The following is a 70,910-nucleotide window of genomic DNA, read 5'->3' on the forward strand; positions in this document are numbered from 1 at the left end:
ACACTTATATACAAGTCTTTATATGAATTTATGCTTTCATTTCTCTTAGGCAAATACTTAATAGTGAAATGACTGGGTCACATAGTAGGTATTTATTTAACTTTGTAAGAAACTGCTAAACTGTCCCAAAGTGGGTGTACCATTTGACATTCCCATCAGCAGTGTCAAAGTTCCAGTTCCTCCACATCTTCTCTAACAGTTGGTGTGGTCTGTCTTTTTAAGCCGTTCCAATAGGTGTGTTGTATCTCACTGTGTTTTTTAACTTGTATTTTTCTAATGACTAAAGACATTGAGCATCTTTTCATGTGCTTATACACCATCTCTATATCTTCCTTGGTGAAGTATCATTCACTTCTTTTGCTCATTAAAAATTATTTTTAGATAATTGTAGATTCACGTGCAGTTGTAAAAAATAGTAGAGACCCCTTATATCCTTAACCCGGTTTCCCTAATGGTAGCATCATGTATAACTATGGTTCAGTATCACAACAAGATTTCACCTGATATCTGGTAAAATTCAGATTTCGCTGATTTACATGCACTCTGGTGTGTGTGTAGGTATTTAGTTCTACGCAGTTTAATCACACGTGTAGATTCATGTGATCACCGTCTTCACTCTTGAAGACACACAGCAATTCTATCACAAGGGTCCCGTGTGCCACCATTTAATCTTTTGTCTGCTTCTTTTAATTTGGTTGTTTGCTTTCTTATTTTTGAATTTTGAGAGTTCTTTATATATTTTAAACATACATCATTTATCAGATATGAGTTATGAATATTTTCTCCAGTGTCTGTCTAGTCTTTTTATCCTCTCGAGTGCTTTTTGAAGAGCAGAAGCTTTAAATTTGATGAAGTCCCATTTATCAATTTTTAATTTTATGAATCATGCTTTTCTTGTCATATCTAGGAAATCTTTGCCTAATCCAAGATCACAAAGCTTTTCTTTTACATTTTCCAGAAGTTTTATAGTTTTAGGTCTTTGATCCATTACACACAGGCATTTCCTTTTTAGGGGAGGTAATTAGGTTTATTTATTTATTTTTTAATGAAAGTACTGGGGATTGAACCTAGGACCCTGGGCTATTCCCTCCCCACCCCAGTATTTATTTTTATTTTTTTCTAGTATTTCTTGAAAAAAAAATACATATATGTATTTAATTGAAGTATAGTTGATTTATAGTGTTGTGTTAGTTGCAGTTGTACAGCAAAGTGATTCACAGCTATACATATATATATTCTTTTTCAGATTCGTTTCCATTATAGTTTATTATAAGATTTTTGAATCTAGATACCTGTGCTATACAGTAGGGCGTTATTGTTTATCTATTTTATATTTGAATATATTTTTAAACAGAAGTGTATTCATGTACTACTTTGTGTAATAAAAAGTCAGCTCCAATAAGGAGGGTATAGCTCATAGCTCGGTGTGTGCTTAGCATGCATGAGGTCCTGGGTTCAATCACCAGTACCTCCATTAAAATAAATAAATAAACCTAATTGCTCCCCCACACCAAAACCAACCAAATAATTGAATAAGCATTAAAAGAAAGTCAACTCCAAGTGTTTAGTATATCCTCCTCTGGCCTGATTGCTGATTAGGATGAAGTCAAAGATACTTTGCAGACAAATAGGAGAGAGAAGGAAAGTCAAGGGACAATTAGGACCCCCAATAGTTAAGTGCATGTAGCATTTATGAGTCACTGCCTCCAGCCAGGTCCTGGGCTAGCCACATCAAGACTGTATTATGAAAATTGCCTACTGGGTGCCTTAGCCACACAAAGAAAAGATGAATTCTACTTTGGAGGAAATCAGGGAGGCTTCCTGGAGGAGGTGACTTATCCTCTGAGCATTTTATGTGGGAAAAGCACAAGGAGAAAAGGCCTGGATGAAGACATATGAGGGGCACGTGTCTGGACAAACGTAAAGCTTTGAGAATTTGAGGAGAAACAGTTGGCTGTGCAATAGTTGAAAGGGCTGAGGCTGTTGAAGGGTCCAACAGCTCAGGATTTAAATGCTTGTGATGCGGTGTGACCTGGAGAAAGACCTTTCACCTCTCTGAGCCTCTGTTTCTTCATTAGCAAGATAATAGCAGTTCCAGCCTCCTTAGATTACTTGGAGGAGTCACTGAGATTAGGCTTGCAAAGCTCCTGCTGTGGTCTTGGCACATAGTAGGTGCTCGCTAAACAGTAGACAGTAACAGCATCTGTTCAGTTCCAGGCCAGTTCCCTGGGGGCCCATTTGGTTGCAGTTTTGCTTCTAGGGTTTTTTGTGATCCCTGTGAGGAGGGCTTCCAGATCCCTGAAATGTTTACTCCACTGGGCTCCCCTCAAACTTCCCAATTAAAATAATGACATCCCCAGAGGGGAGGGTATAGCTCAGCGGTACAGCCCGTGCTTAGCATCAGTACTTCCATTAAAATAAATAAGTAAATAAATAAACCTAATCACCCTCCCAAAGCAAAACAAAAAACAAACAGAAAATAATGACACCCCCTCATATGCACACCCATCCTAAGCCTGTGAGGAAAAGCTGGCTTCATTTCGCTCCAAACATTTTTCAGTACTCTAGATACTGGTTTCTTTATCTCTTGCATTTTTAAGGCCTGACAGGGAGTTTAAATAAAGATCGCCTGTTTATATTTTTGCCAAATGGGCATTTTTCTGGCCCTCTCCTTGGTAGTGTGAGTCGAGAGAGCATTTGCCTCTCAGCCCTACTTAACAGGTCAGCTCAGGAAAACAGATCCCTCTCTTGATGGCCAGGAAGTTCGGAGGACTCATTAAATGAACCCCCAGGGTCCCACTCCAGGGTTCGGGGTTCAGGTCTCTCAGGAAGCCCTTTACACACCTGGCACCATCCGAGTTTCACAGCTGGTCCCTGGGGCTGGCAGCAGCTGTGTGATTATAATGTACCATTTCACAGATGGGGCTACTGGGGCCAAGGGAAGGGAAGGGAAGGGAAGGGACCAGCCCTTTACACCTTCAGATCCTGGCTCTTCCATTGACAAGCTGAGCCTCAGTTTCCTAATCCTCATTCCTCTTCAGAGAGTAGCATGAGAACGAAATCAACTACACCAAGAGGTGGCCGCAGCCCCGGGCGAGTGACGTGTGCAAAGTCCTTTTCATTATGGGTTCTCTGTCACCACATCTCCCTTTCTGCCTTTACCATTTCTTCTCTGGCTTCCAGTACTCAAGACAAATGGCTCCCATTTTCTAAGTGCTCACTCTGGGTCAGGCATGGTTCCAAGCCTTAACCTGAGATGGTGAGCTCAGGAGGGCAGGGACCAGTGCTGTCCTCTTCACTGCTCTAACTCAGGGCCTAGTGCACACAGGAGGCACTCAAGGAATATTTGTTGATGAGAGAAAAATAACTCATGACTAGGTGCTAACATGGAGTCCTCTTTACAGCTGAGGTCACTGAGGCTCAGGGAAGTTGAATGACTTGCTTCAAATCACACAGCTGGGATGTGGCACTGAACCCAGGCAGGTTGGCTCCCACAGCCACGGCTGTGAGGGGCCCCCAAGGGGCTGGTGTGCGTGTGTGTATACATGCGGGTGCATCCTTGTGGACAGGCGTTCATGTCCGGCATGTTCCCCGCGGCCCCTCCCAGGAGTCTTGGCCTTCTGGGCTCCAGGTCGGTCCTGCCTGTGCCACGTGACCCTCTCTGGCCCTGGCCCGGCAGCTGTTCCCCAGATGTGCCCACAGCGCAGTCTTCCAGCCGCCAGGCCGGCGCCTCTGGGCTGGGACTGCTGGAGCTGCGGGGGAGAGACCTTTGGCTCTGGCTGTCCCCGCCTCCCTGTAACAGGAGACTCCAAGTGCCCCCTCCACACTCTACCCCCAGAACTGTGTGCTCAGCCAATGCTGCCTCTCCGTCCATCACGCTAAGAAAAAAATCCAAACTCCTCCCCAGCCCACAGCCCCTGCCGGCACCACCAACCACATCTCCTGCCCATCCCACCAGCCACATGGCCTGAACTAGTGTGGTCCTGCCTCAGGGCCTTTGCCCTTGCTGTTCCCTCTGCCTAGAACACTTGTCCAGATCTTTACAAGACTTACTCTTCAAGTCTCAGGTCAAAGGCCCCCTCCTCAGAGGCCTTCTTAGAACCTTTCTTGGCTATTCACTCTCCTTCACAGTCCCCTGGTCTTAATTATTCATAGAATTTATTACCATCTGAAATGATCTTTGTTTTCTTGGGTATTGTCCACCTCTCCAGCCTGCCAGACCTTCCCCAGGCTGTGAGCTCTGGAAGAGCAGGAACCCAGGCTCCTTTGGTCACTGCTGTGTCCCTAGAGCTGAGCACAGGGCCTGACCCAGAGAGGGTAAGTTACTTACTCAAGGTCACACAGCATAGTACTTAGAAGAGTATTTATATTTAGAGTAATAGCTGTTGAATGAATGAATCGTTACCTTATGATCTTCAGTTACTGTGTGTGCAAAGTGGGGACAAAATTTGAACTTAACCCACAGGCTTATGACACATCAGTACTCAGCACACCCTAAGCTCTCAGAAATGGAAACCAGAACACAGTTTTGTGCCCTTCCAGGGGTCTCAATTTTGCATCCTCCAAAACTACTAGGAGACTGTGGATGGCACATGAGGGTGTGGAGGCTTCAAACCGTCTGTCCTTAATGGGTGTTAAACCTCTGCCAAGTCCTTTTCTCATTCTGGACCTCAGTTTCCCCATCTGTAAAACAAGGACTATCGCTTGCCTTCCATCCTAGGGGTTCTGTGCCAGACTTCTGGGTCACTTCGGGGAGTACAGAGGTCCAGGTTTGGGTCCACTTCTGCCTCCCATCCTGTTTTCCAAAGAGGCCCCAGAACAATGAACAGGGAGGCTGGAGCCTGCCAGTCTGGGCCCCTCCCTGGGTCCCCTGCAGATGGAGGGGGTGGGGCCTTCCTGTGGCCTGACAAAGGGCCACCACTGCCCTGGGGTCTCAGGGGCCAAAGGGAAGGGCAGAGTCAGGGCCCAGAACCTCCCATCTTAGGTCACTCAGCACAGGCCAAACTTGCAGGGCTGTGCAAACACACTGCTACACACACCCACTGAGTGACACAAATGCACACACCTACACAACCAACACAGTACATATGTGCATCTGGACACAACTAACACATTGACTGTCAGCAACACCATAATACACACAAAACCAACAGAGCAGCCTGCCAGACTCACAACACAGCAGTGCACCATACAGACCATCAACACACCAGCCTCCGAGCACACAACCAATCCCCAAATCTGCACAACCAACACATCCACAAAAATACAGATGCCAAGGAGGCAACCCATCAAAATACCTGACTATCACACCTTAACAGAACCACACTAAAGCAACACACCACCACAACATCCTCAACAAATACAACCCACAGACATACATGCTACTCAGCAACACACATTCAGCAAACACAACAGACACTTACACCCCATCAGTATTGCTCACATCAAGATGCTGACACACAATGCCTGCATCCTTAGATGCAAATCAACAAGCCAGCTTGCCCTGTGCACCTGCTCCCCATAAGGCACTTACCCAGCCAACACCCTTTGCCAGTTCACAGACCCCTTACTGCCTCCCACCACTCTCAAAGTCTTTTTAGATGTAGACACTTCCCCCAACACACACACACAAATTCAGAATCCTACATAAGCCACAAGGAAATACAGCCACTTAACCACACCCACCCAGACCCCAGGAACTCATGCCCAGGAATGCCAGCCTAGGCCCTGCCCAGGGCAGAAGCGTGGGAGCTAGTCTGACCTTGGCAGCCACAGAAACTGATACCACCATCCAGGCACACTCCAAGCAGGGTGCCCTCTGCAGAGCCAGGCAGAGCCTAAGCTCCTGCTGCAAGGACCATGCAGGGCCGCAGAGGGAGACTGGGCAAAGAGGCCTTGGTTGGGGGCTTCGGTGAGTTCCCCATATGTCCACTGGGGAGGAATAGGAGGCCTCCGAGGGCCCTCTCCCATAAGCAGCAGTCCCCTCCCCTGCCTGGTGTGCAGCCTGGCCCTCCCCTGACTCACCTGCCTTCTGTACACCTGGCTCCCCCTGCCCTGGGGCCCGGAACCCAGAACCAGCTGAGGGTGTGTCTCTCAGGGCCTGCCCTGGTCCCTACCCAACCGAAGAGCCTGGAGCAGTCCCACCCGTTCTGCTCACCCCAACCCTAAGTACCCTGTCACCAGGGGTGGCACCTCCAGCTGCACCCTTGCCCTGGGTCATGGGTGGGGCTGTATGCCTCAAATAGTGTGACTCAAGACAACCTCTCAAGTCTCTTCAAAGGTCTTAGGATTTTTTTCTGCTGCAAAAGCAGGACTGTTCTGGTTAAAAGGAAGCTGACATCTCAGAAACACTTAAGGAAGAAAGGGCCCCTTTTCCTAGAAGACAGGAGAGTGAGGTCTCTCCAGAGAAGAGGCCTGGGTTCACACCCCAGTCCACTGCTTAGGAGCTGGGGGACTGTAAGTCACTTCATTTCCTCCTGTCTCAGTTCCCCCAACAGTATGAGTTCCCATCTCTATGAGGATTAAATGAATTAAGTTACCTAAAGAGCCGAGCACAGTGCCTAGCGAAGTCAGCATTCAGTAGATGCTTTTCATTATTATTACTGTGACTACTCTGCCTCTCCCAGAGGAAAACCCTGGCGTATAGGCTTCCCTACTGAACTACAGAACTTTAGAATCATCAAATGCCAACCATTCATTCTGTATTTTTATTTATTTGGGGGGGGTGGGGTGGGTAATTAGGTTTGTTTGTTTATTTGAATGGAGGTACTGGGGATTGAACCCAGGACTTCTTGGAGGCTAAGCACTCTACCACTGAGCTATACCTTCTCCTCCGCCCATTCATTCATTCTGTAAAGGACTAGCACACACTGACTTTGTGCTCAGTGCTGGCACGCAGTGAAAGAAACAATAAGGTGAGGTTGGTGCTTTCAGGGAGCCATGTTCACTGGCCAAGTGGTTGGTTCCTGGCTGCTGTGTCCACAGGCTGGGGAACCAGATGCTGCTGACTCGTGGGCTGCTGTCATCCCAGGAGGGCGCTGTGTAGGAACTAGAAGGAGGAGCCCCTTACTTTGAGGAGATGAAGCCTCCTGGGAGCATCTCTGCAGCACGTTCAGGCTCCCCGCAGCCTGCAAACATGGTCCCTGCATAAGAGCTCACACTCTAGTGAGCAGGCAGTCACCTCCCAAGCTCCCAGTGCTCTGATGGGGAAACACAAAGGATGGGAGGCATAGCCTGCAAGAGACCCCAGTCAGCTAAGGGAGATCAGGGAGGCCTTCTTGTACGAAGAGGCAGTATCCCAGCTGAGGTGAAAAAAAGTGAAGAAGGGCAAGGCAGATGCTTCTGAGCCTGAGAATTTGCACATCTCTGGGATATACACAGGAGACAACTGTCACGTCAAACTGCCAAAACTTCAAAGTCTGATTATGTAAATTGGCGAGGCCGTGGGAAAACAAAAACTCTCATTCACTGCTGGCTGGTGAGTATGTAAACTGGTATGATCACCTGAGAGCTCACTTGGGCAATATCGAGTAAAAGTGAACATCAGAACACCTTATGACCCAGCAGTTCACTCCCACGGACATATCCTGAAAGTCCTGCGCTCAAGATGCTAAAGACACGTCCCACAGGAGCACAGCAGCTGTGGTGGCAGCAGAACAGATTGAAATCTATCTACCCACCTGTCCAACAGCAGGAGAACAGGGGAATGAAATGACAGTGGACATGGTGACAGCGGTTAGCGGGGATGAACTAGACTTGTATGTATTCTGCTGGATACATGCAAAAAATGTGATGTTGCTTAGGGAAAAATGTAGAATGATTTTTTTAAAGTGTAAATTAAAAAAAAAACTCCACAAACAAATTTCTGTGTAGTAAAAGTATAAGAAAACATGGCCTGGAAGAAACATGCCAAAGTCGTCATGTTAATTAGGAGGTGGAGGGGGTGGCAAGCAGTCTGGGAGAAGCGGACAGGGGGCGTTGGTTACCAGAGGGCTAGTCTAGTACTAGGTTATTCTCTAAAGAAGATGGGAGGGGAGCGAACACAGCACACTGCCCAGTTGTTAGCTCTGGGGCTTGGGAATAGGTACTGGAAACACGACTCGCTATATTTCTCCGTCATTTTTAACATCTTGTGAAATGAAACGCTGGGCAAGCAAGGAGGGAAAGGGGTATTTCCAGGCAGAAGGGCCAGCGCAGTTAAAGGTTGGGGGCGAGAGGTGGTAGGAGGCGCAGGGGGACCCGAGTATCCGGGGCTAGCGGACAGGTTAGCAAGGGGGCCCTTGGCGAAGAGGAGGGAGCGCGGGCGCCCGGGTCGCAGCAGCCCCGGGCCGTGACCGTGGGCGGAGCCGGCGGGGAGCGCTCCGCACCCCGGTCTTTGTTCGGGGCGCGCACCCGCCTGAAAGGCGGTCCTGAGCGCGGTGTGGTGTTCCGCCCCCTGGGGCTGCCCGGCGGCCGGACCCGCCGCGCCCGGCAGATGGGCCGCCAGGCTTCCCGCGGTCGCCCCGTGGGAACCGAGCCGGGCGGGCGGGGGCGGGACGCCGGGAGCCGCCCCGGGGGAGCGGCGCACAGATGGGCGCGGGCCGCGGGCTGCGGCAGATGGGTGCAAGGCCGGCCTGGGGCCCGGCGACAAAGGCTCAGGGCAGATGTTCGCGGCCAGATGTTCGCGGGAGGGGGGAGCCTGGGAAAAACCAGCTCGCTTTCCTGCCGCCCTCCCCCCGCGGCTGCTACGGGAGGGCGGCGAGCGAGGGGCAGCTGGGGTGGCCACCGCCAGGGGCAACTGGGAAGTGGGGAGCCGAGGACTGGGTCTAAGGGTTTCTCTGGTGCAAGCTTTTTATCTCCAGCTGCCCCCACCCCAACCGTCCCACCCTCTTGCTATAAGTACCAAAGAGACATCTGAGGAATCTGGTCTGAATGCCCCGCCCCCGTGTGACCTCCTCACCCACGCCTCCCGTATTAGTGGGGCATCTGAGTGTGGAGGTGTCAGCGCACACCGGTGTCTGCATCACCACCACCACCATCATCATAGCAGCAGCAATGCTGGCTCACATTTATGAAGCTCCTTCAATCATTATCTCCTTTAATTCTCATAGCCACCCTGAGCAAAAGATGCTCTGTCCATCGCCTATTAAGGGATAATGTACTTGGAGGTCCCGAATGATAAGTGACATGGTGAAGGTCACAGCAAGGATTAGGCAGGACTAGGGTTGGAGTTAAGGATTCTGAAGGCCTGTAGGTTCCTGTATATCATGCCTCCTTTAGCTTCCTGTGTGCTAAGTGCTTTACAAACCTAATTTCTTCAATCAACAAATGCTAAGGTCTCCAAGTACATTGTTAACTGGGAAAAAAACCAAAACAAGTTGCAGGGTAGTAGGCATAGACTACTACCACTTGTGTTTAAAAAGAAGGAAAAAAATGTACATATATATTTGTTTGTGTCTTACTAGGAAACTGATTGCCGTGGCTGCCTCTGGGGGGAGGAAGGAGGGAGGTGTTTGTACTTTAAAAATTTTGTACCATGATTATGTATTACCTATTCAAAAATGAAATGAAATGAAATATAAAGTAAAGCGGTCTGGACCCAGAAAAGATTAAGAAAAGATTAAAAGTTCTCTGTTTCTGGGGTTTCCCCCACTCTGAGACTGTGTGGCTTGGAGACAGCTGTGAACCAGTCTGAGAAACTCACCTGGACTCGTGACTGGGCCTGAGACTCCCTCACAGCCATAGCCACCTGGAAGTGGGACCCGGGGGCTTGGAGGTAGTAAACACCTTGTCAGTGGGCTGAGGGCTCTGAGACGGGACCATTTCTAGAATCTACTTTTTTTTCTCTCTCTTTAACAGCTTTATTGAGAAAAAATTCACATATCATACAATTCTCTCATTTGAAGCATACAACTCAATGGTTTTTAGTATGTCATCCTTTTAAAGTGCAAGCATCACCACAAATAATTTTAGAACATTTTCATTGTCCCCAAAAGAAATCCCATATCTATTAGCAGTCATTTACCACTTCCCCCTACCTCTCAGCTCCTGGCAGCCACTCATCTACTTTTTGTCTCTATAGGTTTCCCTCTCCTGGTTGTTTCTTATAAGTGGAATCATATACTGTGTGGTCTTTTGTGACTGGTCTCTTTCACATCGCATAACGTTTTCAGGGTTTCTCTAGAATATACTTTTTAAATGCCCAGAGCCTCTAGCAGGCTGAGTAGGGGTTGTCTCTGGGGTTGGGATGTGGGATCAAGTCGGGGACTTGGATTGAAGGTGGACTTTCCATTTGCAAATATTAACTATTATATCTAAAATAGATAAAAAAACAAAGCTCTTCTGTATAGCACAGAGAACTATATTCAGTATCTTGTAATAACCTATAATGAAAAGGCATATGAAAATGAATATATGAATGTATATGTATGATTGAAACATGCTATACACCAGAAACTGACATTGTAACTGACTATATTCAATAAAAAAAAGAAGGCAGACCTTCCCCTTTCTGTGGCCTCTACTTCTGCCTAATCTGCTTTTTCATAATAACGTATTCTATGCATTAAAGCTGATTCAAATGATAACACGTATTCATTATAGATCAGCTCTAAACAAAATTAAAATAATCTTTAATCCTATCCTTAAACCCATAAATGCATAAAGAAAACCTCTGAATATTTAAGGGGAGGTTGAATTTGAGCAAGGTGCAAGAGAGGCTGTTTCTGCACTGGGGAGCAGCAGTGGTGGCTGCGGGGGGGGGGGGGGGGCGGGGCGGGCGGGTGGGAGGTTGTGGTCCAGGGATTTCCAAGATTCCACTTAGAGACAGTGATTTTGATTTTCTGTTACTTGCTGTAATTGGTGATATCCCTCCTCCCAGAGGCTTGCTGTGAATGCCCTCCTGCCCTCAGTCTCTGTTACTTACACAAGGTGGAATTATGTATTTATTTGGGGAATCATTTATTCATGAGCATTTTGCAATAGATGCTCAATAGACTGTAAAAGACAAAGAAACAGACTCCATGACCCAGAGAATAAAGATGCGAATTTTATTTCCCAGTTATCTCACTCAGGCCATCCCCAGTTATTAATCACCTACTGTGTGCCAGGCTCTTGCCAAGTCCTGGGGAGACAGAGATGAGTAACATTTAAGTTTCCTGCTCTTCCTGGCTTCCGGAGGAACTTTCATGTGGCCTTTTCTAGGATCATTATCTAATTCAATAATTGCGCTGATCATGATGATGGTAATGACCTAAAGTAGTAGTTAGGATTTCAGGCTCTGGGGTGAGGCAAACTGGATTCGTGGCTCTGTGGCTTTGGGAACTATGGTGCGCCAGACACAAAGCCCACCTTCCCTGGGTCTCAGTTCCTCTTCTACAAATGGATCCTAGGTGTGCCAGCAGTGGGTTGTGGTGGACATACACTGTGACGATGATACAATGTGCTCCCTCTGGCCTGGTCCAGCATAAAGTGGTGGTGATCACTAAGAGCTTATGGTTGGCCCCACTCCCCACTTGTCTGCAGTCCATTTAGCAGTACTGCCAACGGTATACTTCCAGCCACGCTGGAAAGTGGTACCACCACCTCCATTTTGCAGATGAGGAAACTGAGGGTGCAGGCGGCTGGGGAGGGACTGAGGCTCTCTCACTATCTGACTCCCAGGTCCAGGGGGCCAAAGGGCTGGGGCTGGGGCTGGGGGCTGGGAGGAAGGGGCTCTTCTCCTCCACCCTCTCCCTCCCTTCCCTGGGAAAATCCAACAGGTGGTGGGGCCTCAGCGCTGGGGGCCATTGTGTGGGGGTCCTGAGAGGGTCGGAGGGCCCAGTGTGTGTCTGGGAGAAGATGGATGCCTTCATTACCATGTGAATCCTGGGAAGCCGCCTCCCAGGCTGGGTGGTGGGTGGGCGTGGGCCGTGGGCGGGGGGCTGGGTGTTCTCAGGCCTGGACCACACAGCGGCTGGGAAGAGGGTCCACGTGGGAATCCTGAGGGACCCATTAGAAAAACAGATAATGGGATTTTCCCTCTTGTTTAATTTCTTATTTTAGGACATTTCCATCCTGTGGGGCTTAAAAGAGACACAGATTGAAAACAAAAAGTTTTTTTAAAGGCGGGAAGAATCTTTTTCTTCCCCCTCTCAGTTGCAACTTTCCCACTGATTGTGCTGCACTCTTGGACCTGAACAGTTGGAGACGAGCCTCTCACAGCCTGCGCACGAGTCAGCATCTCTGTGGGGTCATTTCCCAGCGCTGTTCCCTGGATGGCTTTCATTCATGTGAAGTACGTCCTAGGTAAATCTAGGTCGATTAGCAAAATGCTGAACAAATTGGGAGAAGCAGATTTGGGGCTTAAAAAACAAGGTGACTTCAGTTTGACTGGAGTGGAAAAGACGGGCCAGCTTGGACAGGAGGCAGGTAGTTGAGAGAGTCAGATAGTCAGAATCACAACAGCAACCAGTGACTGGGTGTCCCCATTTTACACATGAGAAAGCTGAGGCTTTGCAGTGACCCAGGCACAGGGGAGCAAAGACTGTAGCACAAGACCTGGAACACACACCCACTCACACACGTGGGCAGAAAGAAGGTGGAACAGCACATTCACCAGCGCATCCAAGCAGAGCCTTTCCAAGAACCCTTTCCCACGCACACGCACCCCCAGTCACACGTGATCCCCCTCTCTTGCATTCTTTCTCACACGCTCCCCAGCGCAGATGCTGCCTCATAAGTGTTCTCAAAAGCACACACTCTTAAACACACCAAGATAGATCCAGACGCGTAAGTACGAGTTCACAACCACCAGGTGGAAACACAGCTGCACAGTCCCAGCCATGGTTTCCACGCCCTCACTTACCCACGCCCTTGCACAAACCCCAGACTCACACAGCTTCTCACAAGAACACGCACACACATACAGTTGCACAGAGAACCTCTCAAGCAGAAAGGTGCCCCCTCCCCACAACTCCACACCTTGGCAGCTGGTTATCCAGCCTTGGCCCAGGGTGTCTCTGCTTCCCCCCACCATCTGTGACCTGAGTATCTCATGTGCCTTCACCTTTCCTCCCAACTCTGGGGCCCCATTTGGACCCTGGGGTAGCCTGAGAAGGGGGTGGGCACCCAGCTCTTGGCAGCAAGAGTAGGGGAGTGCCTGCCTGCAGGGGACAGGCACGTGGAGAGGCTCTGAATGCAGAGCCTTCTCTGGGTCCCCTCTGCACCCTGCCCCCTGGCTGGTCCCAGAAGGCCACTGGCTGGGCCCCTCCACCGCTTGGAGGAGGGCAGGGTGCAGAGGGGAGGAAGGGCCCATCACAGACCCCAGCAGGCCTCATCCGCCTTGCAGGGGTCTGCCTTCACATGCAGATGGCCTGTTTGTCTCACCTGGTCTGCTTTAAAATGACAAAGAGGTTGGATGCTGTCTGGGTATTAGATGAGAGGACACCTGACCCAGATGAGAAGGGGATAGATAGTTAACTGTGGAAACTACATATAGATGTCAAGAGTTTTCACCGTAGATGTGATTTGTGTTAAAAAAAAAAAAAGAAAGAAAGAAAGAAAAAAAATCTGAGCTCTATGTTAAGCTGTTAACAGCAGTAATCTCTGGGTGGCAGGAATATGTGGTTTTATGTTCCCATTTTTAAACACGTATTCTAATTTTCTACAAGGCATGGATGCAACTTCAGGATAATAAAAAGTTTTTATAAATGAATATTTAATAACATGAAAAAATGACAAGGGGGTGGTGGCCTCATGTGAGCTCAGGGGTGGGGAAGGCTGTTGATTGCCATGTGGGCTGGCCCCTTCTCTGAGCCTTCATTTCCTCATCTGTGTGATGGGGACTCACCACATGCAGAATGCAGGCACTTGGGATGGTGCCTGACACACACTAAATGCTCAGTAATGGTAGCTGCTGTTCCTCCGTGACGGTTTCTGTTCACATTGCCCAGGACATACTGGACACCTCCTGGTGCTGCAGGGATGGGGTGCACGAGTCCCCTGGGCTGGCGCACGTGCAGGTCACACGTGTCTGGGTCTGCCTGTGCACATACATGTGCCTTGAGCAAACATAAATTGTGTACATTGCACGAGGCGCACTGGGCTCCCATGGAGGCATCAGGCACACATACAACTGCCTGCAAACATGATCGCAGGCCCATCACTCAGAGAACACCACGCTGGGCTGGGGGAAGTGCTCTTTCAATCAGTGCTCTGCCCCACCAAGCTCCCCTGCTTCCCTTCAACTCAGAGCTGCTGGGAATTTAGGCTTTTTCCTAGCAATGTACTTGATACAGGGCGCCTTCAGGGATCTTAGGACATTCTTAAGGGTGGGGTTGAGTAACCTCTGAGGAAGAGGAAATTGGTAAATAGAGTTGGGACACCTGGGTTCATGGCCCTGCCAAGCTGCTGAGGGACATCTGGATGACCGTGACCGTGGGCCTCTTTGAGTTCTGTCTCTCTTGTTCATCCACCCCCATGGCCCTTGCTCTTTTATCTATCAGGACATTGCCATCTCTGGCCTAGAGCCCCATCCCTAGCTTCCTGGCCTTCCCTATTTCTAATGCTTAGAAAGGACTATGTCACCTCCTGCTCAGAATCCTTCCTTGGCTCCAGGATAAAACTAAGCTCCTTGTCCTGGCCTTGTGGGATCTGCTCACCTTTCCTTATTTCTCACTCTTTTTCACTCTGCTGACCTCTTCTCTCTATTCCGACTGGGATTCCCCTCCTGGAAATAGTATAGATGGCTAAATGAGTTTCCTTTCCTCATTCCTCTGTATTTAGTTTGGAGTCCAACAAATCTGTGTTCAAATCTCATCATTACCATTTCCTAGCTCTTTATGATCATGGGCACAGACTCTTTCTGAGTTTTAGATGTCTTCTTTGCCAGATGGAGATAGTAGTTAATGTTTCTTTCTGCTAGGGCTGGGTTTATTCTTATTTTCAATTATATATATATTTTTTAAAACTCAAAATTAAAAAAAATACAAAGTATACAAAAGATTACATGTACAGTAAAATTTTCCTAAGTCACCCAGGTCCTTTGTATCTTTCTTGCACTCAACTTTACCCAAATAGTATCTCTTTTTTACACATCTTGTAGACTCTTCCATAAATATCGTCTATTGAGGACCTGGTGTATGTGCTTTCTGTGAATTATTTCACTTAATCCTCAGGGACACCCATAAGATAGATGAGGAAACTGAGGCTCGAAGATGAGCAGCCGCTTGCCTGAAGCCACAAGGTTGGTAAGCAGTGGACCCAAGATAATGTGTGTCCATTTATGAAGTACTTACTGTGTGTTAGGTCCCTAGGATTGTCCCACACTTGGGACAGTCAACAGTCATTCACCAAATACGGAGTGTCACTCTTAGGTCCCTGGGCCAGGTGCTAGGTTTCAAAAGTGGGGAGGGAAACAAAAGCTCAGCTCTTCCTTCAGTTATATCTCAGTGGAGACGGCCCGTCCCTGTCGCCCAATTTTCCGGGTAAGAAAACCCAGGAACAGAAGGGAAAAAAACTGCCCCAAGGCCACACAGTGATAAGAGCTGGGATAAACAGCACCATTTCACTGGTGGGTAAACTGGGACACAGAGAAGGGAAGCGACATGCCCCAAAAAAAACCCCGCTAGTAGGTGGCAGAGCCCGGATTCCAAAGCTCTCACCATCTCGGCCTTCCCCGCGCCCGGCCCCTCCCCTAAGGGGGCGTGCCCATACAGCCCCGCCTTTCTGGCAGGCCCCGCGGCCGTTTCCTGCCTGCGTCGCTGGGCGGGCGGCCGGCCCATCTGGCGGCCCCCACGGGGCGGCGTGGGGAGGCGGCCCAGACTCGCTGGAGCCAGGCGCCGGCCCGGGCCCCCCTGCCCGCCTGGAGAGCCCAGGTGTGGCCACGGCGGGGGTGGGGGTGGTGCCTTCCTTCCCGCTCGGCCCTTCCTGACGCACCCGGGCAGGATGCTGCCTCCTCCCAGCCTCCGCCTCCCACTACCCGGCCTGGAACGTGGAGGGAGGGAATCCTAGCGGTGGGAGAGCTGGGTGAGCGGGGAGCAGCAGGCCCCGCCTCTGGTCTCCACACCTTGGGAGACCCCCTCCAAGTTTTGCCATTTTTTTGTCTGGGGGTTGGGGGGCTTGGTTTTCCCATTTGTGCAAGAACAGAACTCTGACCTGGATCTCACAGGCTCTGGCCTTGCCGCTCAGGGACCCCCCCAGACAAGATTGTGGGAGGCACCTCTCTTGCCTGAGAGCTTGACTTGGCATTATCCATTTATCATTCACTTGACATTATCCATTTATTTGGCGATTTCAAGTCTGTCTCCCTGATCACAATGTCAGCTGAGAACCAGCGGTTGACGTGTGTTCCCTGCTATGCCCCAGGGCTTGACTGGTCCCCAGCTCATACCTGGTGCTGGAGCCTCGAAAGGGCATCTCAAGGCTTTACTCTGCAAAGCTGGAGCCAGCTGGGGCGAGGGAAGGTCTTTCCCATTTCACAGCTAAGGAAGCAGGACAGAACGGGTAGGCCTGCCCCAGTCACCTTTTGGCAGCCAGCACTGCTGTCAGACGCCGACCCTCCTCTCTGACACTGCCCCAAGACAGGGACACGGAATCCAGTATCCTGATTCATGTCAAACAGCACCTGTGGTGAACTTCATGGTTCTTGGATGCCAGGCACCATGGGTTCAAATCTCCCCAGGGCACTGTCTGTCTGCTTCAATTTCCTTTATCTGTAAAAATGATGGTACCTACCTCACAGGGTTGTTATGATTACACAAGTATTTCTAAAATACATAGCATAATGCTAGGCACATGTCAAATACAAATGAAAGCGTGTACTGGAGCTCTCAGCAGGGCTGGCCTTCCTCTTCCCCCTACAGTGGCTCCCTCTCACCTACTATAGTCAAGGGAGACTGGGGCCACAGGGAGGGACACCTAACAAATCAGGGGCAGAACTTGGGGTTTTGGAGCAGTTTCCCAAGAATCCACTCCCACCCTGGGGTGAGGCTGGCAATAGGCCCACCCAAGGCCCTGCCCAGCCACCCACCCCTGCCTCTCCGGCGTGCAGGCCCAATCCGTGCCCGGCCTGGTGCCATTTTTCCATGGGACTCTGGCTGTGGCGGTTCACATCTGGAGTCTAGACTCGGAGGCTCTGCGGGCCGGGCCTACCGCCCGGGCTGGGCCACCGCTGCCCGCTGTTTGCTCAGCTGAAGCTGGTTAATTGGAATTAGAGTGGCCTCTGCGGTGCCGGCTGGTCGGGCGGGCCCTGGACGGCCGCTGCCGAGGTCTGTGGAACATCTGGCCGGGCCAGGACGGTCATTAGGTGGCAGGCGCCCGGCGCCACTGCCACCTCAGCCTCCGCCGGGGGCTGGCGGTGACTCAATGAGGCCTTTGTGGGCTCTGGGCCGCAGAACCAACCGCGCTGTGTGCCTGGGCTGCCTGCCCCATCTGCCGCCCTCAGAGAGGCCTTGTTCCAGGACCACACGGTCTCCCCTCTGGAGGTGGCTAGAGTCAGCAGAGATCTGAGAAGCCCCTGAAAGGGACCCCCTTGGCTAGGAGAAGCTTTTGAGATTTCCAACCCTTCCTTCCATTTCCCTGAAATCCAAGGCCCAGAGAAGCTGGATAACTCGCTCAAAGCTGGATAACTCGCTCAAGCATACCAGGCAGTGACTCAGACCCAGGGCTCTGCAGAGGAGTAGCTGAGTCCTTAGGAACTCCGGATTCAATTCAGATTGCTCAATGTCAAATCCATGTCTACGCGCAGGCTGCCTCAATTCTCTCATTTGCACAAGGGAGCTAATATGAGCACCCGCACAGCCCAACAGCATGAGAATTGAATGAAATCCCATATTGAAGTGCTTGATACCTAGTGAGACTCTTACAGTGATACTTCCCATTCTCTGCTCCTACTTGTCCTTTAGCTGCCTCCATACTGTCTGAAGGCCACTGTCATTTTCAGCCTTTAAACCTGGAGCTTGTACAAGGGAGAGCTCTGGGCTGGGTGTTGAAGGCCTGAAGTCTCAGGCCAGAGGCCACCCACTCCCACCTCAGTTTCTCCACCCAGTGACTCCACATCAGGTAGGCAGATGAGGGATGTGCCCACGCCTCACCTGGTCCACTGGGGGTTCTCCTGCAGGCTAGGGCTGCTGTATTCAGCAAATCTTTGGAGAAACCTGGAGCTGGATCTCCAGCTCTTGGGCCTGGATGGCCTCTCAGAAGCACTGGGCCCAATCCCCCCTACCCCAGCCTTTCCAGGGACCCTGGGAGTAGCTCCTAGAATCAGGATCTTTCTGGCTCTGTGGTAGTCATTTTGGAAAAAACCCTGAGAATGGGCAGAATGGGAACAGTGGGGCCTCCATCTCCAGTCCAAGGGGTCTCCAGCTGAAGCCATATGGACATCAGGACCAGGGAAACTGGCTCCTGCCAGCGGGGGAATAAAATCCAAACTTCCCTAGGGCCCATGAGGCCCTGCCCCTTGCCCTGGCTTTACAGATACTGGTCCCCTTGCTGAATTGAGTCAGTCTTTTGGTACCATGGCCGCCCCCTACTCCTGACCTTTCCCCTAGTAAGTGAGGCATCCAGCACCTGTCTAACACCCTCACTGCCCCCAAGTATTGGGGGGGGAACATGGTGAGGGAAATTGGATGGCTGGGGAGAGGGCCATGGGCCCCCTCTGCTGGCCAGAGGGCATCCTTGGGGTGCTGAGCTGGCATACTGGCAAGGGACCGGGTGGACATCCGGGACAGAGGGGCCCACAGGTCAGGGTCTCAACTCGGGCTGTGACAGTCCCCAGTTCCCAGGGAAGGGCTTACAGGAAAGCCTTTAGGTGGGAGGGTGACAGCTAGTAAACCTACTGCAAGATACTGGGTGAGAAACTTCCAGAAGTGCAGCAGCCTGCCCAGGCAATGGGATGAGTTTTTAATGTGAGGCAAAGTCAGTCCACAATACAAAAGTCTAAAAATCAGACCCACTTTTCCCACTGGCACCTGGGTGGGTGGGGACAATGGGGGGCTTCCTTTGCTAGAAGGGATGGGGAGGAGCAGAGAGGCCAGAGTAAGGGGAGAGGGAACCAGGCCCCAGAGGCCCCCGCTGGGGGGGACCCTGCTGCCCCTGCCCCTCTCCTGGAGCTGCCAGCCTCCGTGGCAGGACCCTCTGCCTGCGGCCTGTGCTGGGCGCCCCCATCCCCGCCTGCGCGGTCCACCCTGAGAGGGTCAGGCAGCAGCCGTGTCATTTCTCCTTCTTCTCCAGCCCCTTTGATGCTGAGGCCTCTGTTCCCTCTTTGGATTCTGTCACTGCTGCTGGATCCTTAGGGTTTGACTCCTCATAACTGATCAGAAAACAAAACAAAACAACACAACCACACTTAGAGGAAGGAAGAGCAGAATCTTTGTGTCCCCCTCCCCACCATCACAGGAAAACCTCTGCGCACACACATCCTCAACCCAGCGCCTTCCAGCACTTGGGCCGGCCCCGTTGTGCACCCTCCTCAGACAAGCTGCTCCCTCTGCCCTCTCAGTGCCTGGTAGTGCCAAGGGGTGGCAAGGACAGTGGCAAATGGAGGAGAGATTGGGTTTGGGCGGACCAACTTTAAGCTTCTGGAACCTTCCCCTGGAGAGTGGGGGAAAAAGAGGCAGCCGGATGAGGCTATGGGAGATGGGCTGCCACCCAGGGCACACGCCCTGGGGGGTGTTGCTCTAGTGGCAAGTGGCGAGGTGCCACTCTCAAAGGCAGACACTCTGACTTGGCTCTTACTATGGGCTTATTGAGCAAGTGAGTTCATGCTAAGGACAATACCCACATCTCCTCACCAGATCAACTCTGTGAGGCAGGTATGTGCCCACCTACAGATGAACAAAGAGAGGCTCCGAAAGACGACAGTGACTCGTCCAGGTGTACAGAGAGTGGGAACAGCACCTACCACCGCACGACCAGGGCTGCTGACGCCCACTCTCTCCTGTGAGCCCCTGAGGGCTGGTGAGGACACCGAGGTTCCGGAGCCCTGCGCCCCCACCCCACGGCTGGGGGCCTGCCTGGTGCTGGTGGAGGAGCGCCTCGTGCCGCCTGCCCCCGCAATGCTCCCTGCCCCGTACGCTGGAGCTGGGGTGTCTGCCCTACCTTGGGCCCCGGGGCAGTGGGGGAAGTGGGCAGGTGGGCACCCGCTGGGCATTACATGGCGCTGGGATTCTGCGGGCGCCGGCGGCGAGGGCCAGCTAGCTTCTGCTGCATGGAGTCCGCCAGGCTGGCTGGGGAGCCCGAGACTGTGGGGAAGTGGGTGAGCCTCGGGGTATGAGGCAGGATTTCCGCCGAGGACTCGTAGCTGTGTGAGAGACAGAGAGACAGAAAAGAGAGATGGAGAGGAAAAGACTAAGGGAGGACAGACTTGTCTTCCCAGGAGCAGGGAGCAGGACTGGGTCTTACTTTTATCTATTTCTGCACTTGCAAACTCTGTGGAAAGAAGTCAGTGTTACTTACAGAATAAAAAAGAAAAGATGCACCTAGCCTTGGGGGCGCTCTGCAGCTGCGCAGAGAAACAAGCCTACCCTTCGTGTGCACGTGCTGCTGTGGAGGCAGCTCTGAGATGCACCGTCATGTGAAAAATCAAGATGCAGAATGCTCCGAGAACGCCACCAACTGTGCAAGATGTGTGTACGCATGTGCTTTTAGGTGTAGAGATACCTCTTGAGTGTCGAGTGACAGAGACACTGTCCCTGGGTGGCTGGGGCATGAGGGGGTTGTCCCTGTGGAATTTTGAACCATGTGAATGTGTTACCTATTTTTAAAGAAGTAAATGATTAAAAAAAGGGGAGCGCCAATAAAGCCAAAAATAAAATCAAGAATAAGGTGGAGAATTAGGGAGAAAGAGGGACAGAAAGAGGTCAGAGCATTCACTTTTTTGCCTCAACCTAAGGACCTCCTGGTGGGTGGGGGGCAGAAAGGTGGGGCAGAGTGCCTGTGTGGGTGAACATTTAGAGAAACCAAGCACCAAACGGGTGAAGGAGGCACTCTTTGTCCTGGCTGGGGGCTGAGACTGGATGCGAGCAGAGGGGGAGGGTCGGTACTGAGCTCTGGGATCAGATTGGGTCCCACCCCTGCCCCCAAAGCTCTCCAAGATCTGCCCCCAAGTTCACCCCCAGCCTTGCCTCAGAGACCACAGGGCGCTGCCAGGCCAGGAGATATGGGCGGGCAAGCCGGGAGCCTGGGGCTTCTAGGCAGGGCAGGGAGGGCAGAGGCAGGTACGGGGGAGGGGTGAGTCACAGGTTCCCCTGAAGGCAGCCAGGTGCACAAAAGGCTCTGGCAGGAGCTCGAGGGACAACGTGGAGGCCAGGCAGGTGGAGCGGGCAGAAGGCCCCCAAGTGGGCAGCATCAGTTGCAGCTGGCAGCTATTTCTGGGTCCCTGGCAGGTGGGGCTGGTGCTGCCGGGGAGCAGACACCTGTCCGAATCATGCACGCCTTGGGGTCTGGGTGCGGCTGTGCACGGGTGTGGCAGGTGTGCACATGGCCATGGAGAAGGGTATGTGTGGGAATGACATGGAGAGAAACCAGCTTGCTGGGGGTTCCAGCCACAGAAGTGGTGGTACAGGGACTGACTCTTGACTTCTTATCTGGGGCATTTCCATCACACGAGGGTCCCCTCTATTACCCACGTGTGAACGCTGAGGCCAGGGGAGGGAAAGGACATGCCTGATATCCCATGGCAGCTGAGTCAGGATGGGAACCCAGGGCTCCTCACAGTGGGGCAGCTGAGGGGAGGGGGGATCTACACCAGCCAGTCCCGTCTCAAGACTCAGCTGGCATCTGGGTGTGACGGCTGCCTCAAGAGCCCCAAGGCCTTGTGCTGCCCTGGCTCCCAGCCCACAGAAAGGTTCTGCTGGTGCCGCAGGCCTGGCACCCACGTGCTGGTGGAAAGGGCGGGGGGCGGGGCTGGCGGTGGGAAGACATGTACAGGCAGCCCCGGCAGGCTCCACTCATTGTCGCAGGTGCACCTGTGCCGTGCAAAGGTCTGCCCCCGTCCCCTCTTACCTGAACATCTCCGTCACTTCTCCCTTGGCCAGTGCCACCAGGATAGGAAAGCCGATGCAGGCAGGAACCAAGTACAGGAGGGCAGGCTGTGAGAGGACAAGGCTGGTAAGGCAGTGCTGGGCAGGACACCCACTCAGGTCCCTGCCCACCACCCCACCCCGCTCCCAGGTGTGCCTGAGTTCAAGATGCAAGTCAGTGGCTGGGCCCAAACCCGGGGCTCCCGACTCCTAGACTAGGGCTGTTCCTCCCTGGGAGGGAATGCAAGAAACCCAAAGCGACTCAAGTGTGCAGGGCTTTAAGGGTGCTCCGGTGTCCGGCTGACAGCATCCTAATCGTCCCCAACATCAGATTTAAACATGCAGCCTCCTGGGTTGGTCCTATCCCCAGAGACCCTGCTCCCTAGGTCTGCGGCTGGAAGTTTGCATGTTTAACAAATGCTCCAGGAGACGCTGTTATAATGACGATGATTATGACAGCATAGCTTCTAGGTACAGGGCACTTGCTGTGGCCTGGACTGAGGTCACCCAGCTGGTCACTGGCTCCACCAGGATTCATGCCCAGCTGGTCTGGGCCCAGAGCCTATGAGGAGACTCCTGGTGAAGCTGGGTTTGGAGAACGGGACAACTACAGTAAGAGGCTCTGTTCATGTACTGTGTGCACTGAACTCAGGCCTCGGAGGCCTAGGTGGCAAACTGGGGACTGAACTTGGGCCTTCCAGACTCTACAGCCATCCTTTTTCTTGCAGCATCTGAAAGCTGGACGTCACTCTGCTGTTCAACCTTCTATGGCCCCCAATGCTCCTGGTATTGTGATCCCTGCTTCCTACGCCAACCTCACCTGCCCTGCCCTATTCTGGCCACACTGGTCCAATTTTGGTCTTGTCACCTCCAGCCACAGGACCTCTGCACATGCTGTTTTTGGGATGTTCCTCCTCCCTGTGCCTAGTTTCCTCCTCCTCCAGACCTCGGCTCTGCTGTTACTTCTGTGCGGACGCCTTCACTTGCATGGACCAGGCCCCCTGCTGCACGCTCTCGGGGCCCCCTGCAGTCCTTCCCAGCATTCTTCGGCAGTTTGGAAGGGAACATCTATGTGCCATTACAGCCTGGAGTTTCTCTTCTGCTAGGCTGTCAGCTCCGTGAGAGCAAGCTCCACAGCTGTCTGGTTCACTGCTGGATTCCCGGTGCTCAGAAGAGGGCCTGGTATTTACAGGCCTCCTCACAGGTGCTCACAAAATTAAGCCCTGTGCCAGAGAGGACTAGGGCGAGGGTGAGAGGCTCTCATTCCTAAGGCAAAGCCAGCACCTGGCTGAGAACAGGGCTCCCCAGTGCCCTGAGCCTGAGCCGAGCCATGGTGGGCTGTGAACCACACCACTTCATATATATTCTCCTTGTACCCAGTGACACGCTAAGCATTTGGATCTGAGTTTTACCAATGATGCTACTGAGACTCAGACAGGTGGAAATGACTTGCCTGAGGTCACACAGGGTGTGTAAGTGGCTGAGTTGGGTTTGAACCCGGGCAGCCAAGCTTCTCCTGCTGCATCAGTTCTTCACTATAAAATAGGCTTTGGGTCAAGAGCGACAGAAATCACAATGACAAAGGTCTATACAAGACTTGTGAGAGGCAGCCGAAGCAGCACTCAGAGGAAGATTTATAACTGAAGGTGCATTTATTAGAAAGACCTGAAACAAACAATATAAACTTTCAAATCAGGAAGCCAGAAAAAGAATAAACACCCCAAAAGTAGGTAAAAAAAACAATGCAGGCAAAAGCAAAAATTAATGAAGTAAAAATGAAGTAAACAAACTTATTAAAACTTCATTTCTGAAAAGTAGATCTCCTTATACCCATTTTTACAGAGGAAGAAACTGAGGATCAAAAAAGGAAAAAGGATCTGCCCTAAATCACACAGTGGGTCAGGATGTGGACCCAGGTTCCTCTGTCTCTAAGTCTAGTGTATTTTCTTCACCAAGACCAGACTGGCCAAAATAGAGGGCTTCCTGGGAGGAGGGTAGGCGGATGTTTGGCCCCACCAAGGGCTTAAATCCTCACTTAAGAGCTGGCACCAACTGAGGGGCTCCTCTGGGAAGTGAGTTTGCCAGTATCAGAGGGATACGAGCCTGTTCTCTGATTTCCTCTCAAGGCACCATGGATCTCTCCAAAGAAAGTGCTAAGGAGAGGCTGGGATGGACAGTTCGGGGCAGTGAGCTAGGGGTCAGGACTCCTGGCTCTCCATCCTGCCTTGGCTTTGCTGTGTGACCACAGATAAGCCACTTTCCTCTCTGGGCTTCCCACTCCTGCTGTACGATGAGGACACCTGATCACCATTAAGGGCCCTTCTAGGAGGCTGCTAGTTCCCTGGTTCGCAGTGGGTTTTTGATAGAGGCCAAATGGGTTGAAGACCACACAGGTAGACCTGACCCCTACCTAGGGAATTGCTGGTGCTGGAGCTGCCTATGTCTTGGAGAGGAAGAGCGACCTCAAAGAACAGGCTCCCCTGGTGTCCCAATTCCCTTCCCAAGAAAGATTTTCAGGGAGATGAGCATGTGGATGACTGGGGAGAACGGCTGGGCTGCTACTGGCGAGTAGCACAGGCCTGGGGCCGGAAGTCCAGGGCTCCAGCCAGGGCCCAACTTGACCTGCTGTGTAACCTGGGGAAGGCGCCTTTTCTCTCTGGGTTACAGCTTCCCCACAGAGAGGGCCACCTCTCCCACCTCTGCCCAGAGCCTGTGTGAAAGCTACCTTCTCTGAGTCTAGCTCAGGGAGAAGGCAAGCCTGCCACCTGGTGGCCACAAGGGGAACAGCTCTGGGCTTGGACCCGGATGGGGCTGACAGCTGGAGACCTCCAAGAGGCCCCCCAATCACTCTCTGTGCCCTCCTTGCCCAGTGCATGCCCCTCTCAGCTTGCACAGCTCCTGATGCCACTTAGAGCAGAGGTGAATGAGAGGTACTTCCCTACTGGTTCTTGGCTTCTCTAACTATGGGCCAGGGGACCCTGGACCTTCTATAAGATACTAGTATAAACTTCAAAGATACAGACTGTAGATGTGAAAATATCAAAGGACTAAATGTGTTAATGAGCAAAAGGGTTTAGCACAGTGTCTGGCACAGAGTAACTGGTCAACAGCTCTTATGATTAATTCAAAGGTGGCTCCTCTGTGGCCAGCGGTCTGGGGAGGGGGAAAGAGAAGGGGAGGAGGGGAGGGTGGAGAAGGATCAGCAGTGCTAACTGGGCCTGGCCTGGCTCAGAGCACTTTACTTGTATTAACTAATTTCATCCTCAGACAACTCCAGGGTGGCTACTATTATTTATGCTCATTCTCTGTTTTCAGGAATTGATAATGGAGTCTGGATTTACAGCAGGGCTCCCTGAGCCTCCACCCATACCGCCTTTTCGTGGCTGGGGGTTCAGAGCCTGGGCTTGGTCTCCACGTGGCACAGGCTTGAATCCTGGCTCCTCAGCATACTTGCCCTGTAGCCCCTGACCTCCAGCTCCCTCATCTGTTCACAGGACTCTCATGAAGTACCAAGCAGAGCCTGGCGCACGGGACATGCTCTTATTTCCAGCAGAGAGCAATCGTACCCACTCTCTCTCCCCTCCCTGGCTCACTCCGTGGCATCTCAGTTCCCATCTTGGCAGAAGGAGGCAGAGCCTGGCCCACCCAGGGAGGGAGTGAGGGGGTCCCCGACACCCCATCACTCATCTGGTGGCTGGACAACAGGCTGAGATATCCCCCACCCACCCCAATCCCGTTCTTCTGTCCACCCCCACCACCGAAGCGGAGAAGTCACAGACTCTTTCTAGCCACATCACAGCTGAGGCCACCCATGAGATGTGGGCAAGAATCTGCTGAGAGGATCCTGAGCAAGGGTCTGCCTTCCTGGTGAAGGCGGCAGGCATGGCTGGGATCCCTCTTCCTCCTTCTCGTCAGTAATGTGCACGTGCTGCCTGAGGCGGTGGCAGTCATCTCGCAACAACTGGGGGGAAAGGCCAAGAGCATCGCAGACCTGCCTGCTTTGCCACCACTCTATTGCTCATATGTGTGACAAGTCAGTCCCCGTCACCTGCAGTGCAAGCTTCCCGACATGCTGAGTACAGTCCTGCTCACCTGGGCGTGCTTGAAGATGTGCATGATAAAGATGGTCAGGCCCAGGCCGAAGATGTAGGCTGCAAAGCTGGTGTAGAAGTAGGTGTGGGTGTTCTTCTTCAAGCTTCAGGGACGGCGTTGGGGAGGAAGAGGAGGAGGGTTAGACAGAGGCACAGGTACGGCAAAATCCCTGCTGAGGAGAGGAGCCAGGGAAGCCCTGGGGGCTGTCCGGGGAGGCTGGGAGCTCTGGGCTGGAGGCTTGGAGGTGGGCGTGCACTCTGGTACTGCCCCAGCTAAGTGTGACTTGCCTTCTCCCAGCCTCTGTTTACTCAACTGCAAAATGGGAAAACCACGAGCCATCCCCCTGGTGGCTGAATATCAAATGCTATAACCTAGATCACTGGCTGTGAGGCTTAGGCCAGCATAAATATCACCTGGAAAGCATGCTAAAAAAAAATACAGAGTTCTAGGTCCAGTCCCCAGGGAGGCTGATGTAACAGGTCTGGGGATCTGCATTTTGAATCTGATATAGGTGGGTCATGCTTTGAGGATCACTGATATAGAAACTGTAAAGCTAAATTATTTCTTCTAAGTGCAGTAGATCTAAAAGTTCAGTAGCTCCCTGTAAATACTAAATGGATGCTGACCACGTGGATAAAATGCCAGTGGCTTTCTGGGCATGAAGATTCATCCAAGTTCAGCTTCAGAAGAGCTGACCCACAGGCAATCTGGCACTGCCATCACCTGACTTTGCTTTTCAACGCCAGCTCAGGACCTCTGCGTGTGCCCGCAACGTTTGTACTCCTGACCCCCTTCCCTCCTGGCTCTGGCTGCTTCTGAGCCTGGAGCTGCAACTACACTGACAGTTGTCCTGCTGGAGAGCTGGGAGAACAACAGACTCCCTTCGGGAATGGTGCACAGATTCTGGGACCAGCTCTGAAGGGCATGCTTATCCTGCGAGTCCAGGCCAGCAATGAGATTCTTCTTCTGAGGGTGCTGGCAGCTGAATCTATGTCTCCAGCAAACGGCCTGGACACTCTCGAGGGATTCACTCTGTGTCACCTCTGAACAGCCAAGAGCAGAGCAGCTGGCACAGATGTGCTTTTGCATACAAATAGGCCAAGTCCCTTCCGAAGGTTGTCAGTAAGCCCATGTGCTCACAAGGTCTGGAGGGCTGGTACCCTAATAACCCAGATCTATGTGAGTAGGGAAAAGTTTCACGTGCAAACTGGATTTCAGGCACCGAGTTTCTCACTACCACTGTCGACATCATTCCTGTTTTTGCAACTACTGGGCACAAGGAGATTATGAAATGTTCAGAAACCACCCTGAAATTAAGCACACAGAGCAAGCCCTCCACTGGGAGGCCTGGGCGCCACCTGCTGGCGGCAAGCCCAGTTGCTCAGCTCTGTTAACATGATACTACCTTTTCTGTTTTAAGTGGTGGCTCAAGTTGGCCCCCCTCCCTCTCCCTTGTGCTCACTTTCTACAATGAACTGAAAAAAGTCTGAGTAAGCAGAGGGTGGGGAACAGCTGGAGCAGCTGGGACATGGTGACCTGACCCAAGCTGATAAAAAACGATAATGATGACGCCTGCGCCTGCAGCTGGATTTCCCTGAGAGCTGCTGAGGTCAGCCTGTGCTCAGCACTCCCTCGGTCAGCCTGAGGTAGCAGCTTCTGTTTACCACTAACTCCAGGATGAGAAATCAAGCTCAGAAAGGTCACTTCACTTGCCAAGGTCACACAGTGAGAAAAAGCACCATGGTACCACCAGGACCTTCTGGGTTTAAATCTCTTGGCCTGTGACTCATATATAAATGTATGTATTTTTAAAGCCACAGGCTCTTTGAACACTTAGAACCTCAAAATGAAAAACACAAATAAAATCTGAACTGTCCTGGCCACTGTGGGGATGGAGGGTCTGGTCCCCCAGGTTACCTCCTTTGGGCTCCTGCAAACTCAAGAACCCCAGAGAACCTCCTTGCTCAGGGAAGGCCCCTTGCTCCTGGAAGCTGAGGGTTAGGGCTCCTACGTAGCTCACCTGATGTCAAAACGCAGCAGCAAGGCGATGAAGATTCCTGCGGGGAGAAAGCCAGGGTTAGACGGTGGTGGAAGTAGGGTCGTGAACCAACACGCAACTGCATCCCCAGCCTCAGTCCTGAGTCCCCAGTTCTCAGTCATGGAGCAATCATCGGGACCAAGGGTGTGGCTAATGATACCAACTGCCAGCAGAAATCCTGTTTCTCTACCATCAGGCCACCTGGAAAAATGAGAAGGTCCCTGGGACCACACTGACCTGGCACCTCCCAGCACCACAGCATGTCCCACTGGACCCATCCACTCAAACATTTATCGAGTGCCTAAGTACTAGGCACTCCAGGCAATACAGGGGGAAGCAAACCCACTGCTCTCAGAGCCCAGCCCCAGGGGTGAGGGGTAGGCATGCTGATCGAATATTAACAAAAATCAACATTAAGACTGTAACTGTGAAAGGGTACTTCCTGTGTCACGGGAAGGTCTATCAGGGGACGAGACTCAGGTTGGGGGGAGGTAGGGAGGAAGGAGGGCTTCTGTGACAAAGTGACACTTGCCAGGGATATGGAACAGCACGTGCAAAGGTCCTGAGGAAAGAGGGCTCAGGAGGTATGGCAGGGGTCAAGAAGCCAGTAGCTTGCAGCCCAGAGGAGGAGATGCTGGGAATGGACCAGTCATATAGGGCCCCATGGGTACGAGAGGAGTTGGGTCTTCATCCTGGGAGTAAAGGGACACACTGGAAGAGGTCTAAGTGGGTGAATAACCTAAACAGATTCTGAAAAAGACCCCCGTGGTGGCTGCTTGGTTGGAGGGAGAAAGAGGAGGGGCAAGCCCATCATTAGGAGGCCTTGTAGCAGCTCGGGAGGGGATGGTTAACTCTGTCCACCCGCTGTGCTCTTCTTTGCACTCTGAAACCCAGCCTGGACACCCTAGAAGCCTGAGTCCTCATGACATAGCCAGCCAGTCCAGCCTCTGTATGCTCCACAAACATCACATCCATCTGTGCGTCTGTCTCCCTGACTTTGGCTCAGAGCAAGGGCTGAATGTCGTTGAAAACAGGCTCCCAGGAACCAAAACATTCCGTGCCGATCAGAAGCACTGACTGGTAACATGATTAATTTCAATCACAAAAATGAGTTAGCCCTCACTGAAGACTGTGAGGGAGCTGGTGGGTGGAGAGCAGATGAAAGTGGCATTTCTGGAAACAGGGCTGGGAACTCAGTGCCCCCTGGTGACTGAATTCTACAACTGCTCCTCACCTAATTCAGGGTCAGAGCTCCCAAGAGCTTTCACTTGTCATAATCCACCTGGGCCTCAAAATGACACAACCCATTCTTCCTTGAGAGGGTGCAGTAACTCCCCGATTGTGACTGCCGAGAGACTCAGACACAGGCAGGAATGTGCACACATACAGGGACGTCCCGAGCAGGCCTCAAGCCCAGAACTACGGCCAACACTGGGGAGTCTGCGGGGACCTGTGACAGATCCCACCCCGCAGGGAGAGCCGAGTGCTTCTGGGACTCTGTTTCTTCAGTGTGATGGGGCTGCCTCCTGGGGAAGCAGGTCTCCCCGTGAACGGTGGGAACACTGGGGCTCCAGACCACACCCCCACGGCCCCAAGGCCTGAGGCAAGTCTCTTTGAACTTCAGTTTTCCCATCAGTAAAAAGGAAATGCCCTCTACCTCGGCAGCTGCCAGGAGGAGCAAAGACAATGTATAAAAAACACTGAGCACGGGGCAAACAACAGGTGCTTGAGAAATGAGAGCTCTGTGATGATCACGTTATTGTTACTATTGTCGCAGAGCAGTTCTGACAGTCTGAACTTTACTGCAGTCAGACAGACCTGGGCTGCGTCCTGGCCCTGGTGCTTCCTAGTGTGTGAATTCATGCGAGCCCCCTCACTTCTGAGCCCAGCTTCCTCACCAGTAAAGGAGAGAGGCTCTGCTTCTCCACCATCCTTTACACAAAAGGAGAGTACCACAACAGAAGTGCCTGTAGACCCCACGTTGCTAGAAGAACTGTTACTTCCTACACTGGAAAATAAGCTGGCTTTTAATTTGTAACCAACTTTCTTCCTTTAAGTAAGTACCAGGGTTGCCCGACTGTGAGCCTCTGCAGCCAGGGGAGTAAGTCATGCCCTTCGGATGTTCACTGCCCCTGTCACCAGGCCCAGATCTTGCGGACACAGCATTCAAGCCTGAGCCACTTCAGCCGCCCTGAGAGGAGGCTCAGCTTTGCTCATAGTCTCCTCACTGGTAGTTTGGGCTGCTGGTGCCCCGAAGGTGTGGCAAGGCCCCCATGGACATATGCCAATGCTCAGGACTGCACACAGGGGCACCTGTGCCCATATTCACGGGTACGCTATCACCCAAATGCAGATAATGGGCTCAAAGGCCAGCTCATGCAGACGAGTAGATGCATGCCACCTGTCCCTCTGCCAAGGCTGCAGACACAGCAGCCCACAGCCACAGCGCCCGTGTCCACAAACACAGCGCACGTTCTCCCTGGAGCCCTGCCGGCACTGGGGTGGGGAGGACCAAAGGGACTGTGGCAGTCCTAGCACATCTGTGTTCCCTGCAAACATGTGGAAGGGGTGTGTGCACGTGTAGGTGTGTGAGAGGGTCAGCTTCCTTCAAGACTGTCACGGAATGTGCTTTTTCGAGTGTATTTCAGTCTGTCATATACATTTACTTCTGCAGTCCGTGAATGACATCTGATCACCCAGCCAGAAGCTCCGTGAGGGCAGTCTTGCTCACCACCGTCCCTCCAGTGCCTGCTCAGGGTGGGGCACAGGGCTGGCACTCTACGATGTGTGCTGAGGTGGACCCCTTCACCAAACCCCAGGCTGACCAGGGGTGGGGGCTGGGACGCCCCCAGCCAAACCTTTTCTCTTTCCCTTTCCCGGCGGCAAGGCTGTGTTCCAGTCTTCTTCCAGGGACTCCCCTGCCACCCCTTGCACTGCGGCCCCCACTCTGGCCCCGTTACCTGGGATGACGATATCCCCGAGTCCCAGCATGGCGAAGTTGTCTGCTTCCAGGCCCTTCTCCAGCAGATCCTGGGGAAACACCACTGCAGGGGGAGGCAGGGATGCGAGCAGTTGGCGGGAGCCCAGGGCACTCTGACTCAGCCCTCCCCCTCTGTTGTACAGAACTTACACACTTTGCATTTCTGGGTGGGGGATGGGAAGGGGGAGGTGACAGGATGCTGATGGGCTGAAGGGTTACACCTCCATCTGGAATCACAGCTGGCTGGAGCAGGGAAGGACCTAGGATAGTTGAGGCCCAAGGTTTGATGCCTTTATTGAGCTGTAACTCACATACCATTCAATTTCAATGCCCTTTTAGAGCTACAGAGCCCTTTGGTTAAATGGGATTGACCCTGAAGCACAGTATATAAGAAATGAAAGAGCTGACATCTAGTAGGCTTTCTTTTTTTTTTCTTTTTAACATTTTTTATTGATTTATAATCATTTTACAATGTTGTATCAAATCTAGTAGGCTTTCCATCTCACTGCAGCAGGGGCATGGCCAGAAGGGCCCTTGTCCTGAGGCAGGGGGAGCTCGGGCTATTGGCTCTTTCTGCATCTGCTGAGGGAGAAAAGGCCACAGACCTACAAATTCCTTGTTTAAAGCCCCTTACTAAGAAATCCTGCTGCTGACCGGCTTGTCTGGATAAATACAGACTGAGAGACATGCCTCCCTCTGCGTCCAGTTAGGGCAAGAGGTGGCTGTAACCAGATTTCATCCACAGGGCCTTGGAGCCTGAGAGAAGTCATGTGGGGGCTTCAGGGTCAGATTTTGTGGGTCTGAATCCTGGCTATGCTGTGTGACCTTGCACAGGCTACTTAACTGCCCTGTGCCTTAGTTTTCTCACCTGTGAAACAGGTGTAACAACTGGGTATAACTGAACTGACCGCACAGGGTTGTGGTGAGGGCTGGGTGATCTGCACACATTGTTAACCACTGCTTTGTGCCTTCTTTACTAACCCAGTCCTGATTTTGTAAAGGGCAGCCTTCCCAGGTGCTGAATCAAGTGTGGCATAAGGCCAAGACAATCAGGACAACCTGGACCTGGTCGCTGAATTCCGGACTTCCCCTGCAGTGAGGGGTGGTCACGTGACCCTGCTCTGGCCCGTGGTATGAAAGCAGAGGAAGCTGGGTGTTCTGGGCAAGCTTGTGCTTCCCTAATAAACACAGAGGCTCTTCCCTAGCCACTTCTCCTGCCTTGAATGCATCACAATGATTTATAGCTTTCCTCACTCATTCCCCGAATCCTCGTACCATTCAATTCTGAGTGGCAGATATGGAAACCAGGGCTCACAGGGATGAAGTCTCCTCCCTCAGGCCACACAACCAGCAAGTGTCAGATCTGGGACTTGAACCCAGGCCTCTTGACTTCAGCATATGTGCACTTAACACTCTGCTACTGCCTCTGAGCAGTACAGGGCAATAAGCTTTCTCCTCAAGCCAGAAAACCAAATTCCAAGCACCAGAAACCAAATATGACTGTCATTTCCCTGTTTAGAGCCTTCCAGTGGCTCACCACTGCCTACCAGGCAGTGTCTGGGCTTCTTGGCACGCCATCCTTGACTTCCCCAAACCTGGCCTCTTTGTTGCCACTCGCCTCAATTCAGCCACATCCCTTCCCCAACTCTCCATTCCCTCCACACGTTTCCCTGCTTGCAGCCCTTGGCTGAAGCTGTATTCTTCCAAATGCCCACACTGCCCTAGCCTGGTTGGTAAACATGTATTCATCTCCTGTGACCCAGGAAAGCTTTCCTGACACGTTGGCTGGGTTTATCCCGGACAGCACGTGGGACACAGCTGCTGTTCTGGCTCGCCCAGCATCTGTTCTCTTACACCCTCGGTTTTGGGGGGCTGCCACTTCACATACTCTGCCCCAGGCACTGGAGAGGGTGGTGACCCAGGCCTATGCACCATTCCCAGCGGGAGTGCCCAGCTCTTGGGTCAGGCCAGGCCCCAGGGGTGTATCCAAGTCAAAGCTGGGAGAAACTTGTTTTCCTCTGGGGTCACTGAGCTGGGGCTGTAGCATCTAGGAGCACTGAGTGGCCACAAGCCTCTTTTGGAGGAGAGCTGCGTGCAGGAGCAGGGAGGGAGACTGTGCGAGGACAGCTGACTCTTGACTCTCAGGCTGACTGACTTCACCCCGTCTGCCCACCTGCCGCCCTGAGCCCCCGCTCCTGGTGGGGCTCGCTCACCACAATGCCTTTCTCCTTCCGTCATGATTCTGATTCTGTTCTCCTCTTTGGGTCTCACGATCCCAGGAGGTGATTCTGGACTAGTCTAAGGCTTAAGCTACAAGTTCATCGTGCCCTCCCCATCCCATGCTGGGGAATGGGTCAGACTTGGGCCCGTGACCCAATTCTGGCCAGTGAAATGTGAGAGAGGCTGCCGGGAGGATCTGGGGAAAAACATCCTTCTCTGATGAAAGAGAGACATGAAGTTCCCTATTTCTGCCCCTGGACATGCTGAGAACGGTGGGGAGGAGGGCTGAGGGGACCTTGGCTCTTGGCGACTCCACTGAGGGTCATCAACCCAACTCCAGACGCTCTACAACTGGCCCTGCTGCAGTGTGAAATAACACTTCCGCATCATTTACAGATGCTTGTAGCTGGATTTTCTAATATATATAAACAACGGATACACTGAAGAACAAAAGCAGGGCAGTGTGAGCGGTGCGGGGCAGGCGGACAGCTAGCTCTGCACTACGGGGATCCAGAAAGGGGCTCCAGGTCTCGGTGTGGGGGTCTCCTGCTCTGTTAAGACATGCCTACCCCTCTGTGCTCACTCTCATTTCAGCTCGTCCCACGGCGCCTGCACTGTGACCAGGTGGCTGGAGGCCAGGACCTGGGCAGAGGGTGGCTGTGTGTCACAGCTGACTAATTGAACAGGAGAAGGAAAGCAGGCTGGAGACACAGGAGAGCTCAGAGGAGGAGGTGACATGTGGGGAAGAGCTAAGGGAGGGTATTGACCAAAGCAGGGACCACGACAGGGAGGGCCACGGGGGTGGGGGCAGACGGGCTCCCCATGGTGGGGAGGCCACTTACATTTTATTGGTGCCTCAAAGGACTTGGCCACTGTCACCATCACATTGGTGCCAAATACCTAGAAGGAGGAGAGAGGAGTCTAGAGGGAGGTGAGGACTGGGTGGGAAGGAATGGCTGTCCCTGGGCTTCTCACTGTGCCACTGCCAGAGATGGGGTGGGGGGCAGGGCCAGGAGCAGGAAGGGCTCCGGAGCAGAGGGGAAGCTGAGATCTGGTGACCACCGACACTGGACACCCATATGGACACTTCATGGGGTTCCTGGTTCTGGGCAGCAAAAGGGGCAATTCAATAGAGTTGGGAAAGGGTCTCTAATGGCTCCAGCCAGGCATCCTATGTTAGTTCAGGGCTCTGCCCTTCCCAAGAGATGAAGTCCTCCAGCACTGCCTGCTCAGGGGAGAAGAGGCTGCTGGAGGCCAGGGAAAGGGTGCCGGAGTCAGGCCGCCCTCAATCCCTCAGTGACGGCTCAGGGTGAGCACGCAGGTCCCGCAGCCCAGGGCTGGCGTGCGCTCCGTGGCAGCCTCTGTCCCCAGCACTGCGCCCACTGGGCCCACTCACCCAGAAGACATCGTAGATGAAGAGCCCGCCCAGCAGGATGCAGCCAGTGCTGACGTTGTTCAGATGCAGGAGCTCCACTCCGTTGAGGGAGAAGGCCAGGCCAAAGAGGTTGTTGGCAATCCAGTGCTGGGGAGAGGCGGGAGTGAGCCCCGCTCCTGCCCCCCAGCGCCTCCCCCACGCTGCCCCAGCCCCGGCTTCTTACCTTCCTCAGCAGGTACCAGACGCCAACGATGCTGCTCAGGCCCAGGCACACCAGGTCCTTGGTGTCAAACTCATAATTGATGATCTCTGGGCAGAGAGGCCGGGTAAGTCCACTCCCCGGGGCGGGGCTGCCCCTCCCACCTGTCAGCCCCTGGACGGAGGAGGGCATGGCTGTGGGCATCGTCAGAGGCCCACAGGCCGGGGGTGCTCACTGGAGCCACCCCCAGCCCCTCCAGTTTCCTAGTGGAGGGAATGGAGGCCCAGGGAGAATCCAGGCCTGGCGCAGGGTCAGTGGGAGGCAGTTCCCTCTCTGAGCTGCAGCTTCCTCATCTGTAAAAAGGCGATCACATCACCCCTGACAGGACTGCTGTGGTGAGCAGCTGAGATGCCCTGACAAAGTGCTCAGCATGGCGCCTGCACACACTGGGGGCTCTATCAATGCCAGCTGCACAGAGCCCAGGTCTTTAGCAAGGTCCCAGTTCATTCGGGAATCTTCCTACTCTGCCACCAAAGGAATCGAGAAGGTTGATGGCAGCGCTCTGTCACCAGGAGGAGGAGGAAGAAGGTAAGGAGGAGGCCTGGAGAAGCAGCAGGAGGGAGGAGGGAGGCTGCGCTGGCGGGGAGCCCTGCGGCAGACATCCTGCTGGTAGACCCCTTCTCCATAACCTCCAACTCTCCTAATGAGGAAGCCCAGAGAGGGGGTGGAGCCTGCCCAGGGCCACAGAGCACAGCCTCCTCTCTCAGATTCCTGAGTGTAGCAGACTGCTTGTTGGCCCCAATTTTTATCCTCTCCTCTGTGGTAAAAGCACTCTGATGATTTTTAACTGGACACAAGGCCAGTGAGCTCACGGTCACATTTTCTCGCTTCCCCTGCAGCTAAACGGGCCCAGGATACAGTTGCCTTTCCCTCTCTCAGGAGGGCCTGTGGAGCGGTGGTGTGCTAACCTGGACCCGAGTGCCCGAGTGCGCAGAGCACGAGACAGATGAAAAAACTCAACAATCACTGACTGGGCACAGATGCCTAGAGATGCACAAAGGACTCATACGAAATTGCTGCTCTCGAGGGACAAGGCAGACTGCTGGGTACGTTTACGAGTGTGACATTCACAGCTCAGACTTGTACACAGGAGAAGTACCTCCCACCTGGCCAAGCCACTGATAAAATGGTTACGGCATCTGAACCCACACCAGAACTCACCCCCATGGCCCAGGCTTTCCCCAATTCCTTGTGGTTTTCATTTTTTGAAAGCCATGGAACCCCTTTTCAAATCTTAGGTTGGGAAGTAGTCACACTAAAATTAGACAGGATAAAAATAGCTATGCCAGCCAACTGTTTCCTGAGCGTCCCTCCCGAGCCTGGTGGTATGCTGAACGCTCTCCCCTCACCACTTACTCACAGTCCTAACGACATGCCTATAAGGGAGATACTAGATTATAATGTTCATTTTACAGATTAAAAAAAAAAAAAACCTAACACTCAGAGAGGTTAAGATATACCCCCAGGGGCAGAGCTGGGATGTGACCCAGAGCCCACCTTTCCCATCGCTCACTGTACCGGGGAGTCCCAGTGTTGGAGAGACAAAGGGGAGGGAGGTGAAGACACCCAAGGGACACCCAAGGCAGGGGAAAGCGGGCAGCACTGACCTTCCTTGTTCTCCCCAGAGCCCTGTGTGAAGAGCAGCTGGTACTGTCGATTTGGGAAGTTGGCTGGAAAAAACCTATTCATGAAAGGGCTGGAAGGACAGACAAAGCAGGATGGCAAACTGTTACCCGGGTGCAATCACAGACCCCTCCTCCCGCCCCCTGCATTGGTTTACAAGCTGTTATCTCCCAACACCCTCAAAGATGCCCCACAGGTAGGTGTTACTGTGCCCATTGTACAGACATGAAAACAGAGGCCCTCAGAGGGCAAAGTGCCTGCCCAGGGAGTCAGTATCTGAGCTGACACTCGAACCTAGTTAGACTCCTAGTACTTCCATACTGCCTCTTAGTTATCACCTAAGAAACACAAAGCAGAGGCAGACTTTCACATAAAACACAGGTGATAGGAGAGCAATGGATTCCACAGTCTGGTTTCTGCACCATTTGTATGAGAGTCAATAATGCATATTCGGGTTCGAGCCAGCACAGGGCAAGTCCTCACTCTTCAAGGAGATCCACTGTGTCCAGGGAGGCGGCAGAGCTGGAATGAGGTGCCAACCAGTATCCTGGGGTGAGCTCTGACTCCTCAGAGTGAGCACGATGGGGCCCCACACTGCTTAGAAGGCTGGAAGGCCAGCAGCCGGGGGGGGGGGGGGCTCCTCAACCTCAGGTGGTCCTAGACAGACCACTTCCTCCTGGCTGGCTCCTCCCCAGCCAGTGGCAGCTGACTTGGTCTGGTCCAGAGTAGAGCAGGGGATGCACCAGCTGTGGCCAGGCCCACAAAGGGACATGAGATCCGCAGCCCTTTCTCCCGGGCTGGAGGTAGAGAGGTGAATGGGGGAGGAGGCATGAATTTTGCTTTGGACTCTCGGAACGAAAAGGTAAATCCCTTGTCCCAATTTCTCAGACGTCTCTATTCCAAACGCCATCCAGATGTGTGCAATGTGGCAAAATCAAAGCTGCAGCATTCTTCTGCATTTTGAGGCCATTAGAGATTTTCCATTAAAATGTCCATCCAATTGACCTTTTGCAGGTAGCCTGTTAAACCATCTTAATACATTTTGTAAACACCATACAAATCCAGCACACTCCTCTTTGTAGCAGTCAGCAGACCCAAAGCAAGCCTGAGCTGACTATAAAGTATATGGTATTCTGTTTGAAGGGATTTGTTTTAACCATTTCCTTTAATTATCAGTTTCCCAGAACACTTAGTTATGTTGACATGAGGCAATTCTTTCCAGGTGATTCTGTTTCCTTAAATATTATATAAACTGTGCCAACACAGACAAAGCATGAACAGTATAATCTGAACTACTGTTACCTTCACCTCTCATCTGAGTAATCAGCATGCTGTCAGCTTTATATGGCCAAATAAAAGGAATTAAACGTGAGAAAGAAAAGAATGCATGTTCCTGGACTCCCTTCCAGACCTATAAAGTCCAAGGACCTGATGATTGCCCCATTCCCTGACTTGTCAGGCCTGAGATTTTTACAAACTCGGCTGGACTTAATCAGCCAGAGGAATCATAGTCCCTAGGGTGGGAACAACCTCACATCCACTCCTTCCACGGGGCCTGTTTGCTGCTCAGGATTCTGGAAGCATCCCCTCTGATTCCTCAGCATGATCTACTTCCTGGCCAGACAGGAGCAGAGATGTTCTTTTCTGGATCACCTTCAGAGAAGGGACAGAAAACCAGGGGCTCTCGGCTCAGCCTGGTTCTCGGGGCGGCAGTATTGTGGAGTGACCATGAGCTTGGGAGACCCTGCCCTGAAGCCTGCTCTACCATGGGTGGCCCTGGGTGAGCCACTTCAGTGTATGTGGGGTAATACCACCTATCTCAAAGGGTGGCTGTGAAGATAGAAGAGAAGGCGGGGAGAAGCTCAGCCCAGCACCAGACCCTCAACAGGGGTCATAGGAAGTATGAGCTTCCATCTTCACTACACACTTTCACTTATTTCATTCGGCAACATTAGCTCAGACTGACAAAGACTAATGAGGTGGGCAAATCCAGAATGGTGCTCCCAACTGTAGGAAAATGGACATAGGCCAAGGGGTACCCAGGGCATAGCAGCAAAGGCAGGGGAAAGGGAGCTTATAAGACTCTGGGGCTTGGAGGAACAAAATGTGGATTCAGCAACCACCTCTGGGTCTCAGTTTCCCCACCTGTCAAACAGCCAATCCCTCCCAGTCTGCAGGCTGCGGCATGAATGTTGCAAGGGCTCTGGGAATACATATTGACATGGCAGGCACTAGGATGGAGTTGGGAAAGGGTCTCCACAGATGGGTCTGAGCAGATGGGAGGCAGCAGCTGGGATAGGTAGGCTGGAAGCTACTTTCAGCTCAGTCTGCTGAATCACTTTGAGGGAGTCTGAAGCTAGAGGGTGTGAGCAGAGGCAGAGAGAAGGCCTGAGGTGCTAAACCTTTCACTCCAGCCTGGCCTCTGCCTTAACAGCAGTGGTTAGCAGCATGGACACAAGCCAGGCTGCCTGGGTTCAAATCCTGGCCCTGCCACTGAGCTGTTTTGTGCAACTGTTTCCTCTTTTGGAACACTACAACAGTATCTTTCTCATAGGGTTATTAAGAGGATTAAACGAATGCTTGGCACCCTGTAAGCTTAACTGCAGCTTCAACTCCAAACAGGAAGTCTCTAAACCGATGTCTTTGTTATCCTAAGAGGGGCTGCTAGTAACCTGGGGCAAGAGTCAAGCAACCTGGCTGCTGTGAGCCTGCCTTGAGGGCAGGGGTCCTGTCTCCTCACCCTCACTTCACCTGTGCCAGACCTGGGCCCGGGAGACAGCTGGTAAGTCCTTGCTGAACACCCCTGCATGTGGGCTTTTTAGCAGGAAGAGCCTCCTTCTGGCCCTCGATGGCGCATGTCAAACCTAAAGGTCACTGTTTCCTGCTGGGAAACCACATCCTGGTGCTCTGCTCCTCTGGGGGTGGAAGGCAAGGGTCAGTGGAACTAGTGACGTGGACTTGCCCTCCCGGGGTGGCAGGTTTGGCTGTATAGGCCTTTCCCTCTAAAGGTCAGCTGGGTGGGATATGAGCTCACAGGTGATAAAAATAAGCTCAGGTTCCCTTGGCAGGAAGGAAACTGGCATGGGAGCCTTGGCAACTGTACAGGGTAAGGGCAGCCTGCGGGCCTTCACCTTCCTCCAACGCCCCAAGCTGTGGTTTCTTCCCAGGGAGGCTGGAGGCGGGCAGGGAAGGGAGGGAATCCCATGAGCACCTCTGCCTGGGGCTCGCTCGCACAGCCTCCCAGCAGGCCTCTCCTTCACTGATCCTCAGGAGACCACAGGCCGACTGGAGAGGGTGCCCAACCCCTCCTTAAGTTCTCTCTTCTCCATCACTTTCACCAAAACTGGTCTGGCTGTGGAGTTAGACAGACCAGGGCTCAAAACCTCACTCTGCTCCTACTAGCTGTGATTTCTGGTGGTCATTCAATCCCGCTGAGCCTCCATTTTCCTGTCTTAAACCTTTAGATCTAGTTGTTTGAATCCTGAGGAAGGTCTGACTCTAAGTTTGTGGATATAAACATCTCATCAAAATTCTTTCAGGAAATACTTAGGAAAACTCAATTTGATTGAAGAAAAGCAAATTTAATTCTTGGATCAACTATCTAAATGGCAGGATTAAATTATGCCTTCCCTCCTTTCTGCTAAAATTATTTTCATCCGATTCAGTTCTTTTCCATGTAAACTTTACAGTAATGATTTCTTCCATCAGTTTTTAGTCCTATCAAGTATTTTAGAGAACAGCTCAGACCCCGTATGGTGAGTACCCCTTATGCCCACAGCCATCCATTCTTTTTATAAGATCTAATTTTCCTGGGTCACATTGCTTACTCCATATTTTATTAAGAAAATGAGTCTTCTGCTAATTTTCAGTCACTAGCAAATTGTACCATATGCATTTTTAGTTGCTTTGGTTCTATTTTCTGTTGATAATTTCTATTGGTAAAAAATTATGAATTGGCTAAGATAGACAAATTGTTTCTTGGTTAATCCGTGAGAAATTTGGGACAATGTTCCTCAATCATTGTTCCAAAAGAAAAAAAAAAAACGTTTTTGGTGTCAAAATGATACCGGTTCAAAATAACCTGCTTGGGCCCGTGGATGGCTATCTCTCTAGTAGGATTGTTGAGGTAAAGTGAAATAGTGAGTCCTCAGCACATGGCCTGACAGAATCTATTGACTTCTCTCACACTGAGGTAGTAGCTGGGCTGTGGGGAGGACTCGGGGGAGGGGGCGGTGTCTCAAGGCTCTTGTGGATGGTGGGCGGTGGTGAGGGGCTAGAACTGGGGGAACCCTAACCAGCATGGGGAGTGACTACCCCGACTCCGGTCCACCAGGAAAAGAGAGGCCTATCCTCTGAGGAAGGGTGTCTGGGTTTGCCACTAACTTGCTGGGTCCAAGTCACTCGGCTTCTCCGGGCTTTCACATTTTAGGATTGAAGGGCTGGCCTAGAATCCTCCCAAGGTGACTAGAACAAGACCCTGTGGTTGAAGAGTAGGTGTAGTGGAAGACGACACTGAACTCAGTCAAAAGACCAGAGCTGAGTCCCAGCGTATGAACTTGGGCCGCTGCTCATCCTGGGCGTGCTTGGCACTGTGCTCTGGGCACTTTACGCTTGGTCCCTCCCACGCCCCACAAGGAGGGACGCACAGGGTCTCCATTTTACAGGAAAAGAAATTGATGCTCAGAGAGCCCGAGTAACTTACACAAGTTACTGAGCTGGCAGAGCCAGGCCTAGTGTTCCAGGGCCGACGGCCTCTCAGCCCACGCTCTTGACTCCCCAGCTCCTGCCTAGAGGAACGAGGCCAAACTCACCCTGACACCCGACGCCTTCCACGAGCAGATCCTGCTCTTTCTCCCTGACTGCTCTGGAAGGATCCTGACTGTGCCTTCCATGCGCACAGACCTCCCAGCTCCCTCCTTTGCCCTCTTCCAGGTTTCCCACCTTTCAAAGCTGAGTTCAAGCTGCATGCCTGCCTTCTGGGAACCTTTCCAGGTCAGCTGGCCACCTCACGGTCTATCCCTGGTTCTCAGCCTGAGGCTGTACCTCCTCAAAGTGCCAGATGGAAACAGGTTGGGACACTTCTGCTGTCACAGCTAGGGAATGGGCTGGGGGCACAACTCCCATTTGGTAAGCAGCCCCCCCGAGGATGACTGGCCTAGCCCTTTTGTCCCCTCTGAACTGCCACAAACTGGTGGCAATCTGAGCAGGGTGGCAGTGGACAGAGGATGGGCTCTGGGGCCACACAGACCAAGTTTGAATCGTGGCTCTGCTGCTTGTCAGCTGTGTGATCCTAGCAAATTTCTTAACCTCTCTGAGCTTCAGTTTCTGAACATAACACAGATTAAAAGCAAAAGCTAACTGTATAAGGTGATCACAGACGATAATAATAACCACAGCTAACAGTTACTGAACATACTGAGTGCCAGATACTGCCCTGAAAGCTTTCCACAAGACCCATAAGGAAGGTATGATCATTTTCCTCCACATTCAGGTGAGGAAATTGAGGCCAGAGAGATTAAGTAACTTGCCCAAAGTCACAGGGCTATTAAGTGGCAGAGTCTGGATTCCAAGTCAGATCGTCAAATTCTAGAGCCTGCACTCCTCACTTCTCACTGCCCTGCCTCCCTCTTATGAAATAAGATCGCATCTGAGAAGCCCAGCTCAGCGCCCAGTGCGGCAGCCACAACACCTGGCAGGTGGCACTGGCATTACTCACCTGAGTACTGTGACAACTGCCATGACACTACTGTTCACAAGTAACTTTCCCCACAACGCTGGTGGGAAACACCCACCGGACAGTCTCGTCATTCCTTGTAAAGAAACTGCGGCCCAGAGAGGTTAGGTTCTCATTCTAGGTCACCCATGGTCTGACACACGGGAAAGATGCCCTCGGGTTTTACAGCCAGGATTCAAACCTGGCTCTGAATGACGCCAAAGGTCATGTTCTCATCCGAGACCCTGCACTGGCTCCTGAGAAAGCTGCTTCAAATGTCGCGGAGATGCCTTCTGACCTGATGGTGTGGGACAGGGCCAGGATTCCCAGCACGAAGAAATACATGGACAGCAAGAGGTTGATGTACTCCTGGGAGAATATCTGAGGCAGAGATACAAAGAGAAACAGGATGTCAGGGTTGCCAGTGGCTACAAGGAAACCAGAATCCCCGCTTCCCTTCTGGAGACTGGTCTCACCCTTCTGGAGATGGGGAATGGTGTCAGGAGTCCCAGACACTATGGACTTCTAGTTTCTGTGGCAACAGGAAAAAGGGACAGAACCTCAAGCCCTCAGAGGCACCTCCCAAAGGAGTCTGCAGTTTTGCGCTCGGTGCTCGACTATTTGGAGACTCAGGCGACATTGTGTGTGTATCCAGGGTCCTGAGTGAATCATGGGGGAGGGGAGTCTGAACCTCAGAATGCTCTCTTCCAAGCTTCCTTCTCTCTGCTCAAAACTCTAGGGAGCCCCTACAGTGGCCACCACGGCCCTGAGCATGCCAGTCACAAGTCATCTGCGCCCTGCTCCATTCTCCGTGCTCTTTCGACGACCCCTCCCACAGGGACACTGGAAGTTCTGACAGCAAGGCCCAACAGCTACTCCTCTGTCCTGCTATTGTTAGGTGAACCTGAGAAATGCATGTTCTCTGTCACGGCACCCCCAAAGCCAGTGGTCACGTTAACTATGGACTTTGTGAAGGTGGCAGTGCTACATCGCTCCATGGTTGCCGCATAGTCTTCTAGTTTTTTACTGGGAGGGAACACATGTTGTGTGGGGCACAAGGACACTGGCCACTCTCAAGCAGGGCTGTTTCCGAATCTGCTCAAACGCTTGTCTGCCCACCTCCTCCCCCAGCCTCTCACAGACTGTGACCACCACAGACTCCTCAGCCCATGCCAAGCCCCTCTTTGTCCTATGAGCTGCAGGCACACTGGCCTTTTCCCAGGGCCTCGTGGTGCCGCATTCCCACTGTGGGTGGCCCATGCACATGCCCTCTGCTGCCGGGGACCCTCTCCTCTCCTCCCCCAGGCTTCCCAGCAGCTTTTCTCGATATGGCCTCCAGCCACCTCACCCCGTTAGTTCAGCTCACGTTCACTGACAGTCTACTACGAGACCGTCATGCTCAGCCCTGGAACTGAGGGAAAGGCAGAAAAATCCCTGCTCTCATGGAGATCATGTGCCAGTGAGGGACAATCTCAAAAGAGACGACTGTGCAACACGTTGTCAGGTGGAGATGGGCGCTGAGAAGAAACGCAAAGGCAGGGAGCAGGGAGGGATTCTGTGTCAGACAGGTGGCCTGGAAGAGCCTCCTGATTTGGGGACACTCACTTTGTTTAGGAAAAGAGCCTTTAACGAAGTAAAAGAGCTGCTGTGAGGACATATAGGGGAAGAGCCTGTGAGGAAGAGGGAAGGGTGAGTGCAAAGGCCCTGAGGTGGGTATGTGCTTCTATGTGTGGGGAATAGTGAGGGCCAGTGGGACTGGAGCTGAGGGAGGAAGGAGTGTTAGGAGATGAGGCTGAGAAGGTAGGAGGGAGATGGACCTACAGTGCTGTGAAAAAGGCTTTAGATTTGTCTGGGAAAGAAAGGCCAGGATTTCAGGGCTGAGGGCAAGGCTGGGAACTAATCCAATGACCTGAGAGGACCCCTTTGCTGCTGTGTGGAAGGCAGACCCCACAGGCCAAAGTCAAAGCAGACAGCCCAGTGTGGAGGGCGCTGCAGCCAGGAGGCTGGTGCTTTGGGCTGGGGGTAGAGGGAAGTGATGAGAGGGGATCATGGTCCAGATCTGCCCTGGGACCAGAGGTGCAGGATGTGCCCAGGGCTGCTGGCCATGAGTGCTGAGGAGGGAAGACGGCCCCGGGTTTCTGGCTGAGCAGTGTGGACGAGGTGCTGCTGTCTGAGACGGGGGCTTGGGCAGAGCAGATTCCTCTGCACTCTCCTGGCGCTATGGGCCCCGCTTTCACAGCACTTCCTAGGACTGTAACTGCATCCTTGTATATGCGATCGCTTGATCGGGGGTCTGTCTCCACCACTTATGAAGCTCCGCGAGGGCCAGGGTGGGCCAGCTGTCTTTCTCACTGCGGTGTCCCCAGCACCCAGCACAGGACCTGGTGCACAACAGGCACTCAGGACACGTTTGTAGATTGACTGCGTGGATGAGCCAATCAGTGGCTCCAATGGGAATGCTCCCATCGACACAGGCGCGTGGACTCCGTTCTACTGTGAAAATGTGGTGTTCTCTCAGCGTTCTGTAAATGTGGGCCCCGGTGAACACTTTCTCTCTGCCCACGCCTTTGAGTGTCTGGTCAGCTTGACTGTGTGGACTACGACTTGTGCACCGAGTCTCATCTTCTTTGTGCTTTGGCTGCTGGAAAGTCAGAGCCACACCTGTGTCCAAGGCACTTCCGCCAAGAGTATGTCTTTAGAGCTGAGGGTATGGGGTCTGGGGATGGTCTTCACCCAAAGCGTCATTGTTTTTTCCTATTTTATTTTTTTCTTCTTGACCCCAGTTTCTTCCTTTATTTTTCTTATGCTGTTGGATTTCATTTTCATAAGCTGACTCAAAGAAACCAGGTTTAAATGAGGTGGGAAAAGGTAAATTTTATGGTTTTGAGCAATGTTACAAACTCTGGTGCCCCCACCAGCAGTGGAGGAAAGGGGCTGAGGGAGAGCCACTATTAGGCACACTGCCCCACCGGCCATCAGTTGGAAGGAATCTGCTGGCTGTGTTATCCAGGCAGCTGCCTTCCAGAAATCTCAACATGGGACACTCTAGTGACATGGGGCAGAGGTGTGCCATGTCCTCTGACACACAGTGGCCGGCTGGGGCTTACCTGCCTGGATAGGAGGACAGGCTGAGATCTGGGGCCTTAAATAAAAATGTTCACACCCCTCTGCTGCCAGAAATTCTTTTCTGGGGAATCTAGCCTAAGGAAAGAATCCTAAATACTAAAAATGTCAGAAGGGCCTGGGTGTGTATTCCGCACACTTAGCACAGCAGAGACTTCAGAAATAGTTGCATAAACCAAGTCGGAGGCAGTGGGCTAGATGTACACAGAGCCACAGAGAGATCGCAAAAGTACAGGGCAAGGAAAAGGAACACAGCTCCATTGATGGGAACTAGTCTTCCACTAAATACACACAGATACACTAACACCATGTATTTTATGAGGAGACACAAACATCCAAGGACACAAATCAAACGCATCAGGGTGGGTGCCTCTGGCAGAGAGAGAAATGAAGGTGGGAAATGGAGGCTGGCATCAAGGGTGAAGAAGGTGAAAAAAACAAGGTGGCGTGCTATGAACCAAAGCCTCTAATAAATTTAACTCTTCATCCGAGGTCCAGGAAAAAGAGAAAAAAAAAATCCAGTGAATACCAGACGCTATTTGATGCACTCTTACTTATTAGAGTAAAAATTAGGATGACGTTTCTGTTTACAGTGAGAGGGATGCTGTCAGCCAACTGTGGTCTATCTACTTGTGGGGACATTCTGAAAACATTAAGAACAGTTCTGATCCAATAATGAGGGAGTGATGCAACAGGAAAGAGGCGTTAAAATTATGTGTTTGACTCACTCACAGACTGGTAAATATAAAGAATTCTGATGTTACTCAGTGTGGGTGGGAGTAGAGGGGAGTCAGCCCACTGGTAACTGTCAGAGGGAGTGTAAACTGGCATAGTCTCTCTGGAGGAATTTGGCACTATTTGTTCTGATTACAAATGGAGATGCTATTTGATCTGGCAATCCTACTGCAGATATACTTGAAGAGACGTGATTATGCAAAGATAAGTACATGAAGATGTTCATGGCAGCAGTGCTGTGATATCCCAGCACTGAATGCCCCTCAGGGGCACATCCGTGAAACAGAACAAGCAGCTATGAAAATAAATGAAATGGGGGTGGGGGGTCTAGCTCAGTGGTAGAGCGTGTGCTTGGCGTGCACAGGGTCCTGGGTTCAATCTCCAGTGCCTCCATTAAGGGGGGAAGAAAAAAGAATGAGACAGATTTGAATGTGCTGATACAAAAATATCTCCCTGCTAAAAACCATATGTTTGAGATATACATATACATATATATACTGTTTTAAAATTTTTACATAAATGTAGATCTATGCATAGTGGAAAGACTCCAAGAAACTACACTGAGGAGAGGATTATGGCTCATTTGCACTTTCCCCTAGAGTGAAAAAAAAATTTTTTTTTTTTTACCATGTATGTTGTACTTTTAAAATATAAATGAAAAGTTATCCTTGAGGAATTTTCAATGACCAGGAAAAAAGTGCTTGTGATGTGATGTACTATTAAAAAAAATTAGTTAAAAAATGATTATAATTAGGTACAAAATCCACTTATGAAAAGTCTGAAAGGAGACAGGCCAAAATGTGAATGGTGATTACCTTGGTGAAGTCTTCTCTCTCAATATTTCTCCCTCCAAGTTTTCTGCATATAGTACGTTTATAATCAGAAAACAGTATGTGTTACATTAAAAAAAAAAGTCCGAGAGTCTGCAGTCACATGAGACGATGTTCATGATGTTATTAATGTGAAGTGGAAAAAGCAGCTACAGGACTTAAAGCAGCACGTGGTCACAGCTACGGAGGAACCATGCACGGGGGACGCAAGGGAAGGACACACCTCAAAAGGGACTCTGTGATTGTCTCTGGTAGTGGGGTTTTGGATGGCTGCTGTTTTTCCCTTTTTACTTTTCTGTGTTTTCCAGGTTTTCAACACTGAGCCTGTGTAACTTTTATTGGGAAAATAAACCTCGATAAATTAAAAAAAAAAAAAAAAAGCAATTAGTATGGTAGAAGTACGTCCAAGACACAAGCTATACCCCATCCCGACATGAAGAGTACAAATCAAACCAAACTAGAATCACGAAAACAAAACAAAAAGCTCCATGGAGAAAAGAAATAAAGATGGGTGAGGAGAGTCCCCAACACCATGGCGGGGGGCTCCGGGCAGTGGGTCTAGGGGAGAATTAATGTCTTTTTCCTGCTCTTTATTTTCTATAAATGAGCATGCATGTCTCCTGCAATGGGAAAAATAAAACAAAATAAAATAAAGTTATTTAAACCAAACGACACCACAGTGACAAAGGACTTACTTTGAAAAAGAGGTAGAGCCCCAAGAGTGTGCAGCTGGCGATGATGGGAAAGCGGGCGGCGTCCCGGCTGGTGATGGTCTCAGGCATGTCCGAGGCATTCTAGGCGAGAGAAAACAGGTGCCTGCTAAGTGGCGGGGGGTGGTTCTGGCCTTTGAGGGGTGGATGCTGGTGGGAACTTCGTGCCCCAGCAGCTGGTTCATCTCCTTCCCTGTCTGCCAGGTTCATGGAGGTGCCTCAGGGGTTCCCATGGTTTCCTGACTCAAGGCTTTGTTAGTGCTGTTCCTTCTGCCAGGGCTGCTGCCCACCTGGCCTGGCACTGTTTTGCTGTTGAGATCTGGACAGGGACAGCCCAGGGGGGACCCAGTGTACGTGCAGCACATGCAGGGAGAAGGGCTATGGCAGAGGCAGTGGGTACGTAATAACTGAAAAAAAAAAAAAAAAACAAAAAACCCTGGAAACCAGTGACGGTACAGTAGTCCTAGGTCTAATGAGGACTATTTCCAGTTTTCTTATGGATTACTAAGAGGTAAGCATGGTCAATTTTTTATCCAGTGGATAGTGAATATCATGAGTAAAAATAAACCAGTGACAACAAAAAACTAACAACGGCTGAAACTGCACAGAGGACGACAGCGTTGCCAGAAGCAAAACTTGATAAAACTCAAAACTCAAGAAACCTGACTGGGAAAACTGTATGTGGTCAGAGTAAAAGCCACAATTACATTTACAATGGCAGATGCTATAGCTGGCAAGAATGTGGTCTGGGTAAAGAGCTGACAGAGGATAAATATTTCTATGAAAAAAAATTGAATGCAATCAAAATCATTTCAGTGTTATCAAAATGGAAAAAAATTGGAAATGGAGTAACAGTGCAGCACAGGAAATTAAATCAGCTCCACGGAATTCATGCCAAATGACTTTCAAATGAAAATCCATCAACAGTAGTATAATTTTGGTTTAAATTTTATTAAAAAACACCAAGTCAAAAGCTTTCGGGACCAGGATGCTCTCCACAACCTCTCTGCACTAGGCAAACTCCTCACAGTATGCCAGGACCCGGCAAGTCTCACTGCGTAAAGATGCCTCTAAAGCACATCCCTGGGACTCCCTGCTCTGTTAATGGCTATCACGTTGACTGAGGCAAATCATTTGCTCTCTGAGCCTCAGTTTACTCATCTGTCAATCAGGATGACAATCTCTAGCTTTATCTATCTCTCAAAGGTCCAAGAGGCTTAAACCAAATGAGGTATGGGATGTCAAAGAGCCTGGCAAACTGTAAAGTACTGTGGACAGCTGAGAAGTGGTGATTATCAGGGGGAGGTGACTGGGGAGGCTCTTAACTGAACCCAATCATGTGTGGCTGAGTGGCCTGGGCCCAGGGCGGGAAGGTAGACCCTGCCCTCTGGAGGGACCAGGCAGCTGTGAGTCACTCTCTGGCAGCTTTGCAGGCAGCGGGGTGGGGTTGGGGGTGGAGGGGGTGAGCAATACTGACACGGAGAGGCAGGGTCATCCTCCTCCCCGCTTCTCTCCCCAGTCTTTGGTTTCTGCTTTTGGCAGCATTGTGCTGTTCGGCCTTGGCAAACTCCTTGCCCCCGCTGTGCACCTCCACAAACTCAACCTATTTCCTGTGTAGCAGCAGGGTGGGCACAAAAATAAATTAGCTCTCGACTTTGAGGAGTTCACAGGCAGGTACGCCAAGAGCTTGATATGTAAACAGACTATCACAACAGTGCGACACATGACAGATCAAGGACGCGCAGATCTCCGTGATACATGGCACGAGTGCCCAGTGGTAGGCGGCAGGTTCTGAGGTCAGCAGGCCCAGATGCCCTCCCCATCCTGTCTGGGATCTTGGGGAAGTTATTTTCTCTCCCAAGCCTCAATTTCCTCAACTGTAAAATGGGTTGTCAGGATTCGAAGATTTTGGCATTGGAAATGCTTACTGCTGTGCCTTGAGCTTCACTCAAGCGGTACAAACTAACTGTATTATCATTAAGTACAAGGGAACTGTGAGAGAGCAGACAGGAAGTGTCCTTCTGTAGGGAAGTTGGGGAGTTATCAGGGGTGGTTAGAGCAGAGGCCGCTTACTGAAGGCCCTGAAGGCCAAGCACAGGGTCTGGTACATAGGAGGAGCCATATGGATGCTGACTGAGCCAAGGAGTTCGCTTTGTGAATGAGGAAGGGAAGAGCTTACCAGGCAGAGGGGCCTACAGATGCAGAGCACACAGTGTGAAGGCATTCAAGGACTCTGGCTTCACCTCTAAACCAGTGTTACAGCTCGTTTCCACACATTCCCTTCAATTCAACCCAGGATCCTGGGCGGGAAGAGGCCTGGATGGCAAACCAAGGCTGGACAGATGCTCCATCAGGCAGAGGAATCTGGTCTCCTCTGTGGTGACTGTTATAAGTATCCCATTGTGCCATGCTCAGTCAGAACGGGGGACTTGAAATCTGACCGACAGTGACAGTAACAAGGATAACGTTCACTGACAGCTTTCTGGGTGCCAAGCACTGTTCCAGACAGTTTACATGAGTTCATCCTCACACAAGCCCAGGAAGCAGGTACTTTTAATAACTCCATTTTATAGATGAGGAAACTGAGGCTCAGAGAGGTGATATAACTTGCTTTAAGGTCATACAGCTTGCGAGTGGCAGAGCCAGGATTCACACTGGTTCCAAGCCCAAACTCTTGGTTATTACCCCTAGATGTTCTCTACCTTTCCTATCTGGAAATTTCTGCTGGAAAGTTGTGACAAGATGCTCAGGGGGCCTGTGACCTCTCTGAGGAATGGAAACCTGAAGGCAACAGAATCTTTGTATTTACAAAAATACTAAACGTTGTCAGGATTCTCCAGTGATTCAGTTTGGATTTTTAAACTAGATGCTCTGATGCAAATACAATGGCTCCTGAAACACAAAACGTAATGGGGTGAGGGCAGCGGGGAGGGAGGGGGAGGGTGGGAGCTGACACAAAGAGCAGCAGTAAATTTAGCTTCCAGTGACATTCTGATGCTGTTATCAGGGCGGAAGCGAACGCAGCAAGGGAAGACGGATGCTGGCTTCAAGTCATTGGCTCAGTTGGCACTCTGGGAGTTCTGCTTCCAGGCCATGTCCTAGAAAGGATGTGGAATTCGTGGGCCATTCCATCACAGTTGCTCCAGTGGAGACCCCAGCGTCTTCTCTCACCACCACGTGCACTCACTCACCTATGCATTTCCTGAACAAGGTCCCCACACCAGTCCTCCGCCTCCATTGCAGTCTTCACTGCTACCACCTTACTGGCTTCCTTCCTGCCTGCCACCTCCTCTGCCAGGAGCTCCTTCTGAAGCCCAGACCTGATCGTATCACACACCAGCTCAGAAGCCTCTGGAGGATGGACTACCAGGCAGTCATTAAACAAGAATTGAGGTCACTGCTGCTGGGAATAGAAACTGGTACAACGTCTATGGTGGATAATTTGGTAAAACCCATGTAAATCAAACATGCACGGAGCCTTTGACCCAGCAAATCGATTTCAAGGAATTAATCCTACATATACAGAAAAGCGTTTAGTAACAAGTTTATAAGGAGATTAACTTCAGCATGGTTTGTGACAACAGAAGACTGACACAACCTGACTGACCAGCGGAGGACTCTAAATCAGGGGCCTCTGCACGTGAGCGCAAGTCAGCATCGCCAGAAGGGCTTGTGAACAGACTGCTCAGCCCACCTTGAACTTCAGATTCAGACTTTGCCTTTCCAACAAGTCCCCCGGTGCTGCGGGTGCTGCCGGTCCAGGGATTACATTCTGAGCATCAGGGCTGTGGGGCCCAGGTGGCCACCACACAGCTGTGAAAGCAGAGCACGACCGCTCTCCAGGCACTGAGACGTTACATCTCCGACATACACGTGGGGAAAAAAACTAGGTGCAGAAAAGAGTGTATATATAACAAAAGAGCTGTACAGCAAAAATGAGGGGAAAGCATATGCTTATTTCTTTGAAAGGTCTGGAAGGTTACACACCAATCAGCTAACTGGGTTACTTCCAAGGAAGTGGCACTGGGGCGCTTTTCCTTTACACTTCTGCTTTGCTTGAATTTTCACCAGTGCAAATGGGTTGTAACTATGAAAATTAACTGCTGTGTTGCCTTCAGGATTCTGTCTGTACCTCAGAAGGGCTGCAGTCTCCCAGAACATCTTTGTGTTACCGCACCTGAGCCCCTGTCATGGGGACCCTCCTGAGGTCCCACTCCTCCCTCTCTCCGTGTTCTGCCTGCTGACCTCTCACCCACCCCGGCAAAGGTCACTGCAGCCTCCTCTAGCAGGTACATCAGAATGTGGTTCAGTCAGCTGGTTGCACAGCTGTTTCTCCCTGGTGACTGAGCTCTGTGAGGGGAGAGCTTGGCCTTCTTTGTCCCAGCAGCCCTGTTGCCCAGCCCAGGGGCCGGCACAGAGCAGGAGCCCAGTCCAGCTGGCTGGGGGGCTCCTCTGAGTTACAGGCCAAGGGCCTGTGAAGCAATCTAATGTAGCTGTTGCTGGGATTTGCTCCCTTATGGGACCACAGATCTCTGACAGGGATGGGCCCGGCTCTCAGATGGCTCCTCCCACGGCTACTTCTTCCCAACACACTCCTGGATGCCCCACCTTCTCCTCCCACGATTTCACAACTCGCCCTGCCTGTCATGGACAGCTGGGCCCCAGGGAGAACTGTGTCTTTCTGTGCCCCCTCTCAGCTAGCTGTGGGGTCGAACACTAGGGAGAATTCAAAACTCCTGGGTCCCCAAGCTAACTTTTCTCTCTCCTTGCCAAATGATCAGGGAAACATGACTCAGGGTAGAAAAAGGGAGTCATCTAGCTGTCCTCTCCCTAGGTCAAAATGCTACTTGTATGGGTCTTCAGAGGCACCTGCATCAAGGAGAGAGCCGGACCAGGACTAGGGACCCCTGGTTCTGACCCTAATTGGCAGAGAAGTCATTTCTTTGACTCATTTTCTTTCTCTGTGCAGTGGGGATAATAAAACTGGCTGTCTGCCTCACTCAGTTGCTGGGAGAATCAGAGGGTGAAGGCTTTGTAAACTTTAGAGTACCTTGGTTACTGGTGGTGGGAGGCTACCAGGGGTCAGGCTGTCTGCAATTCCATGCACAGTCTTCCAACCCTCCTGTCCTGCAGGAGGTGCTGGGGAGAGGTATTCAGATGCTACAGTGGATCTAAAGCGCTCTTCATCCTTGCCCTCTGCCCCAGCCACTCCAGACCTTCCACTCTCTCCTGAATCGCCTCATACTGCTGCTTCCCTGGTTTACTCTGCCTGAAACGTCTTCTGGCTGAAATCCCACCTCTGTCTTAGGGCTCAAGCCCCCTCCAGCACAAAGTCACCCTCCCCTGCCCCAAGTGTGCTCAGTCTTTCTCCCTAACCCCTGCAGCACTGCTTGTACTACAAGCACAGCTCCAATGATTCCTCTCTCATCCAGACACCTAAATTCCTTGGTGACAGGGCTCTGACACACTCATCTTTGCAGCACCCCTCCACTCTGGACAACAGTGGGGGTTCAGGAAATTCTGTTGTCTAGAGATGTTTTCTGAAGAGATTAGTGATCCACACACAGGTGGTGCCAAGGAGAATTACTCACAGCCTGGGGAGGCACTCACAACAAGCACCCAGCTCACGCCATGCTGCCCTTCACAACCTCTGTCCTGGTCTGTTTCAGAATCTACCCCTGCACCGAGCATCTCCCTGAGAGGCATGGCAGGGAGGCTGAAAGCCACCTGAACTCTGCTTAGAAGAGGCAGAACAGTTAGGCAAGCGGGGCCACCTAAGTCCTGCCTGACCACTCCCCTCTGCATCTGACCATAGAAGGAACCAGCAGCAAGTTCTCTGATCCTGGGAAAAGAAGGTGGCTGGCCTCCGCCACTGCTCAAGTTGGGTAATGTTTCGAGAACGTGGGCTTGAGCAGTTTCAAAAGCAGCAGATGCTTTGTGGGTACTCTTTGGGGAAGACAGCTTCCGCTAAGGTTCAACTTCAGGTTTGGGTGGGGGAAGAGCAGCAGGGAACTGCAGATAGGGAGGTGGTGGAGGACGATGGGAGAGGCTGTCAGGAAGTGAGAAGCCACTGGTGCAATGGGCTAGAGAGGGCTTAATATATGGAAGAAGGGTGGGAGAGAGGAAGTCAGGAAGTGGAAGGCCTGGGGTTCTCTTAGGTATTCAGTGGGACAGATGTTGGAGGCCAGGGATGGGGTCTCACCCAGTCTCACAAGAGAGGCCAACAGCAGCTTAGCTACTCAGCAGGTAAGCTTCATTTGGTGGAGAGACTGTGTGAAGGGGCACAGGGAGAAGAGATACTTTGGGAAAGACTCAGGGTCTGGGGTGGGGACAGGGATAGGGATTCAGAATTAAGATCTGGGCTCAGGTTAGGACAGGTCTGAGGCTGGGTGGTGGTCAGAGAGAGGAAACCAGCAAACTAAGAGGTCTATGCCTGGGTAAAAAGAAAGGAACCAAGGTGCCAGGTTCTGAGGGGCTGGCTGACTAGAAATTATCCCAGAAAGTGATGCAAAAAACTGGGGCCTGAGCTGGGGGCTATATTCTTGTATTAGTTTTTTTGAGGTGGGGCAAGGGGCTGATCTGGGGGTTCAAGGACAGCACACTATGGGTCACAGATTCCAGCTGGACTGGTGTCAGAATCTAGGGATGCGCCTGGATGTGAGAATTTGCCCTGGGATAGGGTGAGGAATGACAGGAGACTGTACCATCTGTACCATTCAGGAGGTGTCAGGCCCAGTGCCCCATCAGGTACAGATGGGGGCTGACCCAAAGCCAGATGGAGTGACTGTTTCAGATGGGATGAGCAGCCAGGGCAGAGGATGCGGCTGGTCTGGCTGGGTCCAGCGGGCTCAGAACAGTGTCAGAATCACAGTGTGAGGGTCGGCCGACAGTGCTTCCAGTGCGGTGCACAAAGGGAAGGATGTGTCAAGGTCCCAATGCAGGGTATAAACCACTGTTTGAGGAAGGTGTCAGTACTTGGTTCGCGAATCGCTGCCCAGACCCTGAGCACCTAAGGCCAGCTCCGGGATGGGGGCCCGGGGTGGGGAAGCGGTGATAAGCAATACTGGGAAAGGGCAGTATCCGGGGAGAGGAGGTGTCTGTCCTGTCTAGGGCGGGTGGGGGGAGGGTCCGTGTCAGCCATGTCCCGGGTGGGAGGTGGACAGCGCCGGGTTTTGCCGCTGACCCTACCTTGCCGCGGGCGCAGCGCACCGAGCGCAGGGCGCCAAAGAAGATGGGCAGCAGCGCCATGAGCAGGAGGCTGCCGTAGGCCAGCGCAATGCCCTCGGGCGTGGAAGGCGGCCGCGTCGTGCCGTTGGTTGGGCCGGCTCCCTCGGCGCTGCCATTATGCGGGTCAGTGAGGGCCGAGTCCATGGCGAGGCCGCGCTCGGGGTCCGACTCCTGTTCCGGCCGCTGCAGCAGAGACGCAGAAGAGAAGACAGGCGCTGTGGGGAAAGCCACGTTCCCCTAAAGAAACAGGAAGTGACGTGCTTTCCTCGCCGGCCCGCCGCGCACGCGTGCGCGTTCACGTCTCCCCGCCCGCGCGCCCTCTAGTGATGGCAGAGGACAGGACGGCCGGTTGCTAAGCAACTTGTTAGAGAAAGAAACGCTGGACCACGGCAGTGGACATCCATCCTGAGGATCCCATTCCCCAGTCTCAGTCAACCCCCTTAATCCCAGGCTCCCTCACCCCCACAGATCCTAAGAATTTGTTTACTCATGCATACATTCACCAAATATTTAACCGTTCCCGTACTCCTTAAATATTTGAGTAGCCCATTATATGCCAGGCACTGTCCTAGGCTCTAGGAACGCAGAAGGGAACAATATAGTTAAAAGTTCATCCCTATCCTCATTAAATTTGCGTTTTTTAGTGTGATTGGGGAGGTGTTAAGAGGGCAATAAATAAAATGAATAAAATAAATAAGAGTTTATAGGATGTTAATGTGTGGTTATATATGCATAGCATGTTAATAGAGATAAAAAACTTAGAGAGACCTCCCTCTCTAGGAACCCAGTGCACTTCTGTATATGGCTCAGTCCAGGGTGGTTGCAGCCAGTTCCAGAGGACAAAGATTAGGTGGCTGGCTCTGTAGATGGCCAGCTCTGTGGTGCTCCATGTGTAAGTGTGTCCAGGAGTGAGGTGAGGGTGTGGGTAGGAGTGATTTGGACTTGGGTGCAGGCCTGAGTTGTCTGGGGCTCCTGGCTATGCTACTAATGCCCTAGATAAGAGCTGGAGAAAGTATGTGACAGACAAACTGGAGAAAGCTGCACTCTGCCGGCACCTAGCACTGGAGAAACTTGGGGCCAAGCAGTGGGAAAAAAACATGCTCTCCAGGAACCCAGGAAGTGAGCCAACCTGGAACCAAGAAGGGAAGATCCATTCTCCTCCAGTGTCCCTCCAGTGCTCTCTACTGAAAAGGCTTAACATATACCAGCTGTCAAAGGAGAAATATTTACAAAGTCCAGCTCCATTATCACAGAGCTGGCAAAAATGATGGATTTAGAACAGAGAGGCAATAAGTTGATAAGTGACACAAATAATATAAAACCACATAGCCTGGTCCAAGCTGGACAGGTGGTGAGGTGGGGTTGGAGTATAAAATTCACTGTGAGAAAAGACAAAGGTGAGGAGTCAGACTATAAAAGCTTGGTTAGTAAACTTGTTTGCCTAGTTCATGCCGGGCACTGCTAATAACTTTATGGGTGTTTTCTTTGATCTCAATAACTCTGGTAAGATTAGTCCCATTTTGCAGATGAGGAAACTGAGCCTCACAGTGGTAAACTACCCAGCTAGGTCACACAGTCAGCAGAGGAAGAGGAGAGACTTGAATTCAGGGCTGTAGGACTCCAAAGTCTCTGCCCTTTCTAATATTCCAGCTATACAGAAGGCTAAGGAGTTTGGACCAGAGTAATGTAGTTCTGGGCAGATGGTGTACAGTTTAAGGCTCTGTTTTTCAGCAAGCTGGACATGACCTGAGTGGATGGGTGAAGGCAGTGTGCCTGATGAATTCATCCATCAATAATTCAGGCTACAGGATTTGCCCAGCAGCTGGGCCTCATGGCTCTGAGCCTCCTCATCTGAGAGCATACAATTGGAAATCAGAGACACTTCTGCTTCGTGCTAGGCTGAGCACTTGATTTAGTTTGGCCCTGGGGCAGATCTGGCTATCTCCCTTTACACTCATGGGAGACTGAATATGACCCAGGGAACTGAGGGGTCGACTCAAGTTCAGAAAGCTCCTGTCAAGGCTTCTGGAGGATTGGATTTCTGGCTTGGAGCCAACCTGTCTTGATATTCTCCGGAGACAGGGATAAGATAGTCTGGGGGGGGGGGTGCCCCAAGGCTTTATCTGCTGAATCCTCCTGTATGGTGTTACTTTCTCATAGGAGATCTGAGCTGAGGTCAAGAATGGAGCCTGTTTAGACCCTGGGGTAGTTGAATTACCAAATACTTGTTCTAAAGAAAAATGCAGCCCTACCCCCCATTCCTTTTCATCTATTCAGTCACTGTGAATGAATTTCAGATTTTCCATTTTTTTCTCATATATTTGCATACATTTACACACACTTGCATACACTATTACATGCTTAAATAATTCCAAAAATAATAAAGCGAGGCTCATCAGTGGATGCTAAAACTACGTATGGGGAAAAAGGATTTTGAGGAACAGGATATTCACACAATTTGCCCCACAGATTACTTGTTAATTGTAAAAGGAAAAACTTCCCTTTATAATGGAGTGATCTGGTGGACACTCCCTGAACCAAGCCACCAAACTTAGCATCACCAAATGGGATGGGACAAAATGACTAGATGTGATGTAAGAAGAGGGGCACATTATCCGTGTAGCTTTCTTGCCAAACATGTTTAACTTGCATCTACTCATGAGGAAACATCAGCAGAATTCAGACTGTGGCGTATTCTACAGGACAACTAGCCTGAACTCTTCAAAAGTGTCGATGCCATGAAAGAGAAAAGAAAAATCTATGCTGTAGATGAAAGGAGAATGAAGAGAAAAGCAATGTAATGTATCATCCTTGATTGGTTCCTGAATCACACCATTTGACAAAAGGCTACAAAGAAAATTTTCAGACGAGCAGAGGAAATGTAAATATGGATCGTTGGGGTGTGATAATGGAATTGTGGTTCTGCAGGACCTTGCTGACCAACGTGTGATTCCCCAGACTAGCAGGATCAGCTGGGAGCCTGTAAGAAATGCAAAATCTCAGGCTCCACCCAGACCCAGTGGATCGCCAGGTGATCCACATGCACCTTTAGCCTGAGAAATGCTGGTGTAGGAGACCCTCCTTCTTTGCAGGAGGTATAGTCCCCCCATCAGAAGCCCAGGAGACCTGGTGTTCTTGATCGTTGTGAGAGATGCACAGGAAAGCAGGAAAACTCTGGGTAAATATTCACTGTTTGTACTAGCTGCTGAGACTGTTGGGCCTTTAAGTACTCACACGCAATAAATATTTGTATAGGAATGAATGAATATATTGTTCCTTCCATCTAACCTTCTTTATCTTACTCCACAACCTTGGTTAACCCCTACTCGTCCCTCAAAGCTCAAGTCAAGTGTTATGTCCTCTGGGAACCTCAGGGCACTCCTAGTGTTTCTAGTAGCCAGCAGTCAATGCCACAAGGTTTCACTAAGATAAAAGAAACAAGGAGGAACATTCTCTGCTTCTATCCCTCCTTACATTCAGGCCAGAATCCTCACTCAGGAAGATCTTCTTGGAGGCCACAACGGCTCACGTGGCTTGTGTTTTCAGTTCTACAGTCAGAGAGGAATGCCCACATAAGCCTACTGGGGAATATGTCCAAAGATTTTCCTCAATACCTTTTTTTTTTCCCTGGCCATAGCAGGAAGTGTGTGTCCCTGGGGAACAAATGGACAAAACGTGCTGGGTGTGTACCAGAGGATAGCAGGCAGCTACAAGAAGCAGCGAGCCGAGTGCCTCCTTCGCTAGTGCACATCCTGGTTTGGGCAGGACAGTCATGGTTTCTGCCCTTTGCCCCAGCCTGATTATTAATAGAACCCCGTACTGTCTCAAGACTGTACCAGTTTGCGATAAATGCTGGAGAGGATGTGGAGAAAAGGGAACCCTCCTACACTGTTGGTGTGGTTGTAGTTTGGTGCAGCTGTTATGGAAAACAGTCTGGAGATACCTTAAAAAACTAAAAATAGACTTACCTTATGATCCAGCAATCCTACGTGTAGGCATAGATCCGGAGGAAGCTCTAATTCAAAAAGATACATGCACCCCAATGTTCATACCAGCGCTATTTACCAGCCAACATATGGGGGCAATCTAAATGTACGTCAACAGATGACTGGATAAAGAAGTTATACAGTGGAATACTACTCAGCCATAAGAAAGAATGAAATAATGCCATTTGCAGCAACATGGATGGACCTAGAGATGATCATATTAGGTGAAGTAAGCCAGAAAGAGAAAGAAAAATACCACATAATATTGCTCATGTGTGGAATCTAAAAAAAAACTGACACAAATAAACTTACTTACAAATCAGAAACAGACACATAGACATAGAAAACAAACTTACGGTTACCAGGCAGGGAAGGTGGGGTGGAGGGAAAAATTGGGAGATCGTGATTTGCAGATACTCTAACTAGGATATATAAAATAGATAAACAGCAGGGTCCTACTGGATAGCACAGGGAACTATATTCAATACCTTGTAATAATCTATAATGAAAAATAGTATTTAAAGGAATATATAACTGAATCACCATGCTGCACACCAGAAATTAACACAACATTGTACACGGACTATAATTCAATTATAAAAATAGTGGACCAGTTTGGAAGATATTGTGTGGTCACTATCATAGGTCAGGTTCTAGCAGAGCCTGAGATAAGTATTCTTATTTGGTGGGAAGTGTCCTTAGGAAGAAGAGATAGAGGGAAGGCAGGAGATAGAAGGCCAGTGAGGATGGGGTCTCAGCCAGAGACTCGCTCCAGCACAACCCCAAGGGGACCTCTGGGGCACAGACTGAGACTTGTGGCCTCTTGTGCCCCTGTATCTGTCAGTCACTGGCCACAGTCTAGGGGTCAGGCTAGTTGGCTTCTGTTTGACCAGGAGCAATTCTCCAGAGAAGGTGGCAGCTGTGAGCATTTTTTAGCCAATACTCACAACAGCTGGGGGTCTGGCCACTATGTCTGGTAAAGGGGATCTGGGTGGGATCCCAAGTGCATCCCTTATCATCCCCCTACCCTCATCAACACCTATAGATCTTTAAAATGTTGAACTGAGCATTAATAACACACATGATATGATTTATAGAAAATGAAAGTACCTATCACGTAACAACACTGCAAATATAACAGAGATGTTTACATATGAAAGGATACAAATGGAGTCCATTAGAATGGTTGCCTATAGGAGGGTTGGAATGAGAGTGGGAACTGGTAATTAAAACAAACAAAAAAATATGTACATAAGTAAAGCAAGACAGGGGTGATGTTAGTCTACCGTGAAGGAACAAGTGTGATGAACTCATTCCTCTGCTCCTGACATTCAAAAAGGAAATACAAGATCTTCGAAGACTTTAAGAAAAAGCTGTCATTTAAAGTTCCCTTTCTTCTTTGTTGGGTTGGGGACGAAGCCTGGGTTTGCCAAGGGAAAGGCAAATGCTGCTCTGACGGTCAGTGCTGTGGTTTGCGAGGGCTAGAAGCCCAGCTGGACAACTTTAGGCAAAGGTGGAAATGTTCAGGCTCTTGAACTACAGGGAAGAGGTTAATAACCAACTCCTAGACAGCAGAGGCAGGGACAGAGCTGGGCATCAGTTACCCTGCAAAACCAGGGTGTCTCCACCGTCAGGATCTTTCTCTGCTTTTCTCTGGCGTGTCTTTATTCTCTTTCACAGTCAGGCTGAGGGCTACAACAGCAGCACCATGAGCTGAGTTAACACTCTATGATTGGCCTCAGGGACCCAGAGGCCCCCAGGTTCATGTGCCTCCTTGGCTCTGCGTGGTCAGGGTGTCCAGCTCTACTGTCACAAGTCATCTGGGGGCAGGGAGTGAGGCTTCCATCCCATGGTCTGAGTCTAGGGTCAGGGAGGATTCCTGTAATCTTGGGCCAGGCCATAGGATGTTGGAATGATGGAATCTTAGTTCCAGAATGTGAGCACTGCAAGGTACTCAGGTGAAAATCTTACTGCCTCGGCAATGGTATTTTTGCGGGGATGGGAACTGCACATCGGTATAGTATGGGAAGACAACCTTGACAATCTGCTTAAGGGGAATGTGACATCCTAAGAGCCCGGGCTGGCAGGTGCCCAAAAGCAGAGATGGCAAATTTCCTTGGCATTAGAATTAATGGGGAATTTGTGGGAGGGGGAGAATGAGACAGAAATGAAGGGGAGGATGGAGGAAGCAGAGGAGCCAGGGAGATGGTGAAGCTGGGACACTATGTGGAGAGAGGGGAAGATTCCCACCGGTGGGCGGGCAAGTGCGTTTATGCGGCTCTGGCGTGAGCATCTCTGTTCTCCCGAATCTTCATATAGTTTTCCACACCCACAGAGTGCCCTGGCGGGGCGAGGCTGTGTGCATATCAGGGATTTCCCTATTTGGTTCGACTCTGAGTGGTACGAGGAGCTCTCCACTGGGGAGAAAGGATTTGGGAGACAGAGTATACCACGAGCACTCTTCCTGCTGGGTAAACAGACCACAGAGGAGATGGTGGTGGCTTTGGCTAGGCTGTGGCTGGTGGAGATGGAGAGAAGTGGACGTGATTAGATACAGTTAGAGAATTTCTGATTTAGGATTTTATTTAGAAAATAGAATCAGCAGGACTCCCTGATGGGGTGTGAGGGAAGAGGAGGAACCGAGTCCTGGGTTTCTGAATTGAGCTACGGGATGATGGAGATTCTATTAACAGAGATGGGGAAGATTTCTGGGGGCGAGTTATTCTCTCTTGTTCAATTGAGAATTGTGTTTCTTTGGGAGACAGCGGCTCCCCTTGCCCTAGTGCCCTCGTCTGCCAGCAGAGGGCAGTCTAGGCCAGTTATCAGACTCAGCCCAGGTGAAATGGGGAACCCAAGACCTGTCTGGTGGGCTGGGCACTGGCTCTGGGAAGGCCACTGCCTGGCTGATGTAAAAAGAGCAAGCCTACTCTGAAGCTTAAACTCAGCCTTTGAGGTTGATCCAGACACAGAAATCTGAGGCTGTCCATGTCCGAGGCTTTTGGCCAATCCAGGCCACATCATGTCTCCCAGACTATTTCAACAGCTTCTTAATTCATCTCCTGAAGATACCTCAGCATCTTATCTCTTTGTTTGAAACCCTTCAATGGGTCCCCACTGCCCTCAAGATAGTCTTATATTCCTCACCATGGCCAGTTCTTTAAACCACACCATCCCATGTCTGGTAATACTAAAACTCCAGATTGCATCCGGTCCCCAGCAGCCTTCTGAAGGGTGAAGGAAGCAATTATAGAACAGTAAGCACATCCCCATCTCTTTGGTGGGGACCCCGAGTCCCAGAGAAGAGAAGGGATTTGATAAAAGCAAAACAGGGGATGAGACTCAGAGCAGGGCTAGAAACCCAGGCCGCTGGCCTCCCATCCCAGAGCTCTTTCCACAATGAGGCAGCTCTGTTTGGCATCACACGGGGCCTGTCTGCCCCCAAAGAACTCCTCAGTTCTAAACTAATAGTGCCTGAAATTCCACCATTAGAGATCATTTCCTTTGATGGGGGCATATGGTGTTAAAGGCTCTTCAGTCTTCAGGGAGCCCCAGCTAATGATGAAAACCTCTGTGATGAGTCCTACACTAAGCTTATGTCAGCCTGTTCCCAGGAGGATGAGTTGGCTGACAGGCAGCCAAGGGTGAGATGCCGTGGGAAGGAGAGCCTGACTGACGGTGAGAGGAATGTAGGAAGCACCGAGTGAGGCAGGCAGAAAAACGGGGGCAGGGGTGGGAGTGTTAGCCATGGAAAACGCGGGGCCTCGGGGAACTTGGTTTCATCACCAACTTGCCGTGTGATGTTGAGCAAGTCTCTTTCCTACTCAGAGCTCTGATCTGGGTCAGTGCTATGGAACAAACTTGCTTCTGGGTTTATCTGAATTCTCTTGGTGTCAGGAAGTTGGGGCCCCGGATGGTGGTTGCCATAGCAACTATCTCAGTGGTGATAGTGACCAAGGAGACTGTTGCCAAGATGATAATTACCAGGTACAAGAGCCACATGATTGCCTCTCAGTTCTGCCTTGAGCCAGGTTCTTCCCTGTCCACCCCTTTACATCACCTGCTAACGTTCAGGTTCAGCATCCTTGGGTGGCAACCGGACAAGTTGCCACCCAAGGATGCTGTCAGGAGTCAGGGACCGGTGTTCTAGGGCTCTTGCTTATGCTAACAGGCCGTGTGATCTTGCGCAAGTCTCTGCTTCTCTCTGGGCCTTAACTTCCTCATCTGGAAAAAGAAGAGTTTGCCCAAGTCGCTTTTACCTCTAAATTTCTATCAATTCACCTTAAACAAGAGACAAAGCTGTAAGCCAAAGGTCGTTTCCAAGGATGATATGAAAAGTGTTAACTTTTATGGCTGTCACTCACTAACGTGTCCACGTGGGGGACGGCTCTGCTACAGCAGGTATTACCCCTTCAGTGGATGTAAATGGGGAGGTCTGTGTGGTCCCAGGGGACGGTCTGGACTGGCGTTACTTGGAGGGTAACAGCATTCGGGACAGGGGTTCTTAATAACTAGGAGGAATGTATCTAAATATTTTGACAACTGGTAAGGCTCTACTTTGCCCCCTGGCTGAATACCAGACTTGGGCGTCTCTATAATGGTGGGATCACACACTTCATGAGAAGCAAAGAGAGATTTTCCAGGCAGAGGGGCCGCACTAACATCACAGAGATCAGACCACTGATGAAGCCAATGGCTTTCAAGCTCAGCCTGGTCAAGATCTCCGAGAGTCAGATCAATCCCTCTTCCTGGCCACCGCGCCTCCCTGAATCAGCTGTGCACAGTCCCCAGAGAGCTGGATTTGCCAGTGCCTCGATTCCAGGATGGCGGATGCCCAGACAAGCCGGCCGGGCACAGCAGGAGCTGGCAGGGTTGGGGAGCCTAAGGAGGAGGCAAGGAGCTCGGGGGACGCCCGCTCCGCCTCTCCCAGGAGACCAAGTTCTGGGCAGATGCCAGACCCTTGGCCTCCCGGATCTGCTCCCCCTCCTTGCCTCTCCCGGCAGGACTTTGCAAACAGCCTCTCCGGATGAGGATGGACACGGCTGCCGCCTCCTCCCTGCACACTTTCCATTCCCAGCCCTGAGCCTCAGCCAGGGTTCCTCGGGAAAATTGGCTGAAAGAGACATTTTCCATGCTCTTGACTCCTCTGCTGGGTGGCTGTCCCTGCCTGTACTCCCTTGTCTCTTCTGCAGCTGGTCACCCAGACCCAGAAGGAGGGGAAGTATTTGGTCAACTGGTTGCTGCTCATTCACCACTTAATTGTATATGCCATTTTATCTGCCTGGGCCTCAGTTTCCTAACGTGTGAGATGAATGAGCTACCCTGGGAAGCAGACTTGTGAGTTAGACATTCCTGATTTAATCCTTAGCTCTGCAGGTTACTAACTGTGTGACTTGGACAAGATAATTTGCCTCTTGGAGCCTCAGTTTTCCTCGTCTGTGAGATGGTGTCTCTCACTGTTGTGAAGATTAATGAAATAGCCCTGGTAACTGGAAAGAAAAGTACCTCTCAGCTCCAGAGTGGAGTAGCCTAGGCTAAGAACCGAATCCAGCCCTTGGAAGCTGTAGTTTCAAAGGTTTCACCAGGGTTTTGGGCAGTGACTGGCATAGTCATTGAGAGGAATATTGCTCAACTTTGGTATAATCAGAGAAATAAACCATGTAAACAGTAAACCATGAGACACCTTTTTCCCTCATCCTGTCCCTGAGAGAATAGTTAATGAGAAAAGACTGGTCTTTTGGGTTCCTAGACCCAAAATTTCACTGTGTGTGTGTGTGTGTGTGTGTGTGTGAGTGTGTGTGTGTGTAGAGGCCTCCCCACACCAGCAAGCAATTCTCGGCCACCCTGCTATCTACCTTGAGATAGCATCAGATTCCACAGATAAAGCGCTCAGTCCCACAGGATGGCCCTCGACTTCTGGGTCGTTACCTGTACTTCTGGCTGGCTGACAATATATCAGAGGTTCCCACGACCCCCTCCTTGGGTTTGATTAATTTGGAAGAATGGCCCACAGAACTCAGGAAATTCTTTCACTCACTAAATTACCAAATTATTACCAGGGATATGAAAAGCATACAAATCAACAGCCAGATGAAGAGATGCATATGGTGAAGTCCTGAACAAAGGACCCTCTGTCCTGGTGGAGCTTGGAGCTCAGCACCAGGACACGTGGAGGCAGTCTGTTTCCCCAGCCTGGAAGCTCTCTGAACACCCTTGTTGTGGGTTTTTAGCTAGGCATGACCTATTGACTCATTGGCCATTGGTGATTGATTCAACCTCCATACCTCTCACCTCCTGGGAAATCAGAGGGTGGGACTGAAAGTTCCACTCCTCTTTTCAGGGTTGGTCCCCTTGGCAACCAGCCCCCATCCTTAAGTACTTTCCAAAAGTCACCTTCATTAACATAAACCCAGATGTGGTGGAAAGTGGCTTGTTACGAATAACAAGACATCTATTCCACCTTCATGGCTCTGCAGCTAGTTTTCAGGAAATGAGGACAAGAGAGCAAATATTATAACAAAAGATACTCCCATTATCTCTTATCACTCAGGGTATACCAAGGGTTTTGGGAGCTGTGAGGCAGGACCTGTGGACACACAAAATATATGTGAGGAATACACCCTGATTGTCTGAACGACAAAATATATACTTCTTATAAATGACATTGCAACTGGTACCATCTAATGTGGGTCATGATGTGGGGAATTGGGCACTGTTGATATGAATATAAACAAAAAGAGCCCTTTTAGAGGCAAGTTGACAGTTTGTCAAATGTAAAATGTACATGCCCTTTGACCTAGTAAATGTGAATTTGGTAATCTCTCTTCCATGTGCAAGGATATTCACTGCCATACTGTAAGGGCAAAACAGTTACAATGACCTAAATTCACTCACTTTCAGTGGTGAAATATGTACATCCATACTGTGGAATATTTTGCAGCAATAAAAAAGAACAGGTTAAAGGAAAAATGGACAGATCGAAAGGAGAAATGGACATGTCACAATTATGATTGGAGATTTCAACACTCCCTTCTCACAAATTGATAAAACAAGTAGGCATAATATCACTAAGTATATGGAAGAACTGAACAGCATTTTCAATCAACTTGACCTAATTGACATTTTCAGAAGAGTACACTCAACAACGGCAGAACTTAGATTATTTTCAAGAGCACGTGGAACATGGATCATGATAGACCCTATGTTGAACCATATAACAAATCTTTGCAATTGAATTAACTTAGAAATCAACAATGAAAAGACATGTAGAAACCCCTCAAATATTTGGAAATTAGACAATATATTTCTGAATAACCTATGGGAAGAAAAGAGTCAAGGGACATTGGAAACTATTTTAAACTGAATGATAATAAAAATATAACATACCAAAATTTGTGGAATGCAGCTAGAGCAGTGCTTAGAAGAAAATTTATAGTTTTATATAAATGACATAGCTTTTTTTCTAATGTAGATTTACATGCTTACCTTATAAAAGAAGAAAGATCTCAAATAAATAATCTAAGTTTCTATATTAAGAAGCTAGAAAAAGAAGAACAAAATAAATCTTAAAATAACAAGATAAATTTATATTTACTGGCATGGATAGGAAGCCAGGAGAAATTAAGTGAAAAGTGCAAATTATACCTAATACGTACAGTATCATGGCAGTGATTGCTTGCTGTCCCTTACTGCCCCTTCTACCTTTCCTTAAAACATAGAATCCCTGATTTGGAGTTGGCACATGGCTATTCAGAATAAAATATTCTGGAATCCTTTGCAATGAAGTGTGGTGATGTGACTAAGTTCCAGTCAATGAGATGTAAACAGAGGTGATAAATGCATCTTCTGAGAGGCTGTGATTTTTTGGAGGGCCCTACACTTCCTGCTGGCTGAAATGTGACTGTGACCACTGCAGCTTGAGCAGCATAATGGATTAAAGATAGTGGAACCAGAAGATAGAAGGAGCCAGGTCCCTGCACTGCGGGATGCCATGCCAGCCTTGGACTGCCTGCTTCTGGGCTTCTTTTACATGAGGGGGACAAATACCTCTCTCTTGTTTCCATCATTGCTATATGGGACTTCATCCCTTGCAACTTTTCAGTCCCTTGTAACTTTCATTCCCATGCAATGGAACACAAATAACTATGACCCCATTTATGTGGAAGAAGGCAAGCAAATCTTGTGTGTACACCAGATGGGTGATTTTGACTTTGGTACATAAATCCCCAAGATAATTTGCTTCAACATTGAAGACATTCTGTCTTACATAACAGTCATTCTGGAGGTTGGGCACCTTCTGGGTTGGCATGACTTCATCATCCAGGACCCAGGGACTCCCCATTTTTGGCTTTGCCACCTCCTGACTAGATCCTGTCATCATTGCAAGATGGTGGCTATAATTCCAGGTGACACATCCATACACTTCAATGATCAGGAAAAAGGGACTGTCCCTTTCTGCTACAGCTCTTTTATTTTTATTTTTTGGCTTGTTTGCTTGTTTTTCAGCTCTTTTTTAAAAGCGAAGAAACTTTTTCTAGAACCAGCCAGCAAGCCAACCTTCCTTCATAGCTCATTGGTTACAGCTGTGTTGTAGGTCCATCTTTAAACTAAACTTTTGCTTAAAGCAATCAGGGTTTATTCTTGATCCCATGAAAAAGAGCAAAATTGTGGCTGTGACAGTGTGGAAGAAAAGAAAGATAGCCAAATGTCTGCTACAGTGTGTATGTAAATAGGCTGAAAAATCAGGAGGAGTACACCCCAAACTGCTAATGGTGGGCACCCCTGGGGAGAGGATGAAAGGAGTTCTGTGGCAAATACTAAAACTGCTATCCAACAACACTTACTCATCTCTCCTGCTCACAAAAGGGCAGCAAAGGGATGAATTTTTATAACCGAGCCAGGTGTGGCGATCTCATTCCTCTTTGACAGATAGTTGCCTTCTCAGCCTCCCCTGCAGCTAGAAGGGGGTCATAAGACTCAGTCTGGCCAATGAGATATGAAAGGAAACTGCTAGGAATCTAATTTACTCCTTGATAAGAAGAAAATCTCTTTCTAACCATTCCTCTTCCATTCTTGCTTGGGATACTGGTGTGGGGATACGATGCTTGGAGCTGTTGCAAACATGTTGCAACCGGAAAGGAAATGCCTAGAGAATTATGGAGATGCAGACACAGGGCCCTGATCTTTTAAGGCTGATGAATCAACCTTAGAATTGCCTACTTTGGGACATCTAGCTAGAAAATATCCTTATAAGGATTTCTATCATGAGTAGCTAAAGGCAGCTTACCACATAAATAAATTTTTGCTTTTACTGTATATTTTCTCTTCTGATTTATTCTTGCAATTAAAATGTATTCTTTCTGTAATTCAAAGTTCAGTTTTAAAAATGTACCACTTGGCATCGGGTACGTTGGGTATCTCAATAGGCCTGAGGAGGCACTTTTGGAAAGGGGTTAGGGAGGAGCTGAACAAAGGGAACAAGTCGTTCTTCGTAATTAAGTATTAACTTCATGGTATGAGGGATGACCTTGTAGACGGGGGATGGCTGAGAATACATTTCTCTATCACTATTTGGGTTTAGATCAGAGGTTACAGACCGTCGGCCTCTGGTCAGAATTTGGCTGGGGGACATGTTTTGATTCTCCCATCCAGGGGTTAAAAAAATTGGGGTTAGCAATAATTATTGAAGAATTGGGATACTTCACATAAATATCTGGCTTGCTGGTTTCCTTAGAAAAGTGGAAATATCTAGCAGCACTGGGTTCATATCCTAACGGGAGTAACAGGAAGCCTAGTTCTGTCATCCCTTTAGGCAGGGCAGGACTTCCGGTTTGCCACAGACCTTGACGCTCCCTAATGTCCATCGCCCTGGCTACTTCACTGACTTATGTCACCTGTCTGATTCTGTGAGCATTTGAGTTAGTGGTCCCCAGTTTAGGTTTTAGAATTAATGTGTGCATGTGTATGTGTGTGTCTGTAAGCTTCAACAATGGTTTCCTAGACAACTCGCCCTGTGAAAAACCATTGAGACTCATTCACATGGGTGGGCAGACCTTAAAAGAGGACTGAGTTTGGAGTGGTCACACTTACTCTGGACCATTCTGTAAGACTAGAAGAGCTAAGAACACCCTTGCCTGGAGTCTTCATCCAGCCCCAGTAACTCAGGTTTCTGAAGATTACTGTTGGGGGTGAGGGATAATTCTGAGGCAAGACCTACCTCTGTCAGTAAGGAGTAGGGTTTTCTGAAAGAGGGGTGGAGATTTGCCCAGTGTTAGGTTTGAAGAAGTGCTCCAGCATGGGCTAGAGGGAGACAGGAAAGGTCACACTCTGGGGACAGTGTTCCAGTGCCCCCAGCATCCCACTGGGAAGGAACTCTTTTGACTTTAGGGTCTTCTCTATATATTCATTACAATAAGACTGAGTTTGTGTGTTGGAGGAGAGTGGAGACCCAGCCACGGCCTTCCTACAGCCTCTACTTTATCCTGCGATGGTAGGCAGACTAATAGCCCCCCAAAATGTCCATGTCCTAGTCTCTGGAACCTGTGAATATGTTATGTTATGTGGCAAAGGGGAATTCAGGTTGCAGATGGAATTTAAGGTTGCTAACCTGCTGACTTTAAAACAGGAAGGGTATTCTGGATTGTCTGGGTGGGCTCAATGTAATCACAAAGGTGGAAGAGGGAGGCAGAAGAGAGAGAATCAAAGAGATGAAAGCGTGAGCTGGACTTGGCCCGATGTTGTTGGCTTTGAAGATGGAAGAAGGGGTTGCGAGCCAAGAAGAGTGATTGGCCTCTAGCAGCTGAGAAAGGCAAGGAACTGATCTTCTCTAGATCCTCCAGAAAGGAATGCAGCCCTGCTGACACCTTGGTTTTAGTCCAGTGAGATGCAAGTTGGACTTCTATTCAGCAGAACTGTAAGCTAAGACATTTGCGCTGTTTTAAGCCATTAAAGTTTGTGGTAATTTGTTACAGCAACAAAAGGAAACAGAAGCAACAGGCCACCTGGAGAAGTAGCTGAGACTCCACTTTACTGCCAGTATCCACCTCCAGACCTGTGAATGATTCCAACTCCAGCCATGTGAGGTGATTCCAGTCACTCCAGTCTTTGTGCGTTTCCAAGCTGAGGTCCCAGAGAAGAGCTGTGCCCACTTTGCCCAGCCCAAGTTCCTGACTCACAAAATCTCTGAGTATAATAAAATGATTGTTTTTATGCCACTAAGCTTTGGGGTGTTTTGCGATGCAGCATAGTAACTGGAATAGTGATCTATCTTAGCCTTGAACTTGAACCAGATGGAACTGGGGAAAATGGCACACCCTGCTGAACTCAGAGCTCCTATCCCACCATTAGTATTATTTTTAACTAAGCCCTGAACTGAACAGAAGAAAACACTTCTGAAATTGAAACTGAACTTGCAGATTTCTTCAAGCTGTTGAATGAGAATATTCAAATATTCTTGAGACAGTCGCATAAAGAATTCCACATTAACCCCTTCACTCTGTATATTTTGATTTGCCTAAGTTCACTCCGTCATGGCAGAGCTAAGAGATTCTTAATCCTTTTTTTTTTTTTTTAAATAAAGCAGCCAGCTGTGACCCTCTCTACCCTCCTTACCTTCCTTCAGAGCACACACCCTTGTCAAAGTTTGCTGAATGGTTGAGCTGTGCCTGTGAGATGTCAATTTCCCACCATCCAAGGACAAGGGACTTCTAGCCTGAACCTGATTCCTTGAGGGTCCCGGAGTGGAAGCTTCATGCCCCTGGCTGAGAAACTGGAACTTTCCATCAAGGCCAGTGATCCTCAGTATTTGAGCAACCAGGCTGGGGTGTATTGGGAGCCAGGTGGCCTTCATCTCATCCGGATTAGGCCGGCACAGTTTGTGGCTCTCCCCCATAGCGAAAGGGCAGGGGCGGGGACTCCAAGGAGACTTGAGGCCCTTGGGGAGACATTCATCTTTCCAGAGCTTTATCACTTTTTCCATAACAGTTTCCCTTCAAGGTGGAAAGACCCATCTGGCGGCTGAGGATAC

The 70,910-nt window shown here is 50.5% G+C and overlaps 1 protein-coding gene across 3 annotated transcripts; it reads right to left on the reverse strand.

Annotated features, from left to right (window-relative positions):
• Positions 1-18,835: 18,835 nt before the first annotated feature.
• HM13 (histocompatibility minor 13) lies at positions 18,836-55,162 on the reverse strand. Of its 3 annotated transcripts, none has more exons than XR_004130949.2 (13): positions 54,864-55,160; positions 47,661-47,759; positions 42,576-42,658; positions 36,549-36,637; positions 34,906-34,991; positions 34,704-34,829; positions 34,150-34,207; positions 31,068-31,151; positions 28,090-28,126; positions 26,070-26,172; positions 21,961-22,046; positions 20,056-20,257; positions 18,836-19,267 (listed from the first exon to the last, which is right to left on the reverse strand). XR_004130949.2 is itself a non-coding variant. In XM_031434021.2 (13 exons), exons 1-13 carry the CDS (start codon positions 55,044-55,046, stop codon positions 19,168-19,170), a joined length of 1,281 nt encoding a protein of 426 aa, XP_031289881.1. In that variant the 5' UTR covers positions 55,047-55,160; the 3' UTR covers positions 18,836-19,167. The 3 variants fall into 3 exon arrangements, 2 of the variants coding, with proteins under 2 accessions (XP_031289881.1, XP_031289883.1); XM_031434021.2 differs by having other exon boundaries at positions 20,111-20,257; XM_031434023.2 differs by lacking the exon at positions 20,056-20,257 and having other exon boundaries at positions 54,864-55,162.
• Positions 55,163-70,910: the final 15,748 nt, after the last annotated feature.

The sequence above is a fragment of the Camelus dromedarius genome, chromosome 18 (genome assembly GCF_036321535.1).
Source record: "Camelus dromedarius isolate mCamDro1 chromosome 18, mCamDro1.pat, whole genome shotgun sequence".
Taxonomy (NCBI): Eukaryota; Metazoa; Chordata; class Mammalia; order Artiodactyla; family Camelidae; genus Camelus; species Camelus dromedarius.

Bases quoted from the DNA above. Each gene is read 5' to 3' on its own strand.
- HM13 (XM_031434021.2), bottom strand. From the start codon at position 55,046: ATGGACTCGGCCCTCACTGACCCGCATAATGGCAGCGCCGAGGGAGCC. The intron at 42,659-47,660 runs GTAAGTCCTTTG...TCTCTGCCTCAG, and splicing joins GGCTCTACCTCTTTTTCAAA to ATATTCTCCCAGGAGTACAT. The intron at 34,992-36,548 runs GTCAGTGCTGCC...CTCTCTGCCCAG, and splicing joins CTCTGGGGAGAACAAGGAAG to AGATCATCAATTATGAGTTT.